Source organism: Folsomia candida, unplaced genomic scaffold, assembly GCF_002217175.1.
Source record: "Folsomia candida strain VU population unplaced genomic scaffold, ASM221717v1 Fcan01_Sc036, whole genome shotgun sequence".
Taxonomy (NCBI): domain Eukaryota; kingdom Metazoa; phylum Arthropoda; class Collembola; order Entomobryomorpha; family Isotomidae; genus Folsomia; species Folsomia candida.
In genome coordinates this window covers 272,082-344,170 of record NW_019091228.1, presented here as the reverse complement: position 1 = coordinate 344,170, position 72,089 = coordinate 272,082, and the positions used below count along the sequence as shown (strand labels likewise).

The 72,089-nt window shown below is 37.2% G+C and overlaps 6 protein-coding genes across 7 annotated transcripts in view; 3 read left to right on the top strand and 3 right to left on the bottom strand.

The window, feature by feature from the left end:
- Positions 1-26,683: 26,683 nt before the first annotated feature.
- On the bottom strand, positions 26,684-28,677 carry LOC118439459. The gene is made up of 7 exons (XM_035860779.1): positions 28,148-28,677; positions 27,942-28,052; positions 27,745-27,800; positions 27,536-27,625; positions 27,402-27,464; positions 27,115-27,318; positions 26,684-27,030 (listed from the first exon to the last, which is right to left on the bottom strand). The coding sequence occupies exons 1-4, from the start codon at positions 28,575-28,577 to the stop codon at positions 27,587-27,589; spliced, it is 636 nt and encodes a 211-aa protein (XP_035716672.1). The 5' UTR covers positions 28,578-28,677; the 3' UTR covers positions 26,684-27,030; positions 27,115-27,318; positions 27,402-27,464; positions 27,536-27,586.
- A 183-nt stretch (positions 28,678-28,860) lies between these two features.
- LOC118439426 lies at positions 28,861-30,432 on the bottom strand. The gene is made up of 4 exons (XM_035860726.1): positions 30,340-30,432; positions 30,150-30,220; positions 29,311-30,066; positions 28,861-29,231 (listed from the first exon to the last, which is right to left on the bottom strand). The coding sequence occupies exons 1-4, from the start codon at positions 30,356-30,358 to the stop codon at positions 29,022-29,024; spliced, it is 1,056 nt and encodes a 351-aa protein (XP_035716619.1). The 5' UTR covers positions 30,359-30,432; the 3' UTR covers positions 28,861-29,021.
- Positions 30,433-30,500: 68 nt separating this feature from the next.
- On the top strand, positions 30,501-32,711 carry LOC118439425. Its single transcript, XM_035860725.1, has 5 exons — positions 30,501-30,652; positions 30,723-30,773; positions 30,922-31,541; positions 31,615-32,184; positions 32,274-32,711. The coding sequence occupies exons 1-5, from the start codon at positions 30,629-30,631 to the stop codon at positions 32,275-32,277; spliced, it is 1,269 nt and encodes a 422-aa protein (XP_035716618.1). The 5' UTR covers positions 30,501-30,628; the 3' UTR covers positions 32,278-32,711.
- Positions 32,712-56,706: 23,995 nt separating this feature from the next.
- On the bottom strand, positions 56,707-60,210 carry LOC118439446. The gene is made up of 8 exons (XM_035860757.1): positions 59,984-60,210; positions 59,535-59,916; positions 59,341-59,430; positions 59,125-59,238; positions 58,875-59,063; positions 58,630-58,815; positions 58,449-58,556; positions 56,707-57,235 (listed from the first exon to the last, which is right to left on the bottom strand). Exons 2-8 carry the CDS (start codon positions 59,914-59,916, stop codon positions 57,150-57,152), a joined length of 1,155 nt encoding a protein of 384 aa, XP_035716650.1. The 5' UTR covers positions 59,984-60,210; the 3' UTR covers positions 56,707-57,149.
- A 1,380-nt stretch (positions 60,211-61,590) lies between these two features.
- LOC118439447 lies at positions 61,591-64,345 on the top strand. The gene is made up of 5 exons (XM_035860758.1): positions 61,591-61,921; positions 62,005-62,232; positions 62,310-62,403; positions 62,511-62,633; positions 62,732-64,345. The coding sequence occupies exons 1-4, from the start codon at positions 61,601-61,603 to the stop codon at positions 62,522-62,524; spliced, it is 657 nt and encodes a 218-aa protein (XP_035716651.1). The 5' UTR covers positions 61,591-61,600; the 3' UTR covers positions 62,525-62,633; positions 62,732-64,345.
- A 6,833-nt stretch (positions 64,346-71,178) lies between these two features.
- LOC118439458 overlaps positions 71,179-72,089 on the top strand; it is a 1,860-nt gene continuing 949 nt past the window's right edge. For both annotated transcript variants that reach the window (XR_004837436.1, XM_035860778.1), the window contains exon 1: positions 71,179-72,089. This exon is cut by the window's right edge. Coding sequence is in view for 1 of the 2 variants with exons in the window: in XM_035860778.1 (XP_035716671.1) it covers positions 71,314-72,072 (759 nt within the window). In the remaining variant the exon portion in view is untranslated.

The window sequence follows — 72,089 nt, the reverse complement described above, 5'->3', positions numbered from 1 at the left end:
AAGTATTTCAAAGTCGATAACAATTCGCTCGAATGAATCTCTTAAATCGATACCGACCAATGGAATGCTTGCCTTTATGGATACGGCCGACTATTTACAATTGTGGACGGAATTGCTAAATATTCTTGGTTCAAGGTTAGTAATGCAAAGTATGGGGAGACAACTCCGTGTTCCGTTATGGCAAGATGACCTTGGGCAATCGAAATTTTATCTCGCCTCAAATTAAGAAGTCTCTGCAACACTTGACACAAACTGGTATCACGGATCGGTACATCTTATTAACCGAAGCAAGGGCAAGGTTGCAGTATGTTAAAAAATTTGGGGAAGAAATATATTCAAGATTTGCTGTGAAATTAAATTCGGGCAATGCGGGTGCAACGACATCCCGTTTGAGTTATAGTGCAAATGAAGATGAATCCCTGAGCGCATTGTTGCATGTGGTGGCTCTCTGTTCTATAGTTGTTTTAGTGGGGGCAATTGCTTTGGCTTTGAAAAGGGTTGCATGGTGTGAAAAACTTAGAATGGACAGAATTCTGAAGCGGAATGAACTAAAACGGGATTCAGGTATCAAGATAAAAGTTATGGGGTCCACCCCATTCCGAAAGGATGTTTTGACAAGTGATTAAAACCTAGAAATTTAATGTTAATATTACTGGAGTCCCTATAATGCAATGGGTACAATGGTATAACATGTTTGCAGGAGAACTCAGAAATCGTTACGCGTTCATGTTCAACATTTATTCTTAAGCTGAATGGTAGTCGCGTAAATAGGGATAGGAGGGGAGACCACATATTAGCTCCCGACCGGGGCAATAGAATACTTGTTAGTGCATATAATTAGATTTTCTGCTCCAAATGTGGATCTAAAATTACCGAATAATGTCAGATTTCAGCAAAATTAATAAAATGGTAAATTTATTGTTTTACTTTTGTATTCACAAGTCGTACTGTCTTTCTTAAGGGTGGTTTTTTGTAAAAATAATTTAGGGCTTAAGATGTTGAAAAAATCCATCCTTTTTTATGAACCCTTTTACAAGTACTTTATTAGGGCCAGACAGGCAACCTTGGGTTCACGGAAAGGGTAAAACCCAACAAAGTGTATGTATTGAAATCTATGATATTTTCAGTGCTGCGAAGCTTCCATTGAGCAATTTAGTCTAAGTTTATTTCTGTCCCCAGCGCATTTTATATCGTATGTAGGCTGCTTAACTCTGATTCTTAATCCTTGATACCGAATCAGTCCCAACTTGCATGTCTGGATTAACGGAACTCTCTCGGCCTGTTAAATATTTCATATTTACTAAGCATGCGTAACAAACTTCAAGTTGACGTCATCAGCTGCAATCTTCTACATTAAAATTTATAATTTGAATTTTAAATACTCGTGTGCTGTGCCAAAATGGTAATGTTCATATTTAAGTTCAATTAATACCAACTGTAAACCACAATTCAAAACTACAAGTTCAAGCGTTTGGAACACAATGGAACCTACACAACTTAAAAAATGGGCTTGTTCACACTGCTCAAAATCATATAGTTGTAAGTGCAGCTTAAAAATACATGTCGCCACTCATGATCCAAATTCACAAACAAAATGCAAGGTAACAACATCCTAACGAAATATTCATCTTGTATTTACATCCATAAATTTCAGAGTAAAATATAAATGTACAATGTGTCTTTAACTAGATTTGTGGAACGATTCTAAAACTTACACGGTACCTTAAAACCCATATGTCGACCGTTCATCAAAAACACGAGAGAGTGGCTTGTGACATTTGTGGTAAAGTATCCAGTTAGCTCAAAAATTTACGTCAACACATTAAATCCGTCCATGGAACGACTCCACGAGAACAATTGCCATGTACCTTTGTAGGATGCGGGAAAAAGTTTTTGTATAAAGGCACCCTCCTAAAGCATTTTAAGGCAGAACATGCCGATAATCCCGTCCGGTACCCTTACACCCTGTGTGAGAAGGACTTCAAACGAAAACATGATCTAAACACGCATATCAACACCCACACGACGGAAAAATCATACAAATGTCCGGTATGTGCGAAGAGTTATGCGCAAATGATTGTTTTAAAAAAGCACAAGGTTATTATTTTTAATCTTAAATAAGTAAATCACTTCGATTTGTAATTTGAGAGTCTCAAAGACTTCCCATTTCGTTTCAGGAGACGCACCTGGAGGATTCATCCCGAACAAGTTTTCCCTGCAAATTGTGTCCTAGAACATTCTTATCATATTCAGGCGTGTGGACTCACAGAAAAATCAATCATTCTAAATCCTTGTTGCGTTCGTGCCATTTATGCGACTATGAGACACATGAAGGGGGGAAATTAACAATGCATGTGAAACGGGTACACGGTGATTCTTGGAAAAGGATTGTGTGTTGTTTTTGTAGCAAAAGATTTTTCTACTTTAGTGAATTGGCCAAACATTGCGGTAGGATGCATAACTTAGAGAAGTAAATTTTGTCCAGCAGTTGAATGGGGCTCAATGTTATTTATTTACTTTCCCACCCTATAATTAACCAATCCTGAGTATTTACCACTTGTTACAACTGTGACGGTAAAAATCAACCAAAGTCGTAAAATTTAAAACACTGGCAAGGTACCACTGTGACAAGCGACTACTTTACCATCAAAATTAATAAAAATATTAAAATATACAATATTTTTCAAATATTCCTACTGATCAATTTCCAAGTAATTAATTAAGCAGTTATTTTCGAACTGAAAATTGAGTAATTATTATGAAATCAAAGGTGACAAATTGGACATGATATATATTGTAGTTATAGAAGAATATTTCTGCAATAAGATATACTCCTAATACCATATTTGTTTCTATCTTTCCTATCACGACACCTGGAATATCTGCTTTAACTATTGTATCAGGCTGGAAAGTGAAATTATAATGTGCACTTAAAAGATGTAATGTACACGTGTAGAATTTATCATCCTCGTCAAACTCGAATAGACTATAACCACACATTGCGTAAGGATTCGGTGATCTTGCATCAGTCAGAAGTTGTAAATGTGCGGAAACGATATGGAATTGGCCGACAAGGCTGGACTTAAATTTATGCAGTTACATAATTGCAACAAATAGGAAACACTGCCTGACCGCCATATGAAAGGGCATATTTAGAATTAATATGTTTGAACAGATATTATTGGGAAACAAGGTAATATTTTTTGTGAAATTTGTTGTGCTCATGAATCGTATCTAAACATGTGCATATCTATTTGGCTATGGTGTATGGGTTTAATTTTGGAGTCTAATGTAAATAATGTCCATAAGAATATTTATATGCGTATATTCAAACGCGATTTACATGATTTACATAATTTATCCCGTTCTGGACACGTAAGGTTTATCTAACTAAAGAAAACAAGCTATTATATTCACATCAACTTAACTGGCTTTGGAAGGAAAAGTTAATCAGTAAAGTCAAGCATGCAAATTCGTGATATGTCAACGCTTTTTGTGCAGCATTTTCAGACTTCATAAGTTTACCTGCAATGATATATTATCCTGCGAACAACGAGGATATATTTAGATGTCTTATGTATGACACGACTACTCAGTGTTTTGTTTCTTGCAGGTTTGCATCATTTCTTGTACTGCAAAGCAAGAAATGCAAGAAATGCAAGAAATATGGCGCCATCTAGCGGCGCGCCTTATGCAATATAGCGGCGGGAAAGGATTTCTTGTGGGTTTTTCATTTCTTACATTTCTTGTGGGTAAAAATTGCTGCAAGAAACAGTTTCTTGCGGTTAATTCTTGCAGGTGGTTACTTGCACCCGAAGCACTGCGACTACTTCGCAACACGAGTGGCCTTGAATGTCAAATAAGACCAATGTGCATGTAATTAAATAGGTTGGGTATATAGTAAGTAAAAATATTTTTAAAAAACATGTGTTCGGAAACATATGTTCATCCCACTACATATTTATGTAGTGGGATAACCGTTGATATACATATGTGTGTATGCATGTGTGCATTTATGAATTTATGCGTGGAAAAATTTTCAAAAATTAATAGAATGTAAATTTTTACAGATTTAAAGGTTATGTTTGTAACTATATATTATGACTAATCCTAAGTTTATCAGTATTTGCGCATGCAATCGGTAAGAATATGTTTGCTGAGGATCTCAAAAATTGAGACATACATACCTATTCTTAAGCTTACTAGAATATATACTTACATCTGTATATATGTATAATTAGCAATTAATGATGGTCCTCTTTTATACTGTCAGGTTTTAAAATTTGTGTTTGTAATTGATACAAAGTTATTACTTTTATGAATTTTTAGTTCATTGTTTGTGAAAGTTCGTATTCAAGAAATATGTAGCTTTCAAAATTTTCGGTAAGTCGTAAACTGACAAACGTTTTCTGAATTTAAAGCAAGCATATGTGTACTATTCTTATTTTGTCTTCTTTATAAATCTTTAAAGATATCTATTTACGTAAATTTGCAGGAGGTAATCCATTAATCATATTTTTATTTACTAAGAGGCAATGACGAAACTCAAAGCCAAATGCGCCCTACTTAATAAATAAATAAATACCTGTGTAAACTGTAACAAATGAATATAAATTAGCATATACATACATGTAAACATGTGCCAAGATTATGAAAATTCTTCTTCTCTAAATCCTAATCATTATTGATGCCTGACTTGTAATAAATAAGTACTAATAATAATTATGATAAACAAGTCTACAAGCGAAATATATTAAAAAGTGAGTATGTCTACAAGTAATCATATTAACAGTAACTTTAAACTATTTAATCACTTGTTAAAAATTCTTTAACCAAAGGACTCAACCCTACAGCTTTTATCATGATAAAAGCGTTTCGTCTTAATTCAATTTTTTTCCGAATTCTTGCCTTCCTAACTTTTTCATACCAGACAAGCTTTTCGCACACTAAAATACTCGTCGCCACCAACCCCACAATGGAACATAGTGCAACCACGTGCAACAATGCAATCAGCCCTTTAGCCCCAGGTTCACTCCTATAACGTATCCTTTGCAACCCGTCGCCCAAATGCATATTCTGCAAATATTTAGAATGTATTTCTTCCCCAAATCTTTTCACATAGTGCAACTTCTCCCTCGCTGTATCGAGTGAGATGTATCGATCGATGATACCGGCTTGTGTTAGGTTTCGCAGGGATTTTATTATTTTAGGGGGAAATAAAATTTCGACGGACAAATGACACCAAGGTAGATTCGAAATCCAATATCGAGTCACCAACATGGTTACCAATGACTAACCCGTAACCTTTAATATGGACAACTTCCTTCCATACCTGTACAAATTTATGCGCGCCCATGATTGCAATCATTCCTTTAGTCTTAAGCAATCTTAAATATTCGTACGTATCAATATGGTCAGTTTTCGAACCCGGCGAAACGAATGGTGTGGTAATAATTGTTACGTTGGCAACCAAAAAATCTCCAAACGTTGCAGGAATGATAACCGTAGTGGGGATTATGAGGTCGAAGTAGATATCTCCTGCGTAGAGATTCATCATTTGATTGTAGCAAACAAAAAACCATATGCCTAAAAGAGGTCGTGAGATTTCCTTGTTTTTAACTTTTTTCATAATATCGTCCAAAATTGACTGTCCGAACAGGGATGATAGAACTATAATGAAGGTATGCAATATCCTCAGAATGTCACAACTATTTGGTAATTGATTTGCATCAAATTGTAAAATCAGACTAATCCCTACACAACAAGCCAGAATTGACCACCAAACGGTATCCTCAAACGCATTTAACAGACCAAAGATACTGCTCTTCGGAGGTGGAAGTTGAATAATTATGACGACTCTAAATCTGGAAACTTCAACCCTATAAATTTCATGATTACTGAAACCTTCCCACAATCCGACATTAAACTCCAGCATTCCCAGCCGGATACCTGGATTTTTTTTGTTTGTTTCATAAGCCCTTGTTGGCATAAAAGTGAAGTTATAGTGAACCCCTAAAAGATGTAAGGTGCAAGCTGGATAATTATCATATTCATGAAACTCGATAAGACTGAAGCCGCAAATTGCGTAGGGATTTCTTGCTTCAGAAACTGTCAGAAGAACACCACCTTGGAGATCTTTCGTATTTGTAGTGTCCCACAGATCAGTCAGATCAGATAAGGATAAAATATGGTTTACCCTAACTGAGTTTCCCCTTTTACCATGAGATTGACAGACGATACATGGCATAACTACACATGAAGGGTTTGATGGGTCAAAAAAAACTAGAACTGATGGAAATGTTGCAGACGGGTAATTTAAATAAAGTATTGAAACCACCAGAAACTTCACCGGGACAAATATATAGTCCGGAGTGGTTTGTCGTATCGCTTCTAATAATTGTTCGTGGGGAGCAAGTCTTCTGCTCCGTTGAGCAGATATAAAATTCAGAAAAACTATTTTAACCCTGTTCAGTTTTACATGTCTTGATCGATACCGGAAGTATTCGTAGTTATACATTGGTCTTACGGGACGATTTTGCAGAGTTAGTGGAGTGAAGGCGTTGTGACTGAGAACTACTCCAAAGTAATGAAAATCTCGTGATGTATTTTTTAAAGAAAATGTTTGCTGAATAAAGTGTAGGTTGCAGTTTTCAAAAATATTGGAAACGTAGAGTAACGATGTAGACTTCAAGGACAAGGCTAAACAAATATTTAAGAGGTAAAATGTTACAAAAATAAAACAGCAACTGACCCCCATATGTACAGGCATATTGAAGACAAGTAAATACGAATAGATATTCTTGGGGGAGATACTATTTTTTGTCACATTCCTCGGACTCATAAAGCGTATCTGGAAATCAGTATGGACATATTTGGTTTCTATTTTTGAAGTCTAATGTAAAGCCTCTACCTACACATGTATATGGTTTTATACATATAAGTTAAACGTTATTTATATGACGTGCCTTATTGTACACGTATATACGATTGATCAAACCAAAGAAATGAGATTTTAAAGACTCACATAAAAATCATGTCTTTAAAGCGGAAAATTAATACACTCAAAATATTGTGGTAATAAAATCATTAAAAAAGCCATTACCACATGACGGTAGTCACGACTATTGCAACTTGAGGTAATGAACTGATTACCAAATTTTTTACCAGAGTCGGTAATTAATTAAGTCGGATCGACAGTAACAATACGTTAATTTATTGTAATAATAATATTACTGTAGTTGATACTATTGGGAATAACCTGATACCAAACTGTAAAACACAATAATAATTACCAATGTGTAATAAAATATGTTCATATTATAATGTATCATTACTCCCATGTAAACAAACCCCATCCTGACCAGGCGGCGGTCAGTTCAAGTTGCATCATTTCATCGGCCATTTTATTTCCACGCTGTTTGTATGATGGCGAAATTAATCCGTGTGTCCAATCTCTCAAGAGGGAAGAAATTTATAATTGTTAACAAGGACTATCAGCTATTTTTAGATTCAGGTAAGTGCTTAACTTTAAATCCCACAAGTTGTCGTAATAAATAATTATTAATAAATATTATTCAAACAAAATTCTTATTTTACAATTTTTTTCAGTCAAGCGAAAATTTGACCTTGATCAGGAAATTAATATTTCCTTAGAGGATGACCAGGGAGCGGAAATAGATGGGGAAACTTTTCCAATTCAAATTGACCAAGAGGTGCTCCCAGATTTGGTTTTCATTGTAGCGGGGGAAGAATGTTCAGTTGTACTTGGTAAGTATTACAAATTTTGTAAAGATAAATCTAACTAAAATAATTCGAGCTAATGAAATCCTTGTGATTTACAGCTAATCAACCATTATGTCCTGTGGTAACCTCGACAAATCAACCACTCTTGCTCTCTAGCAGGGAGGACGGTGAAATTGATAATTATATCCAGGTAAGTGTGTCAACATTTCAATCCATGTTAAATAATAACAAGGGTGACATCAACCGTTAACATTTATTTCAGATTTTGTCGACCCATTTGGAAAGAAATGATCACCTAAATCAATTGGTTGAGCAGACGAAGGTGAAAGGGTGTGTGGATTCTGAAACGTCTTCTATCCTAATTAAAGAATTTGTCGGATTATTTTGCGCAACTAAAGGGGTACGTTTATTATATTTATATTCAATTATTTCTAATTTACAGCTCAATATTAATTTTAAACTTTTTTAAAGCGAGTCCCCCAGCACTATAGATCAACTGCTGTTTGGGAAGGCAGTAATTATTGTCGTACCGTCTTGGCGCTACACTGGCCCTGGGCGTATAAATGGAACGGTAAACATTTTTCCAACAATTGTTTTACCACTTTTTAAATTGTTGACATTTTTTAATACCATAAATCAATTTATAGGATCTCCTTTATGAAGAGGTTACAAGGTCGGGATTAATTCAAACTCGATTGAGATTCCTTCACACACTTCAGAACAAGGGCAAGGCGAAAAGTGTGTCAAAGAGAGTGTCAACATTTACTGGTGGACCATCCGCGAAAAAAACTCAAACAGCTGGATCAGTTGTTGTGCTGGTTGAAATCGTTCCAACGGAAACTATTAACAAAATCAACAGCCTTTGTCACAAAAACTCGCCACAGGAAATCAAACAATTATTTCTGGAGACGTTTGTACATCGCACATCTCTTCGAAAGAACCACGGTGATGCGACGCAAATTCTTAACCTGTACCAGAAATTTTTGTGTTGTGATTTTCTGGTAAGTATAAATAAAATTTATATTTATAAATTGATTATAATTTAATGAAGGTGTTCTGCAACGATTTAGTTTATCTCGATATTTTAGAATAACAAATAATTTAACCCTATTTTTATTAATCCAACAGATCAACTATGAGTTTTCTTTGATGCACGACGATTTATCCAGCAATTTCGTCACGAGTTGGCCTTCATTTGCACAAAAAATAATTGGAAACGCGACAAAAATATGCAAGTCACTTGGCCTCGCAAAATTTATGTCTCAACAAATAGGTACTGAGAATCCTGTTATTTTACTCTGAGTTAAATAATCAATTAAATTGATCAACATTATTGCAGATAATTGGGATCATAACATTTTTGCTCTCTTTTGCCTCATTTACTTAATTCCACCCACAGCCCAAGGAAAAGGAAAGGGGAGCCGCTCAAAAACAGATGATGTTCGGGAAATTTTAATTTCTTATTTCCAGGTGTGAACAAAATTGTTAAATTAAATTTTTAACACAATAAAAAACTGTTATCATTACAGAGTGGAACTCCTCTTCCATCAATCTTGGATACTTGGAAAGCTGAGAAAACCCAGCCAAACCTGGTCTGCCTTGGGGAATCGTCAAAGGAGCTGACGTCTTTTTTTATTATTTGTGACCGCCAGATCTTGCCCATTGCTGCGTCAACAACTACTCAAGCCATCGACACGCTATTCAAGGCTCATTACGTTTTTGGGACTGAATACGACAAGTATCTTTCTGGGGTCTGGAAATTTATCCAAGTTTTCATATACAAGTTGGACGTGGAAACTACTGCACTACCCCGGAAAGTGAAACAAGTATTTACACAACTTGAAAGTGTACTGGATCAAGATGTTTAAATGCCCAGGGTGTTCGAAATACTTTTGCAAAATTTTAGATATTAATAATCATATGAAATATGACCATATTTGTCACCTTAAATAAAAATATTATTTGTCCATATATATCGTGTTCAGTAGAATTAACGACTTGGAGCGGTTTTTCCCGTCACCTTAAAGACGGTCACAATAGTGTAAATAATTTAATAACAAATATACCGATTATTCAGGAGTCGTTGAACGAATTCAGAGTTGGTATAGGTGAGGAAGGCGAAATTGAGCCACAAAATTTCGAAGAGGTAGATTTAGGAGAAGAAATAACAGTTAGTTTAGGAATTAAACTTTTTACTAATGTACTTCATAATTTTTGTTCCTCCTTATTAGCAAGTGGAGTTAATAATTGGACGGTAGACTTTGTCGTAAAAGAAATGAATTATAGCTTTTCAGAACTTTTCAAATTAGTTTTAAAAATTGCTAAAAAGTATTGTATAGACGATTTGAGAAATTCTCAGAGCAAATTTCTGGACTGCTGTCAGCGTTTTCCAGTGTGAAATCCTCGTATCAAAGGCACAAATTAACCGTGGAGAACGATGACATAATTGAACCAGTCGAAATTAGTCTAGGAAATAGGATAGATATGCGTATTCGTGAAAACAAACGACAACAAGTTGTAGTTCAGGACACATTTATGTACGTTCCAATTTTAAAGACTCTGAAAAAAATTATTTCTTCTCCAGAATTATTCAAGTACTTTAAAGCTCCTCCTCCTGCAGGCCAGGTTTTAATAGAACATTTTCGAGATTCCGATAGTTTTAAAAACAACCAATTATTTCTAAAATTTCGCGACTCCTTTCAGATTCAATTATTTTATGATGACTTTGAGACTGCCAATCCAATCGGGCCGAAAAGAGGGATTCATAAATTAGGGCTCTATATTTTACTTTACGAAACTTTCCAGATTATATTAATTCCCAGCTGAATAATATTTATCTTTTAGCTCTGTTTTACAGCGAGGATGCAAAAAAGTATGGATATAATTCAATAATGGATTATATAATCCCATATCTTAAATTGTTAGAAAATATAGGAATAGTAATTAGGGGAACAAGTTTTATGGGGACGCTGTGCGCTGTGTCGCATGATAATCTCGGTGCAAATTCACTTCTTGGATTTCACGAATCTTTTAATGCAAATTATTATTGCCGATTATGTTGTACTTCCAAGCCTGACGCTCACTTAATTTTTGATCACTCCCTCATGGTCATTAGAGATAGAGAAAATTATAATGATCATTTAATTAATTTATCTCATGGTGTGACAGGTCCTTGTGTACTAAATCAGTTTAAATTTTACCATTTCTTGGACTCTCCAACAGTTGACATAATGCACGATCTTTTAGAAGGCGTTGTTCCATTTGAATTAAAAATTATCATAAAAAAATTAATTAATTTAGGAGGTTTTACTCTAGAGCAATTCAACCAAAGACTGTTAGCTCATGACTTCGGAAAATTGGAATCGAAGAACAGGCCATGTCCAATTAAATTAGATGGGAAAGGTCATCGAATTGGGCAGAAAGCAGCACAGGCATGGTGTTTGGTTAGATTTTTGCCAGTAATTTTTGCTGATCTAATTGTGACAGAAGAACAAATTAGTTACTGGGAATTACTTATACAGTTGTTGGAGTGTATGAGCTATATATTTTGTCGGAAGTTTTCAGTGTCCACGCTTGAAGCTCTTAAATGTAGCGTAATTAAGCACCACAAATTACTTCTTTCCCTGTTCCCAGATCATCGATTATTACCAAAGCATCATTTCATGTGTCACTATGAGTTTATAATTAGGCAGAGTGGACCACTTGTGTCACTCTGGACGATGAGATTTGAAGCAAAACATAATTATCTTGCTCAACTTGCAAAACGTACAAATAATTTTCAAAATATTTGTTTAACTTTAGCTAACAGACATCAGCAGTATAGCTCCCATGCTTTTAAAAACACAAACATCCACGACGGATTAGAAATGGACAAAGTCAGAAAAATTGATGGTACAGAAATTATAATTATAAAATTAATTATGTAGTTTGTTTCGGAATGGGTCCAGTGTTTCCCAAATTTGGTATTATTTCCGAATTCCTTGTACTTAGTGAGTCTAAATGTTTTCTTGTTTTAAAAGAACTTGATGTGGAGCACTTTGATCGACACTATTTTTCGTTTAGGATAATTTTAAAAGACACAATTAATCTTGTTAATGTAGAGGATTTAGTAATTCATGAATGTATGGAAATTCAGAGAAATTGTAACACTAATGGTTTATTTCTAGTGACAAGACATTATTTGTAAAGCTGTTCTCAAATTATAATATAATATAGTCCGTAGCTTTTGAATTTTACAATAAATATGTGCAATTTACTGTGAAAATAAAACAACATTAGTATTATTACCAGCTTGTCTAATTTTCTTTCACACATGGTCATATTTCATACCAAAAGAATATCACTCTTGCGCAAATAAGGTAATCTTACGTTACCCCGCTCGTTATTAGTGTTATTACCAACTTTTCTGAGAATGTTACTGAGTTCTTTGCTTTATTAAGATTGGGATAAAACAATGTATCCTTACCAAACGGTATCGCGCTGCCCTCACTACCGTAGGTTGATCGCTCCTTACCATGCGGGAGAGACATATAGTCATTCCGCGTGGTAATGAGTTTTGTAATGATTTTATTTTGAGTGTATATGTAAATCGAGATGTGATCAAATGTGGATAGAATCCGACACGGAATACATTTTGATATTTGTATCTACAAATATCCAAAGAGTAACCGTGCATCAAACTCAATCCCAAAATTATCCTGGGTAACAAATATCTTTGTCCAATTTATGAACAAATGCCTTATTTCTGGATGATTCCTTACTAAATTCCAATCTGAACGTCAAGTAGCACCACACTCAAAATAAAATCATTACAAAACTCATTACCACGCGGAATGACTATATGTCTCTCCCGCATGGTAAGGAACGATCAACCTACGGTATTGAGGGAAGCGCGATACCATTTGGTAAGGAAACATTATTTTACCCCAATCGTAATAAAGCCTACAACTCAGTAAAATTTTCAGCAAGGTTGGTAATAACACTAATAACGAGCGGGGTAACGTAACATTACCTTATTTGGTCAAGAGTGATATTTTTCTGGTACGAAATGTTACCTTGTGCGAAAGAAAATTAGACAGGTTGATAATAATAACAAGATTGTTTTATTTTTACAGTAAATTACACATATTTATTGTAAAATACAAAAGTTACGGACTATATTATGTTATTATTAGAAAAGTTTTACAAATAATGTCTTGTCACCAGAAATAAACCACTAGTGTTACAATATCTCTGAATTTCCATACATTCATGAATTACTAAATCCTCCACATTAACAAGTTTAATTATGTCTTTTAAAATTATCCTAAATGAAAGATAATGTGGATCAAAATACTCAACATTAATTTCCTTTAAAACAAGAAGACGCTTACACTCACTAAGTACAAGGAATTCGGAAATAATACCAAATTTGGGAAACACTGGACCCTTGCCGCTGTTCTGAAGTGTGTGAAAGTATCTCAGTCGAGTTTTAATTAATCCCGACCTTGTCACCTCGTCATAAAGGAGGTCCTACAAATTGATTTGCGTTATTAAAAAATGTTAATTAAATCAACGGCATAAATCATTTGATATGGTAAAACAATTGTTGGAAAAAATGTTCACCGTTCAATTTATAAATACTTCCAGGGCCAGTGTAGCGCCAAGACGGTAAGACAATAATTACGGCCTTCACAAACAATAGGTGATACTTGGTACTGGGAGATTCGCTATGAAGAAGTTTCAAATTAATATTGAGCTGTTAATTAGAAATAATTAAATACAAGTATAATAAACGTACCCGTTTGTTTGCAAAAATAATCCGACAAATTCTTTAATTAGGGTAGAAGATGTTTCAGAATCCACGCACCCCTTCACCTTCGTCTGCTCGACCAATTGATTTAGGTGATCATTTCTTTCCAAATGGGTCAATAGAATCTGAAATAAATGTTAACGATTGATATCACCCTTATTATTTAACATGGATTGAAATGTTGACGCACACTTACCTGGATATAATTATCAATTTCACCGTCCTCCCTGCTAGAGAGCAGGAGTGGTTGATTTGTCGAGGTTACCACAGGAGATAATGGTTGATTAGCTGTAAATCACAAGGATTTCATTAGCTCGAATTATTTTCGCTAGATTTATCTTCACAAAATTTGTAATGCTTACCAAGTACAACCGAACATTTTTCCCCCGCTACAATAAAAACCAGATCTGGGAGCACCTCTTGGTCAGTTTGAATTGGAAAGTTTCCCCGTCTACTTCAGACCCCTGGTCTTCGTCTAAAGAAATATTAATTTCCTGATCAAGGTCCAATTTTCGCTTGACTGGAAAAAATGATAAAATAAGAATTTGGTTTGAATAATATTTATTAATAATTATTTATTACAACTTGAGGATAATTAAACACTTACCTGAATCTAAAAATTGCTGATATTCCTTCTTAACAATTATAAATTTCTTCCTTCTTGAGAGGTTGGACACACGGATTAATTTCGCCATCATACAAACAGCGTGGAAATAAAATGGCCGATGAAATGATGCAACTTGAACTGACCGCCGACTGGTGAGGATGGAGTTTGTTTACAAGGGAGTAATGATACATTATAATATGAACAAATTTTATTACACGTTGGTAATTATTATTGTGTTTTACAGTTTGGTATCAAGTTATTCTCGATAGTATAAACTTTAGTAATATTACTATTACAATAAATTTACGTATTGTTACTGTGGATCTGACTTAATTAATTACCGAATCTGGTAAAAATTTTGGTAGTCAGTTTATTACCTCAACTTGTAATAGTTGTGACTACCGTCATGTGGTAATGGCTTTTTTAATTATTTTATTACCACAATATTTTGAGTGCAGTGATCAATGTATTAGCGAAATATATTTATAAATCGATTACTGCAGACAATAATATTAACTTTAAACCTTTTAATCACTTGTTAAAAATTCTTTAAACAACGGACTCGTACCCATAACCTTTATCCTGGTAAAGGCATCCCGTCTTAATTCAATTCTTTTCCGAATTCTTTCCTTCCTAACTTTCTCATACCACACAAGTTTTTCACACACTAACACAATTGTTGCCACCAATACCACAATAGAACACAGAGCCAGAACGTGCAACAATGCACCAAGTGATTCATCCTTGTTTAGACCGGATTTAAAACCAGCTACAGCAGCCCCAGTTACCTTCGTGCCCAATTTTACCCCAAACTTGGATTGATCTTCTTGCTCAATTTTTTCTTCATAACGCAACTTAGCCATAGTTTTATCTAATATGTTATACCTTGCAAGGATGCCAGATTGTGTCATGTGTTGTAAGGAACTTTTAATTTTGGGCGATATAAAATTTTGATAGCCGGAGGTAACTGAACTGTAGCGGAATGAGGAATCACCCGCCTTACTAAGCATGACTAATCTTTTCCCAAAAATATTTAGTACTTCGGTCCACAATTGCAAATCTTTAACGCTATCCATAATTGCAAACGTTTCTTTCGTGTCAATCCAACTGGAATTTTCAGTCAACCTGAATGGCAAAAAGTTTGAAATATTTTTCACAAAGGGAATCACATATTCAATATCCCTGTTGATATAGATGATTTTTGCATCCAAGTTTTCTTCCCATTTGTCAAACCTCTTGTCAACATTTTTCTTTAGGATGTCCAGAATCATTGATTGGTTAAGAAGGGATGGGGTAGCTACACGTCCTGTAAATTGATTAATCATATAGATTGGGGTTGAAGTAATAATTGTTAAATCTGCGGCAATAAGGTCTTCAAATGTTTTTGGAACAGTCGGGGGAACTCGGACAGTCAGATCGGAGTAGATACTTCCTTGATAAAGATTTTCCATGAGGACGTAGCAAGCCAAGAACCAGACTGCCCACAAAGGGCGGGATATTCTTTTATGCTTAACATTTTTTAGAACTTCGTCCGCGAGGGATTGTCCGAAGAGGAGTGACTGAACCGTAACGTAGTCCTTTATGGATCTTAGGACATCAAAATTATTGGGTTGCCCGATATCTTCAAATTGCAAAATAATACTTATGCAGACACATGAAGTCAAAATTGACCACCAGATGGCAGCATTAAACGGGGTGAAGACACCCAGGATACTGTTCACGGCACGCGGGAATTGGGTAATCACTACAAAATCAAACCCAGGCAATTCGACGTCGTAAATCTCATAGTTAAAAAAAATTATTTCTTTGACGAAGTCTACTTCCAAAATTGTACCCAGATCTATCCTTCCAACCACTCCAGCTGGCATGTCATCGTCGTCAACTGATAAACTTGGGATTCTTGTAAAATTATGGATTTTGCTTAAAAGGCATTATGTACATGCATTTAAATTATCGTCTATGTCGAACTTACTGAAACCACAAATCTCTCTAGGATTTCGTCTACCAAACGTTAACATACAGCCCTCTTGGAGGTCTTTCGTGTTTATAGCATCCCAAAGATAATTTATTGAAGGTAATGACGAGATATGCTTTGTTTCCCAACTTCCCTCCTCGGAACGACAGGCGATACATGGAATGATTATTCTCGACGGGTTTGATAGGTCGTAAAATACCAAGATTGATGGGGACGATGCCGTCCAGTAACTTTCGTAAAATTCCCAAACAACAGGAAACTTCACAGTGACAAAAGCATATCCCGGACTGGTTTCTCGTATTGCGTTCAACAACTGCTCGTGAGGAAAAGCGAAGGATTCATTTCGTTCGGAATCCTTAATCTGAATCAAATTCAGAAAAGTTATCCCAATCCTATTAGATCTTAAGACTCGCGGTGGATACACGATATCAAAATCGTCTACGGCATCCATTATCTTTACAGGGCGCTCGTGTAGAGTTAACGGAGTGTAATAATTGTGACTCCGGACGGCTTCAAAGTACTGATATTTAGGTGGTGTAGAATTCAAGGGACCTCTTTGCTGAATAAAGTGTAGGTTACAGTCGTCAAAAAAGTTGGAAATGTGCAGAAATGATCTGGAATTATGGGACAAGGCAGCAGTCAAATTAAAGAGACAAAGTGCCGTAAAAATATAATACTGCGTGATGAAAATGTGTGTATCCATTTGCTTAAGACACATCTTACTAGGGGAGAAGAATAACTTTTTTAAATCGTTTTTTAATGTTTAGAAATGTTTTTTTACAGTGCAAAGTTTTGTTGAGAACTTGTGTATCTAAATATGTAAAGCGTATATATGTATGTATCTGAATGGCAGAAAATATTTATTGATGGTATTTAATTTTTGGACGCTCAGAAAAAGCATTTTATGCCCAAGTATAACACATATGAAATGAATAAAGCAAACCTTACGTAAATGTATGAGTTCAGTGTTTGCTTAACTAAAGTAATTAGGATTTTAAATATGAGTGTTATGTGTTTGGAAGGAAAAATTAATCAGTAAAATAATTCGTGACAAATGTTTGCGTGCAGGATGTTGAGACTTTACTAGTTTAATGTAATGAGGTATTATTTTTTGTATGTACAACATTGATAATATATTTAGTTAAATTTCCTTACAAAACCTATTGTGGAGCTCTTATAAATTCGTAATGTATGAGATCGGTAGGCGTAATATGTATTAGGCCCTTTGATGGAATACGTAAATCGTTAATGGACCTCAGTATTGACAGTATCCAATATGCATAATCGCATAGTTTAATGAGAAACCCATAAGTTTTGTTGGAAATCTATGTATCCATAACTTTCTCAAAGAACTGTACCTGAGAAAATTAGTTACAGCGTTGTTATTAATAAAAATTCAAAAACCTGCATATCTAGGTGTCAAATGATACCTGCATATAATCGAATGCCGTTCTATGTATGCACTTGGTAAATAATTCGTAAACTTCGTGTTCGTATCAAGTTCTCACACAATTTTAAATGTTTTCCTTCAAATTCTTTTATTTGAAACTAATTCCAAAGTAATTATCCTCACTTCTTGGACTTCTTGGTACATATCCATTATGCCTCAAATTTCATGAACGCATTTGTGGTACATAGTCAATTATAAATTTATAATTTTATATTGCCACTAAGTAAGTACATTATAGTAAAAGTAATCGTGACGGGTGTTTTAATTCATTAGCAAATGTTTAATTGAATCCCCAAAGTTCCTTTCTCTAATATGAGTACTTAATTAAACTTTTAACGGTCTTTCTAATCCATTTTTCCTGTCACCGTTTAACTAACAGCCCCAATAGGGCATAAAATCGACAAATACTTCTATGTAAAAGAATTGGGATTACTGGCGTGCCCACCTCTTATCCCGCAAAGTTGATTATTTGTCTACTGTATTTTTACTCAATGCAATTATGTTTTAGCTTCCTGCATTACCATATGAAAAGTATGCTTGGCAATTTGCCAATGGCAAAATTTCCATTTCAGGCAAATTTATCTTCTTCGCATATAAAAATATAATCTACAAAAGTTTTTATTTTTATTTAATTTTTACCATTATTAAATTTTTGTTGTTGGTCACCAAAGTTTACAAAACATTATGTACATGATAATGTCAAGGTTAAGGATAGAAAACTACGTACGTGTCAAAATTGACTTCTCCATGAAAGGTTACACTGATAATTAAATAATTGACATATTGCCACACCCAAATACTTTCTTTACTGGATGGATAAACACACCTTGGTTGAAAGTATATGTGTGAAAGTAAATTTACCCGACCCATAAATTGATATTTATATTTGTGTAGGTGTTCCTGAACTTTGGTACTTGCATAAATTTTAAGAAAAACACTTAATTTCACCAGCTTGAACAATGATTACTAACGGTTTTCTCCAATATTTTGGAAAAATTATTAATTTTGCTGCGATCATTAACGCAACTGTTTTAAAATATGACCCAAAAGTTGGTTCAATTGAAGTTAGAGAAATCCTGAGACGTCAAAAGTACATCCTCAGCTTCACCGTGGCGACACACACGGTCTACGGAAGTTACGATTTAATCCAACTATTAATCGCGTTCAGATCCCAGTCACAGGATTTTTATGGCATGATGATAATGCTGGTTTGGGGCTTGGTTTATTTCTGGGCAGCAATTGCGCTCTGGAATCTACGCACACGAGGGGACGACCTAGCTCGGATTTTCAACCAGCTTGTTAAATTTGATCAGAAAATGGAAAGTAAGTTTGTATATATTCACTGATATAGAGTTAAATGTTAGGTATCGTTTTAACCTTTTCGTTACGAACATGTTGATACAAGGAATTAAAATTGGGCTATATTTTATATGTGACTAAACAGTGAGATGGGTCTGTGTACATATGTATAGGGCCAGCTCAGTATTTGGTCATATAGGTATCAATATCTACATGGACCTTTAACTTATTTCAGAATTGACAGGCCAACAAGACATATACAAACTTCTGGAAATCTTAACGTGCGTCATGTCCTTCGTTTTCCTTACCGGATTTATTGTGTGGTCAATCATACTGTACAAAATACAGGAGAAGGATGCTTTTTTATTTTCCTTGGTTCCGGACCCATACAAATCCAATACACTGTTATTTTTCTTCACCTTATTTGAAGCATGGTCAAAAACCTTGGCGATATTTAATGCCATCTGGGATCAATTTTTCCTCATGGTGACCCTATTAATCCATTCCTGTTGGCTTAGATATCGCATGTAAGACAAGTTTTTTTCAAATATTAGCAAACCATATTTTTTTAAATTCAGGTTTCTTAAGCAACTTAATTTTTTTAATTACAAAACCTTATTTTCTTCAGAACCTCTCCAAACATTTCCCGCAGTCGGACACCCGACAGTGACTACACATATTTCCATATCCTCTCGAAATACATAAATGCATCTCAAATCCCAGTCAAGACAAGTTTCCTGCTCGCCATCATGTTTCTCTTTATGTGGTCTGGATATCTGGGCCTTATCCGTTTGCCGGGTAGAATTGATTTGGATGAGTATCTCCTATTTCCAGTGCTCGTTTTAAATTGTCACATCATTTCCCTCTTAATATTTCTACCTGGTGCGTATCTGTACAATCTGGCGAAAAAGTTTAGATTACAGGTCAAAAGCTTAATGATGCTCGAAACGGATAAAGAGGGCAAAGTGAGACGACGCGTGGCAAAAAGCCTACAATTGTTTGGTTTGCAGTTGACGGAAGATAATTTTGTTCAGGGTTCGCATCTATTATCGTATTATTTGTCCCTCTCGACGTATGTGCTATCAGGTCTGGTGGCGTTTCAGTTTTAATAAGATAAAGTACGGATTGACTTTGAATGACTACTTTTTGTTTATACATTCACGTCAAGTAATACACAAATTGATGGATACATAATAAGTATAAGAAGGTTCTACAGAATATAATTTTTAAACTCTGTACTGATAGAAAACAACACTTACATGCATGCATGCTCAATCATTTGTAAATACAGGAGGTCAAGTCTTAAAACTATATAAAAAACCTGAACCAATTATCCCAGACTTGAATTCTTTTCTGAGGATTTAAATAAAAATTCTTTGCTACATATTAGTTTCCATTTTTTAATATTTCATTTTCATCCTACATGCACTTGTAAATGTTTCACGTCTTATGCTCTAAACTATACATGTAATCCTAACTGGATATAAATCTATAATGTAACTTGACAAGAATTGAAAAACCCGGCCAAATTTTATAATGGGTTATAACTAAATAAATTACTTTACATGAACATTTTTAGAAAATACAGGTGGAATATTCAAATAATGTATTTATTCATGACATAACAAAACATATTCCAGCTACAGGCTCAAAATATAAGATCGATAATAATCGATCTCAAATTTGAACTCCAAAATTTTGTATGTATTCGTTATGGCGCCGAATTTTGTTTCTTGTGCGAATCATCGTGATCGCACATACCCTGTTTCGTAAGGAATGTTCGCCCACAAATCGCACACTTGTATAGTTGCGGTGGGTGGGTGAATCTCACATGGGCGTCGAGTTCGTCATGACTTCCAAAGTTACTGGGACATTTGACACACGGGAAATAATCCTTAGGATGAAAGAGTTCCAGATGTTGCTCGAGTTCCTCCTTTTTCGAGAATTTCCTAGGACACAACCGGCAAGGGAAGATTGTCGCCTTGTGGACGTTACGGAGATGTCTGTATGATGTTAAACACAAACTTATTAAATTAATAATTATTTTAAACCACGGTTTATGTGCATGTTGAAAGGCCAGCTTTACATACATACAAAACCTAATCTCATATATTCTCTACCGCACATCGCAAATGGAACAAGACTACTCTTACCTCACCAAATTGCACTTTTGTGAGAACTTTGTGGTACAAATGACACAATCAAATGTTGTCGAGGTCTGGTCCTTTACTATAGATTACGATGATGTTTTTTTGGTATTTTTACCACTCCCAGTTTTCTTGAGGATGCGATTGCACTTATTTCTCTGCAAAATAGGTGACGATTTACTATCCAAATTAGTTCGAGACGTGACGTGGCGAGAGATGAAGGGAGATTTTAACTTAGAAGTTTGACGTGTCAATAGATTTGGGTTAACTTCCGGGTCGTCGTTGACCGTGTCAGATTCAGAAACTTCGTCATCCTCCATATCAACGTCTACGTATGTAAATAATATCCAGTCAAATAAATTATTTAAAATAAATAATTAATTAAATAAATAAATACTTACCCAATTGTGACGTATTTTTCGTCCCGGTTTCTACACGGTGACTCCTTTTGCGTCGGGCTGACCTTTCGCTCGTTGGGGAATCATTTGACACCTGAGAGGTTTCAGAAAGGTTGGTGGGGACGTGGTTGAATGAGTCCTCGCCCATGACTTCATTACCAACATGGCGATTATTTTGTTCCGTATCTTGTTCCGAGAGGTGGAGTGGATCGGCTAGAAAAATATTATCTTGAGAATTGAATCATTTTCTTGTTAACTTATAAAGTTTTCGTTACCTGGAATATGACTTTGGTGACTTCTTGGCAGCTCGATTTGCACCTCGTCCATATTTTCAGGAACTGTAAATAAATAAAATCAGTTTTATTTGCAACAATATGCATAAAATTGTACCAAATAGGTATTTATTTACTTACAACCAAGCTCTAGAACTATTCCAGCGCTACGAATTTCGAGGTCATCTTGCATCAATTCGTTTTCCCCGTCATTGTGACATATCTCGGATGCTGTAATATTTAATTGAAGTATTATTATCGTAACAACTTAATTATTTTTGTATTTCGTTGCCAGTAGAAATTTGTTTCAGGATGAAGGCTATCATCCATTACCGATGTGGGCATCGTTGAACGTATTACTACGACTAGGTGATTCGACCTCATTTTGCAGTAATTCGTCCACCTCGCCATTCCTGAGGTACGTTTCCGTTCCCGGTACTGCGTAATTTTATTAAGTATCTATTAATTCCATAATTAAGTTATTTTCAGCACCAAACTATTCTCACCTTCATCGTCCAACGACTCATTACACGTCGTCAACAAGGCCGTCGTCATTGTGGCAAATTTCTTTTGAAAACTTCGAAAAAGGTGGTCACACCTTTTTCATGATTTTGACCAGATGTTTGCAACCTTTCCATACTCGCCATTAATTCCTGCACCGCTTCCAAATCTTTCGACAGGCTGGTCATAATCTTCATCCCTCGGACTTCCTGATGTTCAGATAAGTCGCAAAATTTCTTCTCCATCTTGCCCTCCAAATTGCTTATCTGGGTCCTCAGCAAATTCAGCGAAGTTTCGAAAAGTGTCATCCTGTCGTGGAAAGCGGTTTGGAATCGTTTAGTAAATTCTGCTTCGAACAAGGCCGACAATTTTTCCTGAAGTACCTCCTCCGCCGTTTGTTTGAATCCGAGGATGACGTGGTCCATCTTTAATGTTGGATTTTGTTTTACTACCAATTAAGTAAATGTTGAATTAATTATTAATTACCTTTGACCTAACGGATAATCCAGCCAAGGTTGGAAAATAAATATTTACAACTTTTATGTGCAGATTTTTTGGCAGGTGTTTTTGTAAATTTTAGAGTTCGCGGAGCATGATTTAAGTAACGGGTGGAAATTGAGAGCTGATATTTTAATGATCCACAAAATTAACATACGGTAAATTAATATTTAAATTAATACTACTATTGGTATAATCTACTGTCAGCATGTTTCTCTGTATGTGGTCTGGATATCTGAGCCTTATCCGTTTGCCGGGTAGAATGATTTCGACGAGTATCTCCTATTTCCAGTCCTTGTTTTAAATTGTCACATTATTTCCCTCTTAATATTTCTACCTGGTGCGTATCAGTACAACCTGGCGAAAAAGTTCAGACTACAGGTACAAGTTATGCGGTAAAACCGCGGAAAAGGATCTACTTTTTCCAACACCTAACGTACTAATTCACAATCTATGAGCATTTTAAAAATCGCAAGATGTTCGTAGTCCAAGGTTGATATCGAAAAATGTGTTAATCTAAATTGAAGCTTGTCCTCTCTGATCCTATTCAAATGTAGTTGGGAAAATTCGACAATATTAACTTTAAGCTAGTGGAGAAAATTGGTACAACTTTTTGAAAATTTCAATTTAGCGACTCAAAGAAGCTTTATTTCGAAAAGCAGGTCCTAATGAGGGCACACCCCCTGCATCCCATGAATACGATTCAGATGAGATCCTGTCAAAAAAATCAAATTCGTGGTATGTTGTCTCAGTGAGAATGAAATGATACAAAATCCAACATTTTGAATTTTCATTCTCTTGAGAAGCATTCTTTCAAAAACTGTATCAAGAAAATAATGTATACAATATTTGGCTATAGTCATGTGATCTGCGGATATGATAAGTTAATATTTGTAATGGTTCCCGCCAACTGGGGGTATACTGAAGTAATCAGAATGTGTTTAATTTACAGGAATCTAAATTTTCAGAAAACCAGCGATAACTTTTCAGGGAAGGCGAATTTCGAAAATACGATTATTATGACCGCACTGCACCTGACCCTCAGGAATACGATCCCAATGATAGCTATTCAAAAAAATGATTTTTTGAAGTACTTTCTCCAGTGGAAAAAAATTGACCCGAAATATGACATTTTGAATTTTCCCGCCTTGGGGATGCTTTATTTCAAAAAAAGTTTCAAACGTTTGTTGTAGCCCAACTACCTCTGCATTTAACACCGTGAACGGTTTTTGTCTACCTGTCACTCAGATCATTTGAAAAAATATTTTCTGTTGAGATCACCGCACAGAAATTATTGCATGTAAACGTGGATATTTCAAAAAGTTTTCGAAATTTTGAAAAACGGCATGCGTGCTCTATCCCTAGATTTTAGAGACGGTCATAATGCCATTAACTGCATTGCTCTATCTCTTAAGGCGGCCCCACACGACCCCCCCAAATTAACATTGGGGTTGGTGATTCCTTACCACCTGTTCCCATATACTTCCATGAAATGGGGGAAAAAGTAGAAAAAGGGTTAATGATACGCGAGTCGGAAAAAGTGGGACGACGCCTGGCAACAAGTCTGCCATTATTTGGGTTGCAGTTAACGGAAGATAATTTCGTTCACGGTTCGCATCTCCTATCCTATTATTTGTCACTTTCGACGTATGTTCTGTCAGGTCTGGTGGCGTTTCAGTTTCAATAAAGCAGTAATAGATGAAGTTTGACTTTGAAAATGAGTACTTTGATAATACTTTCTGTTGATAAATATGTACACGTCAAGTGGATAGATACAAATGGATAGATACATAATATAAAAAAATTATAATTTTTGAACTCCTGTTAAATTCCAATATTGTTAGACAATGCCTTAGTAGATCAGTGGTCAGAGCACCTGACATGAATCCAGGGGTGCCGTGGCTCAATTCCCGGCTGGGTTACAATTTTTGGCAATATTTGGAATTTATGATTTGTCCATTCATAAATGATTATTAATTTAATATTATTATCACAATATCAAAAAACTTGTCATTGTAAGCCTGATCCAATTATGTAACAATTTGATCTCGTCTCTTCTAAAGAAGAAATCAGTTTGGATTTCGAAAGTTTGAGAAATAAAAAAGTTTGTATTAAAAAAATGGCATTCGATAAGTCTATTCAAAATAACACCAATAATTACTGTCTTCCTTCTGAGGCGAGAGACGCTCTCCGTAAGAGAAGGTCACTTCTTACATATGCTCCTGCTATGTAATCCTAACTGGATATATGTAAATAAAGCTACATATGTATATCCATCTAATGTATGTAAGTTGACAACAGCTCAAAAACTCATGCAAATTTTTAAGATGGGTTATTATCAGAGCTGGGAAATTATTGAGTTTCGAGATTTACGATTAAAAATTAGGATTGAAAATTTCTGCCCATGAGATTAAGATTAGGATTAAGATTAATCTGATTTTAAAGATTAAATTAAATCAAGATTAATTATTTCCCTAGGATGACATTAGATTAAAGATTAAGATCAATTAATCAAGATTAATTTAAAAATTTAGATTAATTAATGATTTTGTTTATAAATTGTAGTGCTCATACACATGTGCATATTTATGTATAACAAAAACATTAATCAAATTACTCAGTATTTCATTTTCAAGCCAAATATTATCATGTATCGACTGATTTAAATCCAAATTTTGCATATTTTAAGTTTGTGCAAAATACGTAGGCGATTAAAGTTTACCAAGAGAGGAGTTAGAGTCAGGCAGACGGATTCCCAAGCTATAACTCGAATTAAAGAAATATTTTTTTTATCATAAAACTACTGAGAAGCGAGAATGTTGAGAAATTCCCAGATTTGCAAGGAATAAGGGCAGATGGAGCTAATTTAATCATAATTTTAATCGAGATTAAATTCCTGGACAAGATTGGGAAGATTAAGATTACAGATTAAAATTAAATCTCTTCAACATATGAAATTAAGATTAAAATTTTAGATTAATTAATCTTAATCTCAATCATAATCTTAATCTTATGGGTTTTAATCAAGATTTTCCCAGCTCTGGTTATTATAAATAAGTAAATAACCGTTCAAACGTTAGGAAAATACAGATGGCTCCAACAATCTATTTATTCATGACATACTAAAACATATTTGAGCTACTGCTCAAAATCTCAATCTCCAATTTGACCTATGTCGTAAGAACAAGAAATTTCCTGTGTTCCTTATGCCATCAAATTATTTTTCCTGTGTCATTCCTCGTGATCGGTGAGGCCCCTTTTCCAGTGGAATTTTCGCCCACAAATCGAGGAAGTGGTAATAACTAATTACTGAATCTTTACTTAGCTGTAGTACATGTGCTTTATAACACAACTATAATTATAATGATAATTACATCGAGTCATAACCAGTATTTAAGAACAAAGTAAATTTTAATTACACCTGCCTACAACCTATAACAGATTTTATTTCTTCTTGTGCAATTTCTCGTGATGATTTAGGTTATGTTTCAATTGGAATTTTTTTCCACAAATTGAACATTCGTGTCCTTGAGGGTCATCTGGGTGGCAGGTTCTCACGTGGGCGTCGAGTTCGTCATGATTTGTAAAATTACTGGGACACATGGAAAATAATCCTTGGAATGACAGAGTTCCAAATGGTGGTCGAGTTGCTCCTTCTTCTGGAATTTCCTAGTAATGTACCCCACAAACAAGTTGACTCAGTGTTTAAACTTTCTTTCTATGAAAATTCCCATCACACCCCGTAAAATCCTTTTGTGACGCAATTGTACACGGGAGCACAGCTGCCTCACATACAACATGCAAATATGCACATTTAGGCGTGCCAATGTGGAAAGTATTGGAGTGGGCGGTTACAAAAAAACGGGGCAAAAAAGTGTGTTCAAACACTGAGTCAACTTGTTTGGAGGGTACATTACACATCCGACAAGGGAAGATTGTCGCCTTATGGACTATAGAGACATGTCTGCATAATGTTGAACAAAAACTTCATTAAGTTAATAATTATTTTAAAACACGATTTATGTACATGTTGAAGGAGTAGAGCTGAACATACATAATTAATACACTATTAGTGGAAAACAGCTTGTTACAAATGGAACAACGATATTTCCAAGATTGTGAGGACGTCTTTTTGGTATTTTTACGGCCGACAGTTTTCCTCATGACGCAATTATCCTTTTTTGTTCGAGAAATAGGCGACGATTTACCGTCCAAATTAGTTTGTCGGGATAGGCAGGAGGATTTTGACTTAGAAGTGATGTTTTTCAGTGTGAATAGATTTGTGTCAAAATCCGGGTCGTTGTTGGCCGTGTCAGATTCAGAAAGTTCGTCATCCTCCATATCAACGGCTATATAATAGATGTATATATAGGTAAATAATATCCAGTCAAATAAATAAATGACTTTAAATAATTAATTCAATAAATAGTTACCCAATTGTGCCGTATTTTTCGTCCCGGTTTCCGCACGGTCACTCCTTTTGGGTCGGGCTGACCTTTCCCTAATTGTGGGGGAGACATTTGACGCCGGAGAGGTTTCAGAAAGGATGGTGGGGAAGAGGCTGAATGATTCCTCGCCCAGGACTTCATTGTGACTGTTTTGGTCCGTATCTTGTCCTGAGAGGTCGAGTGGGTCGGCTGGCATGTAAAAATATTATTGTGATTACTTACTTATTTTCTAAAATTCGTATAATTTTTCTATACAATGTCATTCTTTTTACCTGAAATATGACTGTCGTGACTTCTTGGCAGGTCGATTTGCACTTCGTCCATATTTTCAATAACTGGAAATAAATAAATAAAATCCGCTTTGCAAAAATATTTATAAAATTGTACCAAATATTTATTTACTCACAATCAAGTTCTGGAACTATTCAAGCGCTACGTGTTTCGAGGTCATCTTGCATTAATTCGTCTTCGCCGTGATTGTAACATATTTCCGATGCTATAATATTTAGTCTAAGTATAAGTATCGTGATAACTTAATTATTTTCTAAATATGGCGTTCATGGTTTCAAGAAGGTGATAACTTATCATTACAGATGTGGGCATCGTTTAACGTACCTCGACTAGGAGATTCGGCCTCATTTTGCACCAATTCAGCCCCCCGTTGTGTCCTCCTGTTGCATGATTTTAATTAATCTTTATTAAACGAATAACGAATGATCAACATATTTAAATATGAACACAATTAAAGATACAGAATGGATTTAGCGCGTTAAAACTAATGAGGTTTTCTATTTGTTATAAAATTAACTTACCATCAACCTGTGAAATTGGTCGGGGCGTACGTCGACCTTGCCCGGGGGGAGATTCGACCTCATTTTGTCGCGATTCGTCCACCTCGTCCTCTATTAGGTAGGTCTCCGGTCCTGCGTAATTGCATTAAATATTAATTCTATAATTAAGTTATTGTCAGCACAATTAACTAAATTACTCTTCATAATCAAAACCAAACTATCCTCACCTTCATCACCAAACGACTCATTACACGTCGTCAACAAGGCCGTCGTCATTGTGGCGAATTTCTTTTGAAAGCTTCGAAAACGGTGGTCACATCTTTTATCGTGATTTTGACCCGATGTTTGCAACCTCTCCATATTCGCCATCAATTCCTTCATCGCCTCCAAGTCTTTCGCCAGGCTGGTCGTAATCTTCATCCCTCCGACACCCTGCTTTTCAGATAAGTCGCAAAATTTCTTCTCCAGCTGCACCACCTTCCCGTCCAAGGTGCTTAAATGGGTCGTCAGCAAATACAGCAAAGTTTCGACAAGTGTTATCCGGTCGTGGAAAGCGGTTTCGAATCGTTTAGCAAATTCTACTTCGAACAAGGCCGGCAATTTTTCCTGAAGGACTTCCTCCGCCGTTTGTTTGAATCCGAGGATGACGTGGTCCATCTTTAACTTGGGATTTTGTTATATTAACCTAATGCACATACTACCAATTAAGTAAATGTTGAATTAATTATTAATTACCTTTAACTGATCCAGCCAGGGTTGGAAAATAAATATTTACAAATTTTACGTGCGGATATTTTAGCAGATGGTTTTGCAAAACTCAGACTTCGCGGAGTACGGGGTGAAAGATGAGAGTTGAGATTTTAATGATCAATAAAATTAACATTCAACATTACAGTAATTAATATTACTATTTGTAATTTACTGTTTTTCTACACGTACATATTTATATTTCCTTATTTATTAGCTAAATGGTAAGAAGTTCTTACTAAGAACAATTTCTGGTACAAATTCATAACTAAAAAAATATTTAACTTATAGTCACAGCAAAAACGGCTGAACATAAAACTTCCACTAATTATTATTCTTCTCAAGGCGGACCGCTTATTTTGGTGGGTTCATCGTGTAACAAATCCAGAACGGTAACTCTTTCCGAGGGTCGACATCCCGCACCCTTTTTCGAGTCCTGTCGCAGCACTGCAAAAAAGCCGCATCTTTAATACCACATCCAGTGAAGAGGAAAACAAGTGCGGCATTGGTGAAGACGACTGTCGTAAAATTCGGCATTGGACGAGGCAGGCGAAGTCTATAGGTCTGGAAAGGATACAAAAATAATGTCAAATTTAAACAATTATGTCACCTTTTAACTAACGAAAAATTTAAATTTGTGTACCTCCAACCCTGTCAGAATTACATCAGACCGATCACATTGCGTTCCATAGTTAACGTCCAGCTTCCCAATCGAGGCAGAAACCGCGTCCAACATATTATTCAAAGAGGGCAGGTTGAATTGTCTCCTTCCCTGGAGAAATGTGTACTTCAAGACTTTCAATTTTCCACAGTTTGACAAATCTGGGTAAATATCGCCGTCAATTCGTAACTCTTCTAAATTTAGGGCTCCAGCATTAATCAAAGATTGGCAGATGGATGTCAATAATTCATGATTTTCGTCACAATTGATCAAAATCAAGTCAAGTTTGATAAGCTTGGAACGTCCCGTAAAATTCTGACAGTCCTGCGATAACCTTTGATAACCCCCCGGCATAAATCTGATTCGGATAGAGGTAAGGTTTGGAAAGTGGGAATTTGCCAAGGCTTTAAGGATTGGAACGCCACACCATTTTCCAACGTAGAGATGTAAATCTTTCGTAAATTGATCCATCCTGGGGAGCAGGGTGTCGCAATTCGTGGCGAAAGTGGATTCCCAAATAGCTTTGCACATGGCGACGTCCAAATGTGAGATGACGACACGGCGGAAAAATTTGTCCGGGAGGGATACCACGTCGGATAAGGGGACGTCGCAAAAGTCCAAGATAAGCCAGCCCTTCTTCGCCAAAATGGATGAACCCACGTCGCCCCATTTGGTGCAGACGAGCCTGGCAGAATGTAAGTCGGGGACGGAAAGTTTTTTAAAGATGGCGTCCAGCACCTGGGTTAATTAAAATTAGCAAGGTAAAGAAGAGGAGTTAAAGTATGATTGAAAATATTAAAAAAATAACAAATAATTTTTACGGATGGGCACATCAAAGCTTTAAAGGTTGTAGAAATCTTCAAGTCTGTGTCATCATCCGGCGTTCCAGTAACTACGGAGGTACCACCGGGGATTAATTATTAGTTTTAGTAATTTTTTATAACAATTTGGAGATTAGGGATGACAAATTAGGTAATCTAAATATGAGCGACAAAATGAACACAAACTTACCTAATTTGGATAAGGCCATTTTAAATTCGATCAACTAATTAATTAATCAGGTTGAATCAAAGTTTCACCTGGTTTACCAAAGTTTTATGGTTGGAGCGCATCAGAGTGAAAAAAATGAGACACGTCTTCTGGCGGCAGGAATAAATATGTAGGTAGCAAGTAAACAAATAAATACGTCATCTATTTAGTTCCGTATTTAGATAATATAAACGATTTAAAAAATATTTAGAGAGTTAATCATAAATTCAAATTAATTTAAATATTCGACCTCCCTGTACTTAACGTGATCATGTTAACCGAGGAGGAAACGCAGGTAAGTTAATTTGTAGCTTTCTTTCCCATGTATTTAACAATTACATGATTGTTTACATTTATTTTTAAAGGGACACAACCAGACAGCCGCTCCCTACTCCGGACGTGTTCTTATTCCTGACGTATGGTCAATTAATTAATTATGTCAAAATTAAGCTTTATTTCAATAAGTATATCCCTGTCAGTAAACAAGATCAGTTGTTGTAAATAATTTTTAAAATTATTTACGTTTTGCTCCCTTAACTTTGATATTATTACTTTGCAACACAGGTTATTCGTCCCCTCTGCCAATTTCTGTCCGTCAAAGACATCAAGGAGTGCCGATTGGTCTCCAAATCCTGGAATTATGCTGCCACCCCTGTCCTAGAAGCCAGGACAGGAACCATGATCGACCTGTATCGTCAACATTATCCGGAAAATTACCCACGAAATGACAATGTCGAAGAAAAAGTGAATTTCCGCCCAGCAAAAATTTGTATATTGATTGGACCTCATCTTGACGACGCTCTGCCACCCATGGATCGCAAAATCTTTTCTAGCCTAACAAACCTAAAAGAAATTTACGTAAATTTTATCACTCAACCCCACTCACCATGGCAGATGGACTTGTGCGACAAAATTATCCTCACATCGTCCCCCACCCTGGTACATTTAAGATTTATTTATGAACGCGACCTTCATTTCCCTTCCCTTGGTGGCACCGTTTTCCCAAAATTGAAAGAACTAGCGACTTATCATAGATGCCTGGGGGAGCCAACTTCTGATAAGGCTGTGGAAGAAATTGGTCACGCTATTACTACGGGATCGTTCCCAGGGTTGGAGTATCTCGAAATTGACGCTAGCTACTTGTGTGAAATGTCAAGGATGGAAATGTTGCAAAAGTTTCCGAAGTAAGTTAGTGTAGAGGAGTTAATTAATTAATTATGTGTGGTAATTAATTAATAATTCTTAATTAATTTGCAGATCGCTGAATTCCTTAAGATTGTACGGAGACTTGACAACCACTCGGATAGAATCTCTACTAAAAATTCCACATCCTTTAAAGAAACTTGAATTTTATATGGTTTTCCTCCTTCCAAACGACGATCGGGAAGACGAGCTGCCCACGGCGTTGTATAACTTACTCAAGAAACATGCCCCTACGTTGGAAAATCTTTATGTCGACTTGTGGATTCTGAGGGGTCAATATGTCTGGAAATTCCCGGCGTTTCCGGTCATGAAGAGTTTTGAAATCTATCACACCGCAAAACTGGGAAAATTTGAGTTTGAAAGTAGCCCCGGCAACTTTGAACGGATTGGAGGGAGCGTGTGTTTTCCCGTTTTGGAAGATTTGTGTGTTTTCACGGAATCAAGCAATGTTTCCGATCTGGATGAATTTCTTCCGAACGGATGTCAGGTGGTGGACTGGGTGAGGAAAGTTGTGTGTCTTGTCCACACTTGGGACCACCCGGAAACAAGGAGTCGAAAATTAACTCGGGATAAAATTGAGACACGACTGATGGAGATTTTTCCCAATGCAATGCGAGAGATTCGGTTAGTTAATATTTAATTTTAGGAAGGTGACCAATGGTCACTAACCATTCATTTAATGGAATTTTTAATGTATTTGCTTATATTTTCAGATAAGACCTGCAATAAGTGAAGAAGTCTACACATCCTATAGTTTGTTACCAGACTGTAAAATAAATTCGCTAAGGACGGCACTATAAAGCCATCGAAAGGCGTGGCTTCATGATGATTAGTTCATTCACTTGCCGCGCTTTGTGATAATTTGCTTCTCAAGTCGCCCCATGAATTTTCGAGCCAATCATAATCAAGCCACGCCTTTCGATGGTTTTATAGTGCCGTCCTTAGCGAATTTGTTTTACAGTCTGTTTGTTACATTAATATTAATTATTATTTTCGAAAATATGTAATATAGACATTATGTAGAAAATCTGCGGTATACAAATTATTTAAATATACGAGTATAATTATTTCCTAAATAAATGACTATGTCAACCCTACCATTAATTATAACTTAGTTAGATTTATGTAAAATAGCAAGGCATTGTAGTCGAATACGGGCATACTCTACTCTGGATACAAAATAAGTAATTTAATAATTTTTTGGGTTTAAAATCTTACTGCATTTTTTTTCTTAAAAGATTCGGCGTTAATTAATTTACACAAAATGACAACGTATTTTAAAACGAGGTATTTCAAAGACATATACATTCAAAATAAATTGGACATAATGAAAATTGCAATGTAAGTTTTTTGAGATGTAAAATATGTTTCTAATACATATTTTATGTATAGATCCACCGTGTTGAGATCATGAAACCATGGTAGTGTTTACAATTTCAGAAAATCATCTTAAAATCATTCAGCATAGAAATCGCCCCATACCTGGCATAACACAAAAATTTCATGCGTGAACCTGCGTACCAAAATTTGTTTTAAATACATACTTACATTAGATACGTAAAATGTCAAATTTCAACAAAACAAAATTATGTTGCAAACTTGACGGTGTTAGAAAAGGTCGTATTGAACATTTATAATTTAATAGCTAATACATTACAATGTAGATATTATGGTATGTGTAAAATTAATAGGCCGTTTTTTTGACTTTTTGGAATTACTGAAATCGCTGATACGTAATTCTTAATGCAAATTTTTAAAATATGGAAATATACATTTTTCTAGATCGTCCAAGATTTCCAAAACCGTTTCAATTTTTGAAATCCCTCACAAACTGACCGATCAGTGCTAATTTGAAATTTTTGTTCTTAAGAAAAAAACGGCCTATTAATTTTACACAGACTATAGGGAAACCGATGCACAGTTTTCCCGAAGCTGAAACAACTCAGGACTTGGACACTGTAACACCGATATTTTTACTTTGCTGCAAAAGTAGAATATTGTTGTGCGTTATAGACATGATAATAAATATTTAGGTGTATGTACATATATGGTATCCCGGTTATATAAATAAATCCATTGGACTATTAGAATCCGTGTCAACTGTGCCTCTTTGAGGAGCACGCGATGAATAACATTTTTATTAAGCGATTTTGTCAACAGAATAATATCTAGGAAACACGGAACCCACTTCGAAGGTTAAATTTGCCTCTATGAATAGAGGAAGTTCCGAGCTGCTCGGCCTAGGATTGGTGTCGACAAATTTGAGGGAATTCTTGATTTGTAGAACGAAGTTCACCCTCTCGTCCACTGAAATTTATCATGTTTCATGTCATTTCTTTTGGCCATAGTTTAATTTAGCGACGATATCCTGGCGGCGAGAAGCAATCCGCATTTCTTTTCCCAAAGGTAAGTTAAGTTTCTTAAATTTCTCATGGCGTAGCGGTTTCTTTTCTTCTAAGCAACTAAACTTGAAATTGTTGTTACTTCCTTTTCTGAAAAGATAACCGTCTGATTCCCCCGTCCATTTTCTGCATGCCAAGTTTCTCCTGCCATTTACGGAAATTACTTTCTCCACTTACTCTTCTGTCGCAGATGGAGTGAAACAATTTTCGTTCTGAAAAACAGTATGCATAATATTTTCACGTGCTGACAAGCGACGATTGTGATGGCACTTCCGATGGTTTCCTACTCAAAACCTACATATGAGTCAAAAGTTAGTTCGTAGAATGTTTTATAGGGTTCATGTGTTTCTATTTGTGTCTTTACATTCACAGCTTACCCTTAGTCACAAATTGTCTAACCTCATATGGTTCCCAATTTCATAAAATTTTCAGAATTACGACCTACATAATCTGTCTCAACTTTTAATATATGTCCTTGTGGCATTAATTTCTTTAATTTTGTCTATTGATTGATTGATTTTATTATTCGACACCCTTTCAGGCCTTCGGCCTATATAGTACAGCATTATCATAAATTTAACATAATTAGTAACAGTGACAATTGGAGTTCAGTTCCATAATATACATCAAATGGTGACAAAATACATACATAACTGTGACATTATATTGGTACAATTACATAAATAACTGTGACATTGGTACAATTACATAAAATAATTATAAAATAATTATTTTTAAAATAATAATTACATAATTTTGTCTATATGTGCGTAAACTCGTAAAAATATGCTTGGAACTGGTGAGGTCGGTCTACCCAAAGTTTTTCTGAGAGGGATTGAGAATTGCGATATTCAAATTCTACATGAAGGGCTTTCCTCAAAATACTTTACCTTCCTACATGGCATCAGTCTCCCAAGGATAATATTAATACTGACTAGTCCTCCATTCAAGCCAATTTCCACGTACGAAAAAGTTGCACTCGACGTCTTTAAAAGTCGCCCTGGACTTGACCTCTTAAGTATATGGATTTCGAAACTACTTCTTAATAGCGGCAAGGAATTGAGATCTGGCAGTCCTCAAAGATTACCAGACTTTACAAGCTGGTTACATTTCTATGCAAAATATCAGTACGGTTTTCGATGTAGGAAATGCAATCCTAATGCGTTTAAAACGTCCTCCTGGAATTTTTTACATTCAACCAAGAATCTATATCCGATCGTGGTCACAAACTTTGAGTTGGCAGAGGCCTTACAATTATTAAGGCTTGGGGAAATGCATACTGAAAATTTAATGATTTGGAAACTTGTACCAAGTGGATTTGCTCGAGTGTGTTCAATGCGGATCGGATGGCCCATCTCGAAAAGGGGAAGTTACGACTGTGTTAATATAAAAAAAGATAATATGTTAAAATATTCCTGGAAATTATTATAGTCCCCGCCACAAATCTGGGCAGGGTCGTACTATCCGTACGATCAAAGTGAAGCAGACCATATGCACAAAAACGAAAATCTGCCAAACCCCTCAATCAATCCGTTCAGTCGTAGTCTACATATCCATCCCACTCTACATGGCAGTAGTCATAGTGACAGGGTCAAACGCTTCGTTAAAGTTGGACAAGAGACGTAACCCCTATCCTACGATTTATATTGACCGAAGAGGACTTGACCCAGCATTTCAGAATGAATTTACATATATCAGTGGCCTGCAGTTTCTCAGCTGTTACTCCGAGTCGTATATAACGTTTGACTTTTACCTGATGCCATTCAAGCCAACGTTGTGGCTCGGCTTTATCACGAGCATGCTGCTAACGTTTATCGTGCTTTACGTCTACACTACTTGGAAGCATAAGCGGTCACCTTATTCCATTTGGCTATCATTAATTTCATTATTCTTCGAGGATTTCACATCTGTTCCGAAAGCTATTGGGAATGGGTTGTTTTATCGTTTAATATTCGTCACATGGGCACCTGTCGCGGTCCTTTTCACAAATTGTTACAGCGGGCTAATGATTACGGAACTGAACGCACCACTCAAAGAGACTCGATCTCAGAATTTTGACGATCTAGTTTGCCAAGGTGGTTACATTTTGGGAACAATGGTCATGCCGAGGGACGTCGTCAGATGGGTGGAGGGCACTCCTTTCGAAAATTACAATACGTACTGGGAAATTAGTTCTTATGGTAGTCCAAAGAAAAAATATAAAAATAGTTTTGCATCCAATAACTGTTATAGGATGCTGTCCTCTCCGATTCAAGTGTCTGGATATGGTCCATCATACCTCTGGCACAATATGCTCTTGAGGGAGGTAAAATATTTCTTCAGTAAGGGACTACTACCATTTAATAGGACACGTCCGATATCATTCCACCTAAGTAAGGAAGAACTCCTCTCCTTACTATTTCTAAATCCGGTGTACCATTTATTCCCAAAAGGTATGGATTCAGAAAAATTAAACTATTCGACAACCGAACTGCAAACCCTGGTGGTGCGAGATATTATAGATTGTGGCGAAAAAAATGTGTTTATAGCAAACTTGGAAACTCTTCGGGGCGAGATGGCCTTCCTGACGAAGAATTATCCATCAAAACAATTCACCTCTGGCAAGAGGTCCATCGGTTTGTTCTTGAATGGATGGTGGTTTCAAGGAGGGGGACGAAGTTCAGGGTCAAGCAGCTTATCTACTGTTCAGCGGAATTTTCAGTCTTTGGTTCATTCTGGAATTTATTCGCGACTAAAGATAGAAATGGACAATAATATGTGGCTTCATAGAAAACCAGTTGAAAAAGCCAGGGAGTTTCCCACCGTTGCTTCGCTCACCATGCAAGGAGGTATTATAACAATTTTTATGATCTCGGGTGTTCTGCTATTTCTAGCGTTAGCTTCCTTTTTCATTGAGAGATATAAGTACAAATGGCATGCTGGAGTGAATTGGTTTCGTTTACGTTTTCTAAACTCATTTGATGCAAAGTTTAGAAGTCTTAAGTTTGGTAAGGTAAGAACGGTAACCGTAATACCATCAAAGATATTGGAGATTATGGACAATCTTTAATTATGTACATAATCTATACAAAAATATTATCAGATATACATACATATATGTATACATACATATAATAAATCAAGTGTTAAGATTATGAAAATATATTTAGTAATGTTTAAAACTTCACTTTATCCTGAAATTATCTGTTAATCATTATTAAAATGACATAAATCTGAGGTCTGTTATGGTTATATATGTGAAGTTCAAGAAAATGTTCACATTTTGAAAATTTCTGCTTGTATGTATGTATTATATCAACACTCTCTTTTGAATACGTACATGCCATTTCGTCTTTATTCAATTGAGTAAAGTAATGTGTTCGCAGAGCTTTAGTAATTTTACCATCCGTTATCTTAAAAAAAACCCTGACCACAAAGGAGTCGCACATTTCATATCCCTAACCTTAAAAAAATGAAAAATCCTAACCTAAAATCATGATAAAAAAACTAAATTTAGAAGTAGTAGATCTCATCAAGCGTTTGGCCGACTGGCAAACTTCCTAAAATAGAGGCGACGTTTCCTCTTTGTACGGCGATACTCATTCTTTGAATGAGGAATGATGTTGCCCGCTTCTCCCCCATTAGGGTAGTGATCCTTGACCCTATTTCTTTGATGAAAGACAGCCCCTCCTTGCCCCATACTCCTGTCGTTTCAATGGCTACGGGGACAAAGAGGAATCTGTCCTTTAAGAATTCGTATCTTTTGTGTTTCGTGTCCTCCGCCTTTTCGGCTGCCGCTCCGGGATGGATAGTGGTTTGGGAGAGATAGGATGGTGCGAAGGTGTCGGAACATGTGAAGTCCCATACCAAGGGTCTTCCTCTCGCCCATGGGACAAGTGTCAGTCCGTCGGGGCGTTTTCCGTCAGGACGGGAACAACCGGCCGGCTCCTTAATAGAGGGGACTCCAGCAGATCGAAGAGCCCTCCAAATGACATCATTTGCGGCAGCATGACGGGGATGCCGACCAGTACTGCTCCTGCAGCTTAGGCCATGGTAGCCACGGGACGAAACTTGTGCCCCGCATGAGTCGACCCCGCACTTGTGAGGTTGGCAGACGTCACATCCCAGCCGGAGGGCACATGCGACACGGAATGTCTCGTTGGGGAGTAGTGTCCCGAGTTGCGGAGAGGGAACAGCGTTCAGCCACGCCCCCACATTTGGTTGTCTCATGGCCAGAAGGCGAGCCTTGTCTTCTGGCTGGGGTGCCCAGTTATTGAGGTGTGTGATCACCGCCTCCTGTTGCGGTCTCTCCCAAGTGGCTTGGATGCCTCGTTCTTCCGGTGGGGGGAGTTCTGCAGGGCCTAGAGGACTCCACCTCCCTTCTCCTTCTTGGATGGCGGTGTCGGTGCCATGGAGATACGGCGGGAGAAGGCGCTCAACAAGGGGCAGAGCGCTGTAGGCGGACGCAAGAAAGCACGGTATCGCCACGTCTACGGCATGTCTGCCCCCCAGACCACCTTCGCTGACCGGGAGAGAAGATTGGATCCATGATTGGGGGGAAAGTGAACAGTTTAGGATGCCCTCCATAGCCTCTTTCAAATTGGCGTCGTAGAGTGTGAGGGCGTCGAAGCGTCTCCAGGTGGGGGCACAACGCAAGAAATAGATGAGACGGGGTGTGGAGATGGAGGCGCGGAGAAGAAAGCAGAGTGGGAGGAGAGTTCGAGGAGTCGTGTGCCAAGTTTGGCCAGTTGTTCAGCTTTCGCCCCCACCACCGAATTGTAAATTTTCCTTGTAATTTGTAGTTTGATTCCTGGTTTATTCCACGTCAGAATCTATCGCCTGGGCAAAATCATGCCTTGAATGAGACGTCTCATCTTTCCCACTGGTGCGGTGGTGGTGACTGCCAAATTCCCAGTGCCGTATCTTTTCACCTGCTTCTTTTTTCTAATCGCAATTTATGAGAGAAAAATAATTAATCTTTAAATTGTTTGTATTACAAAACAAATTAACCATAGCAATATTTTCTTAAATAAAGGGGTTAATAGATAGTGTGGGATTCGGAAATTATTTATTTACAGCGTCGGTAGGTTAGTATACATTTTAAAATGTCGAAATAAAATGACCTTCGTTTTACTTAGTTTATATTTTTATTTTAGTGTCATAATTAGCTCTTCTAACTATAAGCAGGCACGGAATATGGAGTCATCCTCAGGTAGGAATACATAAACATGTTCTAAATGGTTGCGACATAATTTTTTTGGTTAATTCTTTACATAAAGGTAACCCTGCTGAAAATCGCTGTGCACTGTCCCGGTATTTAACATCAAGCATGTATAAGTACGACTGTGGAAAACAATTAGTCGACTTGCTAGAATTAAGATCTGATGGGAGTGGCAAAAACAAATTAAGACATATTAAGTTATTCTTCGAAGGCGCACCAGGTTTAGAATAACCCAACAATTAATATTTATTTAATATTTATTTTAATACATAGGTCAGACCCAATTATTATTCTAAATAGGTTTTGAGCTTCCTCACCATGGATTTATTTGCACATTATGCTTGCAAAACTTTGCAATGCGACCAATTGATAAATGTCAAAGCAGTTGGCACCCTCTTTCACGGACCAGGACGCTGAAGGGGAAAGTTGGATTCATTTCAATAAATATCACCAACTACTTCTCATCATTTATAGGAAGGGGATTCGAACCGAATGGGAAAATTTGTAGTCATTGCATTTCAATAATGGACGACACCAATAGTTCTGAATCAGAAGCAGTAAATAGCCAAATTTCGGATCGCGACGATGCATCGTACGTTCCACCACCTTGTAAGAAATCAGCATTGGAAAATTTAAATCTTTCACTAGAAGCCATGCCGGGAGTTTCTCCTATAAATTTCGGAAAAAGAAATTCGTTTGGACAAGCTAAACTTGTCACGGAAGCGGTGACAGATTTTAAAGAAAAAGTTTTCCACTCGTTCGAAGAAGTTGGTGTCCCAATTCATAAAAATGTTTACGACGTGAAAACTTTGGAAAAAAACTCAACAGATTTGCTTCAATTAATGCACATGCTAAAAACGAGGATTCAAGGTCAATCAAAAACAGAACAAACGTCGCTATTGACAATGTGCCCACCTTCTTGGACCATTCATGAATGCGCGGAGTTTTTTGAAGTATCAAAAAATATGATAAGAAGCAGTAGAAAAAAATTGAAGGACTCTGGAATAGTGCTGCCAATTCCTACAGTAAATCAAGGAAAAAAACTTTCAGCTAAAATAAAATCCAAGGTAACTGCCTTTTTCTATGACGACACCGTCTCAAGATGCTGTCCCGGTTCACGCGATGTGCTTTCAGTAAAGAACGAAATAACTGGGAGGAGGCAGAGAATGCAGAAAAGATACCTTCTAAGTAACATGGCGGAACTGTTTCAGCTTTATAAAGAAAACAATCCAAAGGACAAAATTGGAAAGAGCCGGTTTTTTAGTTTACGTCCGACGGAATGCATTTCGCAGAATACAAAAGGTTTTCACAATGTTTGCCTCTGCGTTTACCACGAAAATGTGAAATTTTTTATGTTCAGCGATTGGTGTACCTTCCATTAAAACTCTGCTTTCCTTGCTTACATGCGACATACTTCAGAAAGATTGCGCATACCGCAGATGTGACAAATGCCTGAACAAAAAAACCGACCTGACGAAATATATCCACGGAATAATTTCAGATACTGACAGAGACGTCATTAAGTATAAAAAGTGGCTTACTACGGATGGAGCACATTTCGTTTCCGAAGAGAAGACAGCGCAGGACTTTGTGGAGTACATCGTAACCGAAATAGAAAATCTTGCCAGGCATCACTATTTGTCGAAAAAACAGCATTTGTTTTTCGAAGAGACGCGACGAAATTTAAAAGGGGAAATTATTGTCTGGGGGGACTTTTCCGAGAATTACAGCCCAATTACACAAGACGCAATCCAATCAGATCACTGGTCACATAAGCAGGTCACAATTCATCCATACATGGTTTATATGAAAGTCCATGGAGTAGACTTTTCTTTCCCATACTGCATAATTAGTGATTCTACCAATCACAATACAAATACCGTGTTCACATTTCAAATGATTCTTCTGCAAAATATAATTGCTGCCACTAGTAAACTCGACGTTCCAAAAATCAAGTATGTATTTTATTTTTCGGATGGCTGTGCTGCGCAGTATAAAAACCGCAAAAACTTTCCCATACAATTTGTATTATCATAAAAAAGATCACGGAAGAGATGCAGAATGGAATTTTTTTGCAACGGCCCATGGCAAAGGTCCGTGTGATGGTGTGGGGGGTACAACGAAACGTCTCGCAAAACTTGCATCTCTTCAAGGATCCACTATTCTATCAGCTAAGGAAATGTTCGAATTTTCGTTTCCAAGTTTAAATGTTGAATATCTGTTGGTCACGGAGTCAGAAATTGATGCTGCCATTGAAAAATTTGGATTAGAAGTAAGAAATGATAAAACTACGACAATTCACGGGACGCAAAAAGCTCATCGATTCATCCCAAGAGAAAATAAAATAATTGCATTTGAAACTTCATATGACATGAAACCTCTTCTTGTCAAAGAAATTGAATTAGAAACTCGGCAACTAATTCAGATAGACGAGGCGTCTGAAAATGACTGGATTCTCTCTGCGTATGATCAGAATTGGTATATAGCGAAAATTGAAGAAGTAAAAATGGAGGAGGAAGAAGTTCTTGTAGCATTCTATAAGGGAAGCTCTAGAACAAGAGGAACGTCATTCGTTCCTGAACTTTCCGGTGGAAAGCAAGTGAAATGTTGGTTACCATTCGGACATATTCTTAAAAAGCTATCGTCACCTGTCTGGCATAATAGGGTAAGATCTTTCCAAGTGTCATTGGAAGTTCAATTGGAATATGACGAAGCCCTTAACTCTTTTTGTTATTACAACTGAAAACTATTTTTTACTACTATACCCATTTTATTTCATTAAAATGTTTACAAAATTAATTGAATTTAACCTTTAAAGACCAAAATAATTACCCAGAGTTTTCCTTCTGCTCCCCAAATAAACTAATGATTTTGTTATTTATTGTTATTTAAATTTAATAAAAATATTTATAAATTTGTTCGTCATCACAGAAAAAAAATAATTACTGCTTTTTCACATGTTCTACTATAATATAATTTAATGGCAAGACTTACCGACTGCCCATTCATAATAAAAATACAGCAACTGACTGAGAACGTGTGGTTTGGTCTGATTTTTCCAAAGTCATAAAATGTGGGTACGGAAGGTTGCTCATCCTTCCGCACCCAACGTATGAATGAGTCGGCTGAATTTGGACTCTCCACTCTCAACCTGGCCAGGGCCGGCAAGTCAGATTGGCTCGAAATCTTTAAATTTCGGTGGGTTAGTTGTGACTGGAATTTTTAACCAGACAAAGAAATTCACTCTCACCAACTCGTGCTGGTTAGCAATTAGACTGACGGAAATAATAATTATTTCCCTAAACATTTTCCACCTCAACTATCTTCCTGTGGATGACTGAAGAGAAATCTACAAAGAAGAAGGAAGGAAATCAAATATCGCCGTTATTTCTTCTACACTTGTTGGTGGTAGTGCAAAGCTGAGGATAACAATTCTCTGAGAAGGGATAATAATAATTCTGGTGCGCAATTGGTGAAATAAGTTAAGCCTTTGTGGCTCGTGACGCGTGTTAGTTTTTTTAACTTTAAAAAATAGTTACAAAAGTGCAAGAAATCGAAAGGGAAGGAGGAGACAGATAAGCTACATTCATTCGTTTAATTAATCATTCATACATTCTAATAAAATCAGTCACACGTTTTAGTCATATTTGCATAATAATTAGACAATCATACATTTAGGGGTACTTTGAGATTTTTTGTTTATGGAGATTTTGTGGGGGAAGGTTGAGATTTTTGTGTAAATTGAGATTTTTTGTGTAAATTGAGATTTTGTGGGGGAAGGTTGAGATTTTTGTGTAAATTGAGATTTTGTAGGGGAAGGTTGAGATTTTTTGTGCAAATTGAGATTTTGTGGGGGAAAGGTGAGATTTTTTGTGTAAATTGAGATTTTGTGGGGGAACCTTGAGATTTTTAGTTTTGTGAGTACCTATAGACGCATTGTGATTCGTTTGGGCAAGTTGAGATTTTTGGGGTAGGTTGAGATTTTTCGTTTTTTGAGTATTTGTAACTGTCTGGTAATACGAGATTTTCATGCATTTTCATTTCATTCATTAATTATTTAATTTAATCGCTTATTCAAAAAATCCATTCATACATAGGTATTTTAAATTATAATTATGGCATGTACTGTAGGGGCATATTTACGGGTATTAAGTGGGAAATATAAATGCTCCCCGTTGATGTCCCCAAACATCACATCAAAACAGGAAAAATCCCGCACCAAAACGGCCCTGGAGCAGACCATTCTTGGCCTGGACGTGGACGACCTCGGACAAGTTTGCAGCAAATGCATTGAAAAATTTGGACGAAGAAGGTACAATCAGTGCCAACACAAGCAACACCATGGAAAACGGGACACACGTGCGAAGGATCTCCATTTCATCACGGCCCAGGAATACTTCTCCAGATACAGAGGCCTAGGACTACACCCAAACGACGGTATTTGCAGCCGGCCACCCTGCAATCGTCTTATTGGTATCGCGGGACCACCGTCGTCATCCGATGAAGAGGGACCACCCACTAAGAAGAAGGCTCTGGATGACTTGGACAAGATACGTCACATCGTCATCCCAGCCGCCCAGCCCCTATCTTTTGGAAAACGGAACGCCGCATCACAATCCAACCTTGTCAAGTCTTCCATAAAGGAAGTTCAAGATTCGGTTGTGAAGCGATTTCAAGACGCCGGGCTCAACATCCACACACCGGACGAGGAAGAACGAGTCAAGCAGTTGGAGAAGGATTCGGAAAGTCTTCATTGGATCATGAACGAGCTCAAACTCAGACTCCAGGGATGTTCAAGACCGGAGGCCAAATCACTCCTTACACTCGCTCCCGACAATTGGAGTGTGGATTTCACCGCCGAGTTCTGCTCCCGACAATTGGAGTGAGTCACCGAATGATCAAGAGCAGCCGGAAACGAAGATCAGACACTGGACGTATTCTACAACCCGTGAAGCTGAAGGAAGGAAGAAAACTTGCAGAATCAACCAAGATTGCCGTCAAGGAGTTCTACTATCAAGATGATGTCTCGCGTGCCTGCCCTGGGGTCCATGATGTCGTGTCCGTGAAGGATTCAATTACTGGAAAACGCGAAAAGAAGCAGAAACGCCATCTCCTCAGCAACCTGAAGGAACTCCACCAGATGTTCCTGAGCGACCACCCAGCCATGACGATTGGACTAACTTCCTTCTGTGTTCATCGTCCCAAGGAGTGTGTTTCCCAGACTGGAAGAGGATTCCACAACGTATGTCTCTGTATCCACCACGAGAATATTAAACTCCTCTTCAACGCCGTGGGACTTTCATCGATGAAACCTTACATGGAGGATCTCGTCTGCCCAAACGGAGGCAAAAATTGCTACTACCGAAGATGTGAAGACTGCAAGACCAAGATTACGGGATTGAAGAAAAGATTGTCCGAAGATAGCAAGATCCTGAAGAAGCAAGACGTCATCTCCTATCGACGCTGGATCTCCACCGATGGAACACGCTTCGTTGTTGAAGAAAAAGAAAGGCAGGATTTCATCGAGCGTATCAGCACTGGACTTGAAGACCTTCTCAAACACCACTACATCAGCAAGAATCAGCAGGAATACCTCAACAATTTGAAGAAGACCTTGAAGAAGGACGAAATCATCTTGTGGGGGGACTTTGCCGAAAACTACTCACCGATTATCCAGAATGCTGTGCAGTCGGACGCCACAAACAAGTTACCCTCCATCCCTTCACCGTCTACTGGAGAGCCGAAAATTCCTCAACAGGTGATGAAGACCCTTACAAGACCTATTGCGCCAACTATTGCATTGTGAGCAATTCCACCCATCACGACACCAACGCATTTTTTGCCTTCCAGAATTTTCTAATTCCGAAGATTCTGGAAGACTTCAAATGCGTTGGACTTGGAATCAAACACATCCACTACTTTTCGGATGGATGTGCTGCCCAATACAAGAACCGCAAGAACTTCATCAACCTGTTCCACCACAAGGAGGATTTTGGAGGCATTACAGCTGACTGGAACTTCTTCGCAACCGCCCATGGGAAAGGGCCTTGCGACGCCGCTGGAGGGACGACGAAGAGAATCCTGAGGACAGAGTCTTTACGGGGAGAAATCATCACAACCGCTGAGGACGTGTTCGAGTGGGCGAAAAGGAGGATCCTCAACATCGACTACCTTTTAGTCACGGATTCTCAAATTACGGAAATCGTGGACCGCTTCAACCTGGAAAGAAGATATGAAGGAATGACAACCATACCAGGAACTCAACAAGGACATCGCTTCACCGTGGACGAAGAAAAGATCTTCATGTTCGAGACATCCAGTGACACGCTCCCTATAGCTGTCAAGAAGATGAAGGATGACCCCATTCGATCTGTGCAGTTTGGCGATTGCAGCATCAATGACTGGATTGGATGTGTCTACAACAACACCTGGTGCATCGCAGTAGTGGATGAAGTGGACGAAGAAACTCAAGAACTGAAGGTAAGTTTCTGGAAGTCGAACTCAGGACCGAAGGGGGGGAAGTCATTCATCCCGGAAAATACAAAGTGCTACGTCCCCATCTGGCACGTCTTGAAGAAATTGCCAACCCCGAAGCAAGTGGGCCGAAGAAGGAAAATTGCGGAAATCTCGTTGGAAGAACAATCATCCCTGACGACGTTGCTTGAACAGTTTTTGAGCCAATAAATATTAAACAAATATAATAAGAATATACTTGTTAGATTAGTAAGAAATATGAATATTTTATTGACAATAAACCTTTTTGCTTCTCGTATTCTTATGCCTGCTCTTTTCTACGAGTAACATTTTTCAAAATCTTACATATACTTCATTATCTTACCTACATAAACATATATTTTGATACATAAATGCATGAGAAGTGATTAAAAATTAATATTTCCAAAGTTAAGTTTTTTAAGGTGCAAGCCGTTAGGTCTCCTCCCAATTTTAAATCACTTTTCTTTCTGGTAAGATTTTTTTTCATCACGTTATGAGAGTTCTGTGGGGATGAGGTCAAATAGTGACGGTGTTCCGGACCACACTATGGAAACCGAGTGTTGGGAGGATGGATCATTAGTGGTAGGTTTGCACCTGGGAGGTTAGGCCACATTATTTCTCATAACCCCTGATGAAAAATGCCAATTCTTACCGGAAGGGCTTTCATAAACATTTAATTAAAAATTCACCATTTCATTAAAAATTCATCGTTTCATTAAAAATTCATCGTTTCATTAAAAATTCACCATTTCATAAAACTGGTCTGGTAATGTTGAAATATATATTACCAGGGCTCAGATGCGATGTAAGATTTCATGGGCATCATATTAGAAATCGCACTGGGTCGTAGCCTGCTGGTTGCCTGATGAGCAGAGTAGCGACCTGCCTTGGACTTATAGAAGAGTCGAAACCCGGTTAGTGTTACATATGGAAAAGTAACCAAAATATTTACAAATTGACAAGAACATATTCGGATAAATCATATATAATTGGACGGCGTGGGACCTAAGACCTAATTTGTGTGTAGTCAAGCAATGAACATTGAAGTATCACATTACTCCTAATTTTGGGGCAACATGAGATTTTGTGGGGGGTGGAGGGGGGTACTTTGAGATTACGTTTAGAGGTGTCTGGAACATTCTAAAATGTACTATTCTCACATTACCCCAAAAATCTCACCATGCCCCGTTTATGATAAGTGGCATTGATAAGCCTCTGTGTACTATTAAATAGCTAAGAACATGTTTTCTAACGCAGCTAAATTACGAAAATGAGTTTAAAATATTTTTGGCAATTTTTTGAGGTTTGAAAATGGTAGGTACGCTCATTAACACATGGCACACCCCAAAACTTCGGGCCCTTATATCATAGGGTCCCCGTTACTCAGGCCAGTTGGGAAAAATATTTTCATCTTCAGAATTTTGCAATCTTTCCGAATCCGTCGAGAAAATTTGTCCTGGACAACGGGGACCCACTCAAAAATTGATCGACATAAAGCATGACCACACCCTTCAAACAAATAATTCCAACTTTAGGACCCTTTCAAAAAATAGTTTTTAAATATTAAAAATTATGTTAAATGGGCAATCTTATCGCAATTCTGCTTATTAAGTATTTATTGAAGTTTAAACAAACATAAGAAATTGCATGATTATTTAATTGGATGGGTGTGGCTTGAGGAATAAAAAAACAGATTACACTATATTTTGGTCTGCCTTACGTTGACTATGTATTAAAAAACTTAAGTCGTTTGAAGATTTGATGCCGCAATGGACCAGATCAAACCACACGTTCTTAGTCAACTTCTACAAACTTAAATATTTATTTACTTGTATTTATCATAAACGGATGTGAGGTTTTTAATGTAAATTAAATTAATTCAGGATAAAGTCAAAAATTCGAACGATGAAAGTGGGAATTTCAAGGTCGAAAGGTCAAACTACGTGTTCATAATTAATTTCCATACTTGTCGTAAAAGTTTATCGTAAGATTATCTCAACATATGTTGTAGCTAAAACCAAAACAAATACATTACGCCACTTTCTCTTCACAACATTTCCTGCCCTATAACAGTTCAGATTTTCTCACACTTACTTACACAACGTCTTCGTGTGTTAAATTCTAAATTCGAAAAAATCTTATAAAATCCAGACCCACAATAATGGCATGTTCTCGTTTACAAATTTCGAAATATTTTTCCCAAAGGCATTCGTGCGCATAAGGGCTTTATGCCATTATTATGGGTCTGGCCATACCAAGCGTTTTAAAATTGCATTAAAAATTATTATCCTTAACTAAATTTCAAGTTTTGGTAATTTTAATCGCTAGAGGTTGGCAATACAAATAAATGTTAAAGGGGTACAATCAGTCTTGCAACGACTCTGTAGGATTTATGGTGAATTTTACAAATTTTCCATTTTTTCTTAAATTTAAATATTCCCGCTAGTTTTAAAATATTATTGAAGTCATTAAATATGTTAAGCTTAAAATTTTATAAACTTTTCGGATAAAAAATTTAAAAATGATCTGAAATATCGAAGCGCCTAGCGATTGCTATGCTGACGTGGAATAAACCAGTATTTATCACACATACGTTCAGAGTAAAATTTTCCTAACTGATCTGGTCCATTCCGGCATCAAATCTCAAAATGACCTAAATTTTTTACTACGTAGTCAACGTACGGCAGGCAAAAATATCGCGTAATCTGTTTTTTTATTCCTCAAACCACACCCATGCAATTAATTGTTTACTCAATTTTTTATGTTTTTATAAACTTCAATAAATATTTTATGAGTTGAACTACGATCAGATAGCCCATTTAACATCAATTTAATATTTTTGGACTATTTTTTGAAAGGGTCCTAAAGTCGGAATTAATTGTTTGAAGGGTGTGGTCATGCTTTATGTCGATCAATTTATGACACGGTCCCCGTTGAAAATGCCAAATTTTCTCGACGGATTCGGAAAGATTGCAAAATTCTGAAGAGGAAACTATTTTTCCCAACTGGCCTGGTTAACGGGGACTCTATGATATAAGGGTCTGAAATTTTGGGGTGTGCCGTGTGGTAATGAGCGTATCTACCCATTGCAAACCCCAAAAATTAAAATTGGGGAAAATTCTTTTGAAAACATTTTAAACTCATTTTCGTAGCTTATCTGGGCAAGTAAACATGTTCTAGGCAATTTTTAATACAAAAAGGCTTATCAATGTTACTTATCAAACAACTAAGATAAGTGAAAAAATTAGTTCAATTTTCTTGAAACTAATTTTGTTTGCTTATCTGAGCCAGAAGACGTATTCTGCACTATTAATTCGAACGCCAAAGCTTATCAATGTCACTTATCAAGCAATTTAGATAAGTAAATAAATTTTTCGGATTAGCTTGATACTCATTTTACTTGCTTATCTTGACCGCACAATACACTCCGCACTATTAATTCGTACACAAAATATTATTAATGTTACTTATCCATGTCAATAAATAAGCCGGCCCTGCTTCATCAAACAGCGGAGAGTCCAAACTCAGCTGACTCATTCATACGCTGGGTGCGGAAGGATGAGCAACCTTCCATACCCACATTTTATGACTTATGCCGTTTCAGACCAATCCACAAGATTTAGCTCAATGTCACATTCACATTACATTTATGAGTGCTTGCATGCCAACTTCTGCATTGGCAACGAGGTTTTCTAAAACATATGAAAATTCTTAATAGGAATCAAAGTTTTTTTTAACCAGAGTCATTAATTTTTGCCAATAATGTATAAAATAATTTGCGATATTCGCACAGAAATGAACAGAATGCACAGAAATTCATGTATTTAACTTTGATATCGACCTTTGTCACTCATATCTCGGATGGCTATTAATTTATGAGTCATTTTGCATTAAAGAATAATACTTAAGGCAGCACGGATTAAATATGTACATCTGCACGTATATAATTCGTTCTCCAATTTTTCGGACTAATGTGTGTATGTGCAAATTTTATACGTGCTGAAAGTTCTACAAGGTTCAGACGTAATTAGAACAGGAGTCAGATTTCACTGATAAAGTTTATTTCCAGACATTACAATGATATTTATGGCGACATAATTTAAGGCAGCAGAGAATATGAGAACTCAAGATAAAATGTCATAACAGATTTATTTATGCAGATGAAGCCCGGAATCAGTAGTGAGCAGGATATACGATTCAACTCATTTTCATACGCCCTAATACAGGAAATTATTTCCTAGAACCGAAATATTTTCAGAGATATAACTATTAAGCATTCAGAAATTTACAATGTGGCGATCAAAATTGTCCCGGAAGAAGAAGCCAGACAAGTTCATGTCTCGGGTATATAACGAATACGAAATGATGTATAAATTAGGTTGCGGTTCACTAGGCGTGGTTTGGGCGGCCAGAAAACGAGATTCACCCTCACCCGAGGCCACGTACGCGGTCAAGAGAACTTTTCCCAGGTATATAAATTATGTAAATTAAGAAATTAGCTAAGACGAAAATCAGACTTCATGAACCACACTACAAAAATGCTCATTTGTTGCGCGTGAAACAAATTGTGTCTTCTACGTGTGTATGTATGTATGTAGCGTTCAATCCTCTTCAGCAGCATCCTTAAATTACGTATGGCAAACTTCACGATTTTCAAAATTTTTCTGTATCGATATATCAGACCCTCTTTCCAATCTGACCTATAATTTAGCTTGAAAATTAAAATAGTCACATTTATCATAAATAATGCATCTTCTAGTAATTTCCACAACAAAATCTAACATATATATAGTAAATGAATCTATATAGTATTGACAATCATTTGACACGAACAAAAGATATGATAAGAAACTTTGCACATCGATGTGCAATTTTCGTGGACTGAGGAATTCCATAATGTAATTTACATACACCAAAATATACGGTTAATTATGCGAACCCCACCATGGTATGTATTGTGTAACTTAAACAGGCCGCATTCCATTAACATTTTATGTACATATGATCCTCTTACCAAATTGCATCCTATTTTTTTCTAGAGACGACACCACAGGATTCAAAAATTTAATAGCGTTGGAAAGAGAACTTCAAGCTGTGGCACGTCTTCGCAAATTTACACATCCAAATGTCGTAGGCATTTTTACGGCATTAATTGAGAAGCCTGGAAGTGCTTGGGTGGAGGAGGAGGACCCCTTGTATGACAGTTTTCTGGCAGGGTGAGTCGCAAAAAATTGCAAATTCAACATTGGGCGACAAAATCAAAGGATTGGGATGATTCACTCTCTGCTATTTAGATAATTTTAATTTGCACTCAAATTAATCTGATGATAGGGATCTTGCATACGAGCGCTGACAACAGCCCAGTAATAAATTGAATAGTGGTCAATTTATTTCCATGATGTTAATACATATCTGGTCCTCTTAGGTGGCAGTTACCACCATAGTGGTAAATTGATTACTTGTTTGTAACAAATGCATATAATTATCTACTATCCTGGCGGCAGAGGAATTTGAATATAATCATCGCCTGGTAGTCTGTCTTACCAGATTAGTTTGAGTGCACAACATTGGTCAAAAAAATAAATATATATCGACTCAGCTAGCATATGGGTGACGCTCTTTTCATGGACATCCTTCTTATCTCTATTTTATAAATAATCAAGTCATTGTCATTTCAATAGATCTAATGGGAGGCTAAACGCAGCGGCAATCGATTCCTGCGATGAGTCGCGCGGAGTTGGCGAAATCTGTCCAATCACCATCGTCCAGGAATTGTGCGATGGCGGTTCATTAAAAACGTGGCTAGACACAACGCCAGTAGCAGAACGAGGATTGGACAATCTGTTAGATTTCGCCACACAAATCGCAGATGGCCTGAGGTTTATCCATTTTCAATAAATTATTCATAGGGATCTAAATCCAGGGAATATATTTCTCACCAAGAAATATGGAGAGACTATTATGGTTACTAAGTATACATAATATTGAAGGGCGAAAATATAGTAATAAAATAAATAAATCAGGACCGCACAATCTTAAAACTGGGAGATTTTGGACTTTCCAAATTCGTGACAGATGAAAATCATGGCCTCAAGACTCCACATCTTACTTCCTGTACGTCCGGAATTTCAACTTTTAATCAAACAACAATAGCTAATGTAGGAACAGTACGATACCAAAGTCCTGAACAGGTTATAAATTAATACATCACAATTAAAGCTAAATCAACCGCCATTTACGCGATTTGTACCCATTAAATTCACACATCGATTTCAGCTAGCTGGCAAACCGTATTGCAACAAAGTGGACATTTACAGTTTTGGTTTAACTCTGGCCGAACTTTTCTTCCCATCTGGAGACGAACTGAAACACGAATATTTTACCGATTTAAAAACTTGCGAGGGCCGAGGTGCATCTCCATGTGTGGAAATAACTCAGCTAATTCCAGTCTCGCTTCTTTACCTAATTCTTAGAATGCTAGCAACTGAACCGGCCGACCGACCTACAGCGTCGCAGGTACATTCAGAACTTCTCAATATGTACCAGAAAATATTGCGCTTCCCCATCTACCATTACGAGGATGAACTGCTTAAGAATTCACACCTACGAGAATTACCGTCTTTTTTAGTGCAACGTCCCGAACTGTCCGAGCTCCTTCAAGTGTATGACAAAGGAAAGGAGTCTGTCGTATTTTTAACAGGTCATGCCGGCAGTGGGAAAACTACTGTGACGCTGCCGTTCATAGAAACCCTGATGAATCGAGGAGGCCATGTGTCGATCTTCTTTTTCGACATCGCTAAGACATGTCCGATCAAGAATAAGCTTGAATGGATGGGAAATCGATTGCGAGGCAATATTTATAAAGATGGTGGTACCAGAGTTACCGTAAGTTGTTAACTTTTATTTTGGGCCGTGTCAAAGTGGTCAGTTTCGTTATAGAATCCCTTCATGATCTTTGTCGACCTTTTGAATACATCCAAGTGCCAATTTCAGAACTATTTTTCGACGATACTTATCGGTTTTTTTTTCCTGTCGCCTGTTGACCCCCGTGACATAATAAATGGTATTTTTCGTTAGCTTAGCCATTCCATAATCCTTTTCATATCTTTTACAGATTATGGAACTGATTCATGCTATTCATACTGGCTTCCAAGGGACAAAATGTATCCTGATTTTCGACAATATATCTAGTTCTGCAAGGGTTAATGACGTCATTCTTAACCTGATCAAACTTGGGATCGCCGAAGAAAGCAATCAACCCTTTGTGGTGCTCACATCTCGAGACGTAAACTGTTTTCAAAAGTATCTACTCAATAAACGCGTCCATTTTAATGAAAAGTATTTAAAGGAAGAAAAATTCAAGATCGGAAGGTATTTGGATGAACACATATAAGAATACATTTTCGGAAATTTTAGTTGCTTAACTTGATCTGTGCCACAGGTTAATGCACAATGCTTGGAAAGACGTCCCACAAGACATCGATATCCCAGAGATTCACTTGCGCGGATTCTGCGAAGATCAGGGTGCCGAATTCTTACGACTTGAACTCCACCAAACGCCCCCTATCTCTTGTGATATCAACAAACTCGGTCAACTTTTAGACTGGAACCCACTCTGTCTTCGCCTTGCTACTTGCGTTATAAGGGCACATCACAACATACAGGGTTTTACCTGGGCAAAATTGACTGGGTTAAATGGGGTGGAAAAAATGGTTTTTTCCGCCCACCTAACAAGCTCCCCAGTGGGGAAAATGGACAAAATGGGGAAAACAGTAAATCGGGGCAAAATGAGTCCATATCTCATGTTTAATTTTAATTAAGTAATTAGTGAATCAATTAGTTCTCATAACATCGTAACTAGTAAAATTATAATTACTTAACTCGTTTTTCATTGATTGGTAAGAGCTAAAGTTAATTGCAGGATGTAAGGTTAATGATGGCAGTTGGCGTGTAATATGGACAAAGACCGAATAATATATTATTAATATTTCGGAAAAAAAGAACAATTTCTTAATTGCAATGTTGATCTATAACTAATACACTATAGGTGACACTATAAAACTACTTCCAAGGACAGGTCTGCAGAGCACATTAAAAAGTATTATCTGAAATTAGCTCAAAATCATAAATTGAAGTAACTGTGACGCAGATATAAATACTTATGAAGGGAGAGTGAAAGCAGGATAAAATCAATCGGTTTTTGAAAAACAGATCAAAAATAAAGTTTCTAACATTGGTAGGTAGGCTGCCACATCACTCTAACCTTTCAGACCCATTTTCCCCAAAACCCACCCATTTTGCCCATTTTACCCATTTAACCCAGTGGGCTGGGGATTAAGCTCAAAAGGTGGGTAAAGTAAAACCCTGACAACATAGTCGACTCCCACTTAATACGAACCGTTGCCGAATATGTGCACATTTTTTCTCAAATGTGTGCCGAATACGGACAAGATTCCGCTAAAATTCCTGCCTATCATCGATACCCCCAGAACAGCGTTCCAGACAATTACACGACAAACTTCGCGCTCAGTGTTGTCCTTCACATCACAATGACACAGATCGAAACCGGGACGAGCCGCAACTTCTCGAGACTTTGAAGTCGATCCAATTATCCCTGATTTTATTTCAGAAGGATCTCTCCCATGAGTGGGTGGGCGATGTTCCCTTGGCAGTTGATGTGTTGCAGAGATATGGTTTAGTTACTGAATACAGGGACAATAAAGGATCCCAAAAATATTGGCATATTTGCAGTAATCATTGCGTAGACTGGGTGGCTGCAGAGCGAGAAAATTTCGATGATGAGTTAGATACCAGTAGTGCCATAAATCAAGGTATGAGTGGATACCGGAGGTACGGATTTGTGGCTGGCGCACCATGAAATTTATTTAAGATGTCCTGGGGCGTTATTAAAATTTTGGGGCATATCTTTTGTACTAAACTTTCACTATGTATCATACTTGTTTTTTTAATAAAAAACACATAATGAAGGTATATCGTATCAGTTGGACTAATTGCATTTATTTTATATTTTTTATCATACTTACATACGACATATGTATATATCAAAAGTACTCATTAGTTCACCTATATATTCACCTTATTACTAACAAAGAATTTCTTTTGCCTTAATGCTTAACCAGATACACATGCATGCTAACAAAGGACATGGTAATATACATATCACATTTTGTAGGGTGAAAAATTATATAATTAAAATTATTATAATTTTTGCTTCACTCGCAACCTCTCTTTGATCCGGTTATAAACCGGCTAAATATTTATAAAAACTGCAGTTTTCACTGCATTTCATAAAAATATATATATTTCAACATCGCATAGCAGTATCAACTACATATTTATATAATGTATTTATTGCGGATCAAATATTTATGTGCCTGAAAAATGCAATTTGTTTTAGATTTTTTAGAAACGCACCAAACTAAATTTAAGTATGTCGCTAAACTTCATATCAGGGTTTAAAGCCATCACCTCTATACTATTGTCAGGATCCAGTTTGTTTTTTCTTTGAATATTTACCTAACAACCTTTACCGAAGTTCATCTATGTATCTATGTACACATGTATTCTATGACCATGATGCCCAGATTCTCTCCGCAGCGTATGCCATACTAGCATACTTCATATAAAGGTAGTAACGCCATCACGATTTTATCAGTCTGAAGGAGTCTAACCGAAGGAAACTTTTTAGGCAAGTGTTAATTATTCTGCAAAATACATATTGTTCGCGATGATACTTTGGAAAAGACAAACCTCGAGCTTGGTAAGATATTTAGTGAATACTGGTTGCGGAACTGGTACCGACTGGACCAAATGCGATATATAAATTGTTATATATATTTGTTATACATTGCATCAAAATTCTGATTTAAAAAGGCTCAGAACCGAATCCTTTGTCGTGACCAAATCAAATCATTAAAAAAACTTTTTGCTGCCTACATGCATAAATGTCAAGTTTAACTTATTATACTCTTGTGTTATTTTAGCTTATCCTCCTATTGACGATTTTCAGTAATTACTGTATTGGAAAACCATCAAGAGAGGAGGTTTGTCTATTATATTTACTAAATTGTTCAGTATCATATTTGTATGCTTTTTTTATCCATTTGGAATTGTTGATAAACCAGAAACTACTCGGAAATTTCACTTGTCAGACCTCCTACAAGTAATATTTCCAAATTAAAAGTAATTTTAAGTATTTTTTATTGAAGGAGAAATTCCCCTTGGCTTTGGCTATAAAGCGTAACTCCTCAATTAAAAAACTCTACAGAACGTCACGCCAGCAGCGGTCGCCCTTCATAATTTATGGTGGATGGTGAGTACAGAAATGTTACAAAACCCGAGAAAAATTTTCCTGATTTTAAATTATGTAATCACTATTAATCAGACCAACATTTTGTTTGCCTTTCCAAAAGAGGTACAAACATTGTAATAATTGATTTTTTGAAAAAATAATATTTAAAATATTTAAGTTCACCACCAACTCAGCAATCTACCCCTCCAGAATGGAATACCTCCCATCTCAAATCAACCCATTCCTGCATATGCGCCTTATCAGGGAAAAGCTTGCTACTGCCTCGCACCCATATGCGAGGGCTTTAACGATAAAGTAACTTGCGCCCAAGGAACTGTTTATGGGATTCCGCTGCTTTTCCATTCTGGCACTTGTCAATATGTAGATGAGTATTGCGGTTTTCGATGTCAAGGAGGGTTAGGTCAGGCTTGTGCTTCGATATAGAATTAGCGGATAGAAAAATGATAACCAGGCCTTTTGTGGTGTATTTTTATTTAAATAAGTATACAATTGCTTAATGAAATGAAAGTAATAAAGTTTTAGATTTATACAATGCATACATAAACCCACATCTTTTTGACAAACAAAACAAATTATCCGCATTTTGTCATACTAAGAAGTATAAATAAGTACTTTGTGATAACAAGATTTGAGTCCTATGTAGATATTTGCAGATAAAAATTATGTATTCTGTATATACATAAATACATACATAATAATATTTTTATAGTGACAGGTCAAGCGAAGGATAAATAAAGTAATGGCAAACCAATGGAAAATCTTAGTATTCTTGAAGATTCCGGATTTATTATTTCCCAAAGCGTGAAAACAATCGGGGTTAAACATAAAAAGCCTGTCCATCAATTTTCAGAGATTTAATAACTATTATACTGTATAATAGTTATTAAAATTAATATAATAAAGCCCCACTAAATTAAAAACTTCATCTAATTTAATATCCCGCACAATAATTTATTTCAAACGTCAATCCTTAAAATTCATACAAAGTGATTAAATTCTTGACAGAAGTGCGAATTCATTTACATTAAATAATTACGATATGAATTCCATACCTTAAAATCTTTCACAACCTGGCATAAATAAATATTTGTCTGAAATTAAACCCTCCCCTAATTTTCTACCAAAAATCTAACCAACTAACATAAATTTCGTGACATTGTTAAAATTGAAGATTCTTCGGAATCCGGTTATGATGCAGTTTGTGGCCCCGTAATTGACTCCCAGTCACGAATTCTTGCAAACAGCCTGGAAAATCAAAATTTATTTGTTACAAGAATGCCCACAATCTATATTATAATTTACAAAAGTTGGTCCCGTTAAAATTTTCCGTGACATCCCTGCACACTGATTGGTTGATGATAATTTGAATTGGCCAATCAGAGCATTTGACCATTATTGTGGATATGGATATGGATATGAATCATGTCATATGATTTTTTGGATATGCATTCGATATGAAGTCAGAAACTTTTTACTAATCGTAAACAAAATTGCTTAGCAACGTTAAAAAAATTCTTTAGCAACGTTAAAAAATACCTTACCAACGTCAAAAAATTCCTTAGCAACATTAAAAAATTCCTTAGCAACGTTAAAAAAATTCCTTAGCAGCGTGAAAAAATTCCTTAGCAACGTTAAAAAAAATTCTTAGCAACGTGAAAAAATTGTTTAGCAATGTTAAAAAAATTCCTTGGCAACCCGTAAAATATTCCATAGCAATATATAAAGCTGTTCTGAGACCGAATAAATTTTGACAAAAGTTTTGACAAAGCAAAGAAACAAAAGGTTTGGGCCGGGCTGGCTTATGGGGTCAAATGACAAAACTTTTGACAAAAATTGTAGCAAAAATTTGCTCTGGAGAATGCTTAGGGAGTCGAATGATAAAAGTTTCAGTCATCCAAGCGACTTCCAATTTTGCTAACAGTTTGGTATATGATCGTAATATATAAAGGAAATCGAAGAAATTTCAAATAAAGTGACCCGGTTGGCTCTTTTTTCTCGATTTTTAAAATCATCCCACCGAGTTTTAATGGACTGACGTGCTTTGCGACATGCTCGGACGGGCCTGGTGCGAAGCTGCTCTGAAGCCGAATAAATTTGACAAAAAATTAAAGCAAAAATATGGTCTGAGAGTCGAATGCCAAACCTTTGGCATCGTTAAATAAATTATTTATGAAAGTTAAAAATGATAATACTGCGATAAAACTGTGTATTAGCATTGGAAAATTGCTTTCGTAAAATATAATTCATGTAGTTAACTGGACATGCACGAAGCAACTGCACCTATTGTTAATGCATTACGTATCCATTATGCAAAATGGTTTATCATGTACTTCCTTTAAATTTTCTTTCTGTACTTTCCTTTAAATAAAATTGTATACGGGAATAGACCAAAAAAAACAAATCCGCCCGTCTTTAAGACGGGCTTGCAGGCTAGTTTAGCAATAATTTATGAATTTACCTTCAAAATCGCACGCGAACTTGTTCCCATGGTGCGTCTTCACATGACGAGTAAGGCTTGTTTTGGTGACGTAAGTCAGGGGACAACTGGTACAGGCAAATGGTCGAGCTATAAAAAAAAGTTCGGGGGAATTTAAAATTTAGCGGGTAAATTAAATTTTAATCTGAACCTATTCTCGCACCTTTGTCTTTAGATTTTTGGATCCTTCCATCCAACGTTCGTTGTTTCTCGACGGGACCAATTTTCCCAGATTTGCGAGACTTTCCCATAATGGAAGAAATTTTGGATGCCCCACTTCCCATGGAATTGTTGCGATCCATGGACTCCATCACGTCCAGAATTTCAATGTCGTCAATATCCCCGTCATCTGGGGGGACAATGTGGGTGAGAAATTTATATGAATTTTATTGTACAGAAAGTATCTACCTGATGCATTCACATTGATCAAAAAATCCAATCTGGACGCAGTTTCGACCTTTTGCCTGTGGTTCTCTGGATTAGCCTTTTTAGGGGGCGGAGGAGCTTGCAGAATAAATAATTCATCCCCATCGCCCTCCCCCCAACGAGCATAATTTCTTGAGCCCGATTCACGCCCAGGAGGTTTCATTAGATTGGCTGAATACATAAATATACAGTTGGAATAAAACTCCTTTTTAAGTCGACAAGTTTTAATTACCTTTATTTTTGCTGTGATGACCTCCATATCCAGAAGTGTTGGGTTTCCGACCGTCAGAATTGTCCTTATTTGCAAATCTCTCCCTTCTTTCGCCATCACGATTGGTTTCCATTGCTGGGTTTAAATTAAAATTATTTTGACTTCCTTATTGACTCACTATTAATATGCTTATTAATAACATTTTAAGGTGATTTTAATTAATATTTACAAACTTACAGTCGACATGAGGAGTTAGTCGAGGCATAGTTTGATCCGTTTGTACCAATCCGTCGCCCTCTTCATTATCTTGGGGATTCCTCCCAAATGCTGGATTTAGTTAAATCGGGAAAGTGTATATTAAATTAATTTACATCTCAAACTAAATACCTACTTAAATATCAAATTTAATAACAAATAACATTTATAATTACCTGTAGCCATCTTCTCCTCCAAAGTGTGAAAACGATCGTCATACTTTTTCTCCTCACATTTTTCGCTTATCTGTCTCTCCATAATTTTCATCCAGGCTTCCACCGTCTCGAAAGCTTTTCCAATCTTACTTATCTTCTCCTCGGTGGAGTCATGTTGTCGCCTCAGTTCCCCAAATTGTTCCTCCAGATGGACAATTTTTTCCTCAATCCGGTCCATCCGATCGTTTATCAACCCCTCGAAAAGTGTCATCCTCGTGTTGACACGGGCTTCGAAATGTTTGACAAACGCCGACTGGAAAAAGGCTGGGTATTTTTCGTCGAAAAATTTCCCCACGGCGACTTGAAGGCCGATGAGGAGTTGTTCGACTTGATCCATCTCCATCTGCGGAAAATACGCAGGGATTAATTAATTACTTAATGAGGACGAAGTATTAACAAGTTTTTAATACCGTGATTGAACTATCGAAAATATTTAATTGTAGGTTAATTAAACTTGACTTGAAAATATTTCAGCTGTGTTGTTAGTTGAGTGAAGAACAAAGAAAGAAGGCAGCCAGAAAACTTCCGGTTGGTTTGAATAATAGGGGGAAAGTTAGACCTAAAGAGTTTCTTAATTAAAGATCAAATTAAATTAAATTTGTCGGTCATTAAATAATTACTCATTAATAAAGTTAAAAGTTGGCAGAGATTATAAAATTGAAGTAATTTTCACACCATTATTCTCATCTTAACACGAGCGCCAAGTTCAAAAAGAAAAACAAACTCAAATTTCCAAAAGTGTTGAAAGTCATGTGAGAAAGTTAGCCCCTAGCCCCTATAAACTCAGCCCCTATCCCCTAACCCCAAAAACTCAGCCCCTAGCCCCATCCCCTATAAACTCAGCCCCTACCCCTATCCCCTAAAAACTCATCCCCTATCCCCTAAAATCTCAGCCCCTACCCCCTAAAAACTCAACCCCTAGCCCCTAAAGTTCTCATATTTCCCCTAAACATAAGATACTTCAAATTACAAAATATTGCTCAAGGTTCTGCTTAAAAAAAATCAATTAAATCTTGTCAGTTGTACTGAACTTGTTACTGGCTATAATAAAGTGACAGACCTTCGACACATTCAAAACCCCGCTGGTCTCAATGTTTAACGTGACTCACCGCTTATCAACCGGGGTCCAAGCGAATCTGAAAAATGAGTTTTGACACTCCCATTCTGTACTCCTCAAATCAATTTTGACGAAATTTAGTAGAAATGCTACTTCTACCAACCTTCACAAATGGGAAAAGTGAGGTGTGGGTGGCTTTAAAAATTTACTTATTATGTGCGCATGGAGAAAATACGAACAAGACGTGGTACAGGTGGATAGGAAATTTTTATTTCATACGTAATGATTGCAACATTTGACCCAGACCCTATATTTTTGTTTTAGACGTGACCACGTTCTCCTCAAACTTTAGTTTACGAAATTTTCTATCATTAGATTTGAAAAAAATGAAGGAAAGCCTCTTTCAAGTGCTGACCACAAAATCAAACGGTTAGAATTGGCGTTGAAACATAACTTTGAAAATGGGATTCCTACCTCTAGTGACCTCTAGTGAACTCATTTTTCAGATTCGCTTGGACCCCGGTTGATAAGCGGTGAGTCACGTTAAACATTGAGACCAGAGGGGTTTTGAATGTGTAGAAGTTCTGTCACTTTCTTACAGTCAGTAACAAGTTCAGTACAAATGACAAGATTCAATTGATTTCTTTTTGAAACCGAACCTTGAGCAATATCTTGTAATTTGAAATATCTTATGTTTAGGGGAAATATAAAAATTTTAGGGGCTAGGGGTTGAGTTTTTAGGGGGTAGGGGCTGAGATTTTAGGGGATAGGGGATGAGTTTTTAGGGGATAGGGGCTGAGATTTTAGGGGATAGGGGTAGGGGCTGAGTTTATAGGGGATGGGGCTAGGGGCTGAGTTTTTGGGGTTAGGGGCTAACTTTTCTCACATTTGAAAGTCACTTCGTCATTTAATTAATTTACAATTTTTTAAGTACCTAACTAATTATCGGAATTACTAAATACATGCCATAATGAGAGGGATGGACGGTGTCCTCTTCTCTAAAGTTCGTCTGCCAAGTTCGCACAAACATTTTTGTTACGTTTGTGCGAAACTTGATTGTATTTGCAAGGATGATGGCGACAAAACTGACTCGAAAGATGATTCCAAGGCCAAGCAGGACGTCGCCGAGGCTGTCGTCGACTCCACCACTGAAAACAAAGTTGTCGCCGGTCCGGCGAATAATGACGACACGACCAGCTCCAAGGAAGATGTCGCCAGTAACTCGAGCATTGTAAGCTACACCACAAGTTGGAAACGGTTTGCAATCTTGCCATATCAGGACAGGCGGAAGGTTAGTTGCTAAATATTTTAATGGTGCCATTATTAAAAAAAGATGGGGTGATTAACTATCAATATTTTGTTCCTTGTAAATAGTTTACTCTCGGGACAAGATACACGTCATGGCAAGATCAAGGAGAATTTATCTTCCTGAATATCAAGCACATCGATGATGACTATTCGGACGTTGATTACTCCTCTTATGACGACTCCAGTGATGGCTACTCTGACCAGGATGACGACAAGGACGACATGAAGGAGACGGCGGCGTCAATCGTGGAAATCTCTTGCGATAGTGGACAGTACTACATAATGTCGGCCGTAGTACGTAGATATTTACAAAATAAGTAATTATTCATAATAATGTCTTGTTTTTAAATATGCATTATGTTTATTTTTAGGGAGTCAAACTTGTTATCAATGGCAAGAAGAAGCGACACAACAATGGTCGATACAAACTAAATTTTGGAGACAGATTGGACATCTCTTGGAAGGGTGAAATGACAAATTTGTTATTCAAAGCAAGAAATTTTAGATTATGAAGCATGATATTTGGGCAGGGAGTTTTAAAATATTTAACTATTTATATACTTTAACTCAAGGAGAGAACGTTTAAACCGAACGGCTTTGTAGACTATTACCAAGAAGATAGTGACACTGAAGATGCCGAAGAGGTCTCACCTGGAAAAAATGATGTAAATTTTACGGCCGGCCAAAACCAGTTGGTAAACACTTTTAATTTCATTTATGCAGTTTTGTTTAATTTGAAAAATTTTGAAAAATAACCGTAATTAATTAATTCAAATAATTAATTTAATTTTAGATATTGTCCAAAATCCTGTCCTACCTCCCCCTCCCAAGTTTAAAATGCGCTCGACTTGTTTGCAAAGATTGGAACGATCTGGGCTCCAGAATTTTACGAAATACGGGATACGCCACCTTCCAGTACCAACATGATTACGAAGAGTACAACGAGGACGTCAATGCATCCATGAAGTTTCACCGGTACGTTCAAGAAATGACCGAGCTGGCCGTGTCGAATTGGACACTCTTCATACCAAAATTTGAACTTCACCGGCATCGATTTCCAGATGCATACGAATCCAGCGTGTATAACATTCCCGAACACAGAGAAGGAGGAAAATATATCGAAGATTTGAACTGGTTTCTTCACCCGAACAGAGGTCATCACGTTAAACGGTTGCAGCTGCATGGCCGAATTTACTCCAACTTTGACTAAATACAAAATCTTCCTAAAAGTTGTCACTAAACTGCAAGAAAATTTGCAAGAATTAGAATTGCACGCAGAATTCATCATTACGAAAGAAAACGGAGGCGAACAAGCGTACAAAACTAGGGGACATCTTAACTTAAAAAAGCTAAAACTATTTTCCTTCGATATGACTGGAAATATTCCCCGTATTGTGTACCCAGACTCCTTGAACCTCGCCTGGTTAGCTTCCTGGGCATCGGCAATTGTGGATGTGGAAACAATCGCAATTTCTGGGTGTGCCGCCATGTCGTCAGTTTTCGTCAAACACTTGCTTTTTGCAAGTGTTTGACGAAAACTGACGATTGGACCTTCTTCGTTCCCAAAGTTGACTAAATTTGCCATGTTGCCCTGGCTCAGTCACTCCAAGGCGTCGCTCGGCCTGGATTTTCTGTTTGGATTGAAACAACCCTTAGTCAGTTTAGGAATGGCGAGGCTACTAAATCTTGAGGATGTTCGGAAGTTTGAAAAATTGGTGGAGAAACATGCTCAAACTTTGGAATCCTTGGAATTTATCGTGTCAACGGAAGGAGACGCCAAGAATGGGTTGGAAATTCAGCTCCCTGCCCTCCCCAATTTGCAAGATCTCGACTTTTCCGTCCATCGAGGATATGACAAAGTCAACAGGAGTTATGCCATGGTGATCTTGACCTTTCCAGGGGACACGGGCATCGTTAATTACAAGGCACACCTCCCATCCATTCGCACAATTCGAATCGTCCCCTACAATGAGGTGAGTGGTCAGAAGAGTTGGGAAAAATATGGCAATTTTTTCGACACCTTCCTCCCCAAGAAAGTCACATCTTCAAATCAACAAGAAGTTTGCACTACTCTGAAAAGATTATACATTCCGTACAAGATTGGAGAGGATCCAGAAATTCCATACCCACGAGTGGCCGAACTTGCCGGAATGTTTCCAAATGTGGGGAAGAAATTCATGACCAAATTTACGAATCTTGCCGCAATTCGGGCAGGCATGATTGAAAAGGAAAATTAAACAACATAACTTTCTTTTTTTCAAAATATTTATAAAACTGGATTGATAAGTTGTACCCGATGAATTGTATTACTTTGTTTGTGTTATTTACCTTTAAAGATTGTATCTGTGAGTTATTTACGAATTTGTGTTTTTGCACCCGGCTTGGATTCCCTGGATTGTTGAATAAAGTGTGAAATAAAAGTGGTAAATGTATTTAAAATAATTAAAAAAATATAGCATCAAAAAACTCAATTTTGCAACAATCATGGTAATACCATCGCTAATGCGATCGCTTCGCTAAGTTTATGTATGTAGCATTAAAAAATAATATTACACGCATTTGAATATTTAGCACAGCATTAACAATGGAAAACAAACAATTTAACTATAAAAAATTCAGTCATGTAAAGTTTCTCAGAGTTGCCCACGACTTTCATTCTGCAAGTTTCTTCGCCATTTAATTATTTACGAAGTAATATAAGTTAATTATAAGTTTTTAAGGCAGTTAATTATCCAAATTACTAAATTAATTGCATAATGAGAGGATTAGACGGTGTCCTCTTCTCCAAAGTTCGTCTACCTAGTTCACACAAATATTTTTGCTATGTGTGTTCGAAACTTGATTGTGTTTGCTCTGACAATGGCGACAAGACCGGCTCGAAGGATTATTCCAACGCCAAGCAGGACGTCGCTGAGGGTGTCAACAATTCTACGACTAAAGATAAACTCTTCGCCGATCAGGCGAATAATGGCGACACAGCCAGCACCAAGGATGCCATCGCCACTAACTCGAAGGACGTGGACAAGTACGTCGTACATTATACCACAAGTTGGAAACGGTTTGCCGTATCAGGACAGGCGGAAGGTTTGTTACTAAATACTTTAATGATGATACACTAATTAAGGAAAATCTGGCGTAATTAACTACCAATATTTTGTTTCCTGCAGTTTACCCTCGGAACAAGATACACATCATGGCAAGCGCAAGGAGAATTTATCTTCTTAAATATAAATCACATCGATGATGACCACTCGGGCGTGGACTGTTCCGATTATGACGACTCCAGTGCTGGCTACTCTGACCAGAAGGACGACATTAAGTCGACGGCGGCGTCACTCGTGGAAATATCCTGTGATAATGGACAGTACTACATAATGTCGGCCGTAGTACGTAGATATATAAATACAAAATAAGTAATTGTTCGTAGTGTCTTGTTTTCTTAAATGTAGTATTCTTATTTTTAGGGAGTCAAACTTTTAATCAATAGTAAAAAGAAGCGACACAGCAATTACCGATATGAACTTAATTTTGGAGACGTCTTGGAAATCTCTTGGAAGGGCGAAATGACAACGTTACTGTTCAAAGTGAGTTACTCGTTTTATATTTTTACCACCAGGAATGACAAGTTTCTACCTGGAAAGGACCCTCTAAAGATTTCTCTACCTTTATAGGAAAGAAAGTTTAAACCGGATGGTTTCGTGGACTATTACGACGAAGATAGTGACACTGAGGATGGACAGGAAATGTCACGGGGAGAAAATAATGGGGATTTTACACCTGGGCAAAATCAACTGGTACGCAAAATTAGTTGAATATTTAAGTGTAGTTCTGTTTATTTTGTCGTACGTAATATGAAACAAAAACTTTAATGAACTTTTAGATCCTGTCCAAAATCCTGTCTTATCTTCCCCTCCGAAGTTTGAAATGTGCCCGACTTGTATGCAAAAATTGGAATGAAGAGGGGTCAAGACTTTCACGAAATACGGGATACGCTTCATTCCAGTACGAACACGATTACGACATGTACATCGAAGATGTCAACGCATCCATCCAGTTTCACATATATTCAGGAAATGCAGAACATGCCCATGCCCAATTGGAAACTGTATATCCCGAAATTTGAATTTCATCGGACCCGATATCCAGATGCAGAAAACAGCGTGTATAATATTCCCGAACATAGAAAAGGAGGAAAATATATCGAGGATTTGAAATGGTTTCTTCACCCGAATCGGGGCCATCACGTTAAACGACTGCAGCTGCATGAAATAATCTACTCCGACTTTGACTACAAAATCTTCCTAAAGGTTGTCTCCACGCTGCAAGAAAATTTGCAAGAAGTAGATCCGGAGGTGACATTCAAAAGGTATGCAAAATTCAAATCGTTTAAAATATACAATTCTTTAAGCTTTTGTCAATTTTATTAATTTGCAGATCTTGCGCAAAATCCTGTCCTACCTTCCCATCCAAAGTTTGAAATGCGCCCGACTAGTATGCAAAGATTGGAATGAAGAAGGCTCAAAAATTTTGCAAAGTACGGGATACGCCACTTTCAGACCAAATGAGTATCTCGACCTCCTCAAAGATGTCAACGCCTCCATGAAGTTTCATCGGTACACTCAAGAAATGCAGGACATGCCCATGCCCAATTGGAAACTATTGATTCCGACACTTTACCGGTTCCCACTTTCTAATTCAGTATACATGCCGGAAGCCAACGTGGGAGGAAAATATATCGAGGATTTGGCCTGGTTACTTCACCCAAATCAAGGACATCACGTGAAAAGATTACAGCTGCATGAAATAATCTACTGCAACTTTGACTACAAAATCTTTTTAAAAATCGTCACGAAACTGCAAGAAAATTTGCAAGAATTAGAATTGGAACTTTAATGTTTGATAGACGCGAATTACCCGATCGCAGAAAATCTTCGATTCCCAAAACTAAAAGTATTTTGTGTTAAATTCAATGGTGTCGGCATTATGGACAATCTTCCCTGGTTGGCACCCTGGGCATTGGCAATTGTGAAAGTGGAAGCGATCCAAATTTCTGGAAATTCTGTCATGTCTTCTATTTTTATCGAACACATGCAAAAAATTGGACCTTTGTCATTTCCTAAGTTGACTGAATTTTTCCTGCCTAACCATTCCCACTCACAACCGGTGTCACTCGGTCTTGATTTTCTTCTTGGGATGAAACAACCATTAAGAAGTTTGCACCTCTCGGAGCCATTAACTATGGAGAATTTTCATAAGTTTGAGACCTTGGTGGAGAAACATGCCAAATCTTTGGAGCATTTGGGATTTATCGTGTCAACTGAGGAAGACGCCACGAATGGGTTGCAGCTTCGGCTCCCTGCCCTACCAAAGTTGCAAGATCTTTACTTTTCCGTGGAACAGGAGTTTTACAGACCTCGGAGGACTTACGCTATGGTGACCTTGACCTTTCCGGGAGATTCTGACACGGCCAACTACAAGGAACACCTTCCATCCATCCGTTCCATGCGAATCTATCCAGGAAATGAGCTGCGACGTTGCACATCTTGGGAAAAGTATGGCGATTTTTTCGACACTTTCCTCCCCAAGAAAGACACAACATCCTCAAATAAGCCGGAAGTCTGCACCACTCTGAAAAGATTATACATTCCGTACGAGATTGGACGCCATCCGCGTATTCCATACCCACAAGCGGCCGAACTTGCCGGAATGTTTCCAAATGTGGGGGAGAAATTCATGATGAAATTTAAGAAAACTGCAAGCCAGGTGATTGAGATGCAACATTGAGCCTCGAAAATGGGACCTCTTCTCTTTTTCTAAATTTAGATAAAAATGTCATGATAATTTGTAAGTCTTTGTTTTTGTATTCATCTTTATCGTATTGTAACAAGTATTCTGTATGAATTTGTGTTTGTGCATGCAAGTTGGATAGATTGTTGAATAAAGTGTGAAATAAAACCGTACAATAAAATAATAATATTACATGCATGATAAAAAAGTTATAATGGTAGAAATTCAGTCTCAAATTTTCATCGCACTGTTCCCCATGCAATCACGAAACTCAGTTCGCTCAACAATAAGCAAAACATCTTCCAAATTTCTTTGTCATTTAATTATTTGCAAGTTTTTTATCAGTTAATTAATTAACCAACCTACAAAATGGCTGGGATGGACGGTGTCCTCTTTTCAAAAGTTTGTCTACCCTGTTCACACAAATATTTTTGCTACGTGTGTTCAGAATTTAAATGTATTTGCTCGGAAGATTCGGTCGACAATTCTGCGGATGGAGACAAGGTCGTCGTCGTCGCCGGTTCGTCGAATAGTCACGTTAAGGCTAATGTCGCCAAAGGTGTCGGCGCCACAAGTTGGCAACGGTTTGCAATCTTGCCATATCAGGACAGGCGTAAGGTTAGTTAATTTAATTTTGTAGTTAGTATTACCTATAAACAAAGAACAAGGGTGGTGTGGCATTGGTTAACTAACTGCCTTACTAAATATTGTTTTTGTGTACTATAGTTCACTCTCGGGACAAAATACACGTCCTGGCAAGACCAAGGGGAATTTATATTCTTAAACATCGATGATAAAAATGGTTCCGATGTCGACGATTATTCTGACGATGACGATTCCTATGAGGGTGACGACAATAACACAGCGGGGGCGTCGCTCTTGGAAACATCTTGTGATAATGGACAGTACTACGTAATGCCGGGTTCAGTACGTACATACATTAAATAGATATTAACCTACCATGTTTATTCTGTAACTAATTACTAATATTTATTTATTGTTAGGGAATCGAACTTGTAATCAATGGTGAAAAGAGAAGGAATTATCGAGTCAAACTTAATTTTGGAGACAGACTGGAAATCGGTTGGGAGGGTGAAGTGGTAAAGTTGCTGTTCAAAGTGAGAGATTTTTAATACTTTTTATGAAGAATGCAAATATTGGGTAGGATCCATACTTTCCCACCAGGTATTTCGGTATGCAGGTCAACTGACTTTTTGACTTGCAGGTCAAGCCTCCGTGGCTAAATTTTTTTTGTTATCTTTTTTTATAAAATTCTTTTCACGCGTTTTATCTAGCCTATTACAGAAAAATTGGCTTGCGATATACTCAGTTCTCAATGTTTCACAAATTTTAATTAATTTGCCCAAAATTTAACGTGTAGGTTAAAATTTAGGATTTTAATTGGCAAATTTGACCTGCAGGTTTCAGGAAATTATTAAGGAAGTTCTTAATTTTAAAATTTAAGAGGATTTAGTTTGCAAATTTAACCTGCAAAGCGCCCTGCAGGTTAAATTTTCAGTTTGCAGGCTAAAATTACACCTGCAAGTCGCCTTCGGCGACATGCAGGTCTAATCCCCTATTTTTCTGTCTGCAGGTCAAGGTTATACCCACCAGTACGGGGTGGGAAAGTAATATGTGTCCCGGCCCGTGTGGTTCCGCGCGATTACGTAGTATATTGCGAGGCTAGTGGATATTTATTTTTGGATTTATTATTTTTCGATACGAAATTACATACGCTACAGCGGCTATAAAACATTTTGTGCCAAAATGACGAACTGAAATAAGGTAAGGTGAGAAAGTGAACACCTTGTAAATCTAGTTTGGCAACACTGCAAAACCGTCGCCACGCTTGACTCGAACATGGCGTGCCAGCACTTTAAAATGGAAGAATGTTCCAAAACCACTATCCGCCTTTACATTTCGATGTACAAGGATGCCGAAACCGTGAAGTTTAAAAAAAATCCTGGGACACCTCCTCTCATAGGCACCCCTAAAAAAGTGAAAGCCATGAAAAACTATTTACGACCAACCCTTCCATTACAATTCGTCCCGCGGCTCGGAAAGTGAAAATTTCAAAAAGCTTGATGAGCATAATTAAAGTTCAGAAACTGGGGATCACAGCACAAGTTAAACATAGTTCTCCAAAGTACGTTGGGACTAGGGAAGTAGAGTCCAAAAATGTTGCAAAAAATTATATCAAAAACTGTCACACAAAAATGTCATCGTGGATGACGAGGCCTACGTCATCGTTGTACCTTAAGAGACTCCCGGAGGGCAATTTATCCACGCATTCAACCTCTGCGATGTGGATTATAAAGAAAAAAATAAGGTCAAAACCAAATTCCCAAAAAAATATTGAATTTAGGAGGCGATGGACAGTTTTGGCAACATTTCTCCACCCTATATTTGCCTGGGCACCATAAACGTAAAAGTTTATGAAAGTAAATTTTTGAAGCGGTTACTTAAGTGGGTGAGGAAAGTTAGCAATCCAGACGAAATTTTATTTTGGCAGGACCTCGCGACCTCCCATTATGCCAAAATTTGTACCACCTACATGGGGGACGAAGGCGTCGACTTTATTCCCAAGAACGACAAGCCCCCCAAATGTCCCCTAACTGCGAGGAATCCAAAACTTTTGGGCCTTGTGCGAAAGAAGATACTCCGACCTTTGTAATAAGTCTGAAAATTTGGATGGATTCAAACGTCGATGGACTAAAATCAGCAAGGACATGGCGCATGAGGGTGGAAAATCGATCATGGTATGGATTCGCCGGAAAATCGGACTAGTGGCAGAGAAAAAAATAAAACCAAAAATGCCAAAGAAAGAATGACCACTAGGGTTCCCACCTACAATTTTTCGAAGGTTTTATAAAAATTCATTAGCCCGCTCGAATTCCGCAAATCATTTTGATCGGAACTACACGGGCCGGAACGCACTATATGGTAGGATCTTTTAAAAGATTTGTCTACTTCTTTTTATAGGAGCGAACTTTTAAGCCTGACGTGGAGAAGGAGGAAGAAAATGTGGAAACCGAAGTGGTCGGAGATAGGTCACGGGAAGAAAATAATGTGGATTTTACCCCCTTACAGAACCACTTGGTATGCAAAATTTGAATCGTCAATTTATTTAAATTTATTAAAGTCTATCAAGTTTTTGACAATTTTGTCATGCATAAAAGCCTAATTAATTTGCAGATCTTGCCCAAAATCCTTTCCTACCTTCCCATCCAAAGTTTGAAGTGTGCCCGACTAGTATGCAAAGATTGGAATGAAGTAGGCTCAAAAATTTTGCCAAGTACGGGATACGCCACCTTCAGATACGAACATGATTACGGCAGCTATGAAGATGTCAACGCATCCATGAAATTTCACCGGTACCTTCAAGAAATGCAGAACATGCCCATGCCAAATTGGAAACTTTTCATCCCCAAATTTGAACTTCACCAGTTCCCAAATCCATCCCCATTGCCCAGCAGTGTATACCGCATACCGAAAGACAAACCGGGAGAGAAATATATCACGGATTTGATCTGGTTTCTCCACCCGAATCGGGGACACCTAGTTAAAAGATTGAAACTTTATGGAACCATGGAATCAAATTTTGACTACAAGATCTTCCTAAAAGTTGTGACGGGATTGCAAGAAAATTTGGAAGAATTGAAATTGATTGCGCCCTTCGAGACACGGGAAGAGTACAAAATCGCAAAAAATCTTGACTTCAAGAGGCTCAAATACTTTTCTTGTTATCTCAGTAATTTGGAAGGCAGCATTTCCTTCGATGCGAACGAACTCGTCTGGGTGGCACCATGGGCATCAGCAATTGTGGGGGTGGAAAGAATGAGAATTTCCGGTTTTTCTGATATACCGTCCTGGTTCGTGAAAAGGTTGGAAATCATTGGCCCTTCCTCGTTCCATAATTTGACTCAATTTGCCTTCGATGTTTACGACTATACCGTGGTGTCGATCGGACTGGATTTTGCAGCTGGGTTGAAACAACCACTCAAACTTTTACGCGTGTCGGAGCTACTGGATGTGGAGAATTGTCACAAGTTTGAAAACTTGGTGGAGAAAAATGCCAAAAGTTTGGAATCCTTGGGATTTATTGTGTCAACTATACGAAATGATAAAAAGGTTAAAAGTTTGCAAATTCGACTACCGGCGCTGCCCAAGTTGCAAAAACTTTTCTTTTCCGTGGAACGAGGACCTGTGTTGTATTATAACAGGAGTGAGATCAAGGTCACTCTGACCTTTCCAGGGGTTAGTGAAACGGTCAACTACAAGGAGCACCTTCCGTCCATTCGTTGCATGAAAATCCACCCGGAGGGTGGGTCTGGACGTTGTACGTAGTGGGAAAAGTATGGCGA

Bases quoted from the DNA above. Each gene is read 5' to 3' on its own strand.
- LOC118439447 (XM_035860758.1), top strand. From the start codon at position 61,601: ATGAGAGGGATGGACGGTGTCCTCTTCTCTAAAGTTCGTCTGCCAAGT. The intron at 61,922-62,004 runs GTTAGTTGCTAA...CCTTGTAAATAG, and splicing joins CATATCAGGACAGGCGGAAG to TTTACTCTCGGGACAAGATA. The intron at 62,233-62,309 runs GTACGTAGATAT...GTTTATTTTTAG, and splicing joins ACTACATAATGTCGGCCGTA to GGAGTCAAACTTGTTATCAA.
- LOC118439425 (XM_035860725.1), top strand. From the start codon at position 30,629: ATGTTAACCGAGGAGGAAACGCAG. The intron at 30,653-30,722 runs GTAAGTTAATTT...TTATTTTTAAAG, and splicing joins TAACCGAGGAGGAAACGCAG to GGACACAACCAGACAGCCGC. The intron at 31,542-31,614 runs GTAAGTTAGTGT...ATTAATTTGCAG, and splicing joins ATGTTGCAAAAGTTTCCGAA to ATCGCTGAATTCCTTAAGAT.
- LOC118439446 (XM_035860757.1), bottom strand. From the start codon at position 59,916: ATGGAGATGGATCAAGTCGAACAACTCCTCATCGGCCTTCAAGTCGCC. The intron at 59,239-59,340 runs GTAAGTTTGTAA...ATTTAAACCCAG, and splicing joins ACTAACTCCTCATGTCGACT to CAATGGAAACCAATCGTGAT. The intron at 59,064-59,124 runs GTAATTAAAACT...TTATGTATTCAG, and splicing joins TCATCACAGCAAAAATAAAG to CCAATCTAATGAAACCTCCT.
- LOC118439426 (XM_035860726.1), bottom strand. The intron at 30,067-30,149 runs GTAAAAATTATT...TAATTAACCCAG, and splicing joins AAGCTTTGATGTGCCCATCC to GTGCTGGACGCCATCTTTAA. The intron at 29,232-29,310 runs GTACACAAATTT...TATCCTTTCCAG, and splicing joins TAATTCTGACAGGGTTGGAG to ACCTATAGACTTCGCCTGCC.
- LOC118439459 (XM_035860779.1), bottom strand. From the start codon at position 28,577: ATGGACCACGTCATCCTCGGATTCAAACAAACGGCGGAGGAAGTCCTT. The intron at 27,801-27,941 runs GTAAGTTAATTT...ATCATGCAACAG, and splicing joins ACCAATTTCACAGGTTGATG to GAGGACACAACGGGGGGCTG. The intron at 27,626-27,744 runs GTACGTTAAACG...TAAATATTATAG, and splicing joins GGCCGAATCTCCTAGTCGAG to CATCGGAAATATGTTACAAT.